Consider the following 72,089-nt stretch of genomic DNA (forward strand, 5'->3'; position numbering starts at 1 on the left):
TTATGCTTGACAATTCTTATTTTCTTGTATATCTTTATTGTAGCTGGCAATTCCTACTTTTGCAATACATCTCTTAACTACCTGGCTAGCACGACTTCCATGTTTCTCTCAGCCTCATAATAGGCTTGCTTTGTTGTGGTTTGTGTTCAAAGTCCTTGTTTATTCCATTGGTTATGCTATTACTTGCCACAAGAAAATAGACTTGTACGTTTTTCTTATCAAAACTTGCTTAACTAATGTGATAAGATAATTTGTTAGTTTTTCTACTGGTAATTTTCTCCTTTAATGTTATAGCAGTCTCCTTCAATCGTGGAATAAGTGATAAAGTTGTTTGATAGATTATCTTCTGCAATTTTTAAATGTTTGCGACTTCCAAGATAGATAAAACTATTTTTGGTTTTAAGGAACTCAACTGCAATTGTTCTTTAATTATTTGAGCTTTACTCATTTGTCATACTAATACTTAAACTCTTGCTCTTTGATGAGATTTGATTCTTGCCAAATCCATCAAACGTTCAGAATTCTTAGAAATTTTTTGACTATCTACGTTAATGTTACATTTTTAGTATGTCATTTATGACTTTTGATTGTGTTTGAGAATCCTAATATCTCCCTGCATCCTGGGACAAGCCATTTTTTCTTCTTTGTTACTTGTCGTGTGCTCTAAAGCTAGTCAGGAGCTTTTACTCTTTCAAACGAGTCGAGTCAAAAGTTGATACCCTTGAGTTCTCTATTGGCTCTCCCAGAAAGAAAGTAGAGTGATATGTGCAGGTTGAATCCGAGATGCGCATAGAACGGGACCAAGTGGTTTAGGAAGCCGGACCGGAAGACCTATAGCCGAGGATACTCTCTAAGTGAAAGACTCCACTTTTTTATATCTCAATCTCAACTGGCTCCTCATATAGAATGAAGACTCCTTTGATTTTATTTATTAATGCAATTTTGAATTCCACAGAACTTTCTCGATTCCAATGCAACTCATCTTTTTGGAGCTGACGTAACAAACTACGCGAGCCTCCCGACGAAGCCAACATAAATCCTATCCGAATAAAAAAAAATGAAAAGGCAATGATGACATGATTCTCCCAAGTTATATTTGCATCTTGATCAGGAACTAAACGAACTCATTTAGCGCAAACTGGACATACAACTACAGTAACATCTTGCTTGTCTGCTTTTGGACACTGATGTTTAATATAACCTATATGCTCCAAACAATACACCTGGAAAGATTTTGCTGATAAGTTTAATCAAACAATAAGCTCTTAAAACTAGCAGAGGTGGAATAATAATCAATAATTCCACACTCAGATAAATTCCCAAAATGTCACCAAACAAAATTAATAATCAGAACAGTGTTTTATGCATGAACCCCAAAGTTTATGTGCTACTCAAAACCAAAGAAAAATTAATACTTAACCAAATAAAAAAAAATTGCAGTAGAAAAATTTACACAAAACTAACTTTTGAGGTGCACAAATGTTTTAAGCTTAGTTCAAATTTAGAAGTTTAAAATATGATTATGAAATTCAAGAGTAACCTAAACTCATGGATCTACTGCATAATTGACTTTTGAGTCTACATAATGCAAGAAATAATATTCTTACACAACCTATTGATAACATAAATGCATAACATAATACTTTCAACCGAACCAAGGTAATCTTATCAAATCACGAATCATGAAGCTAATTTTTGAACTGTGAGTCATAATAGATCTTACCGATGATGTGCAGTGTTCATTAATTTAAAATAGACATAAATAAAATAGCTTGAGTAATAGTCTTATAAAGCAAAATTATTAGTTATTAGTTATATACGAGTTTATAAATCCTTTAGTTTAGAAAAATAGATCAAATTAAATGACTAAATAACTTACATTAAATGACTAAATAACTTACATTAAATGACTAAATAACTATTGAATATTAGTGGGAAAAGGAACGACTCAAAAGAGGGTCTCATGGTAATATGCACGATTTTAAGAGTCGTTTCTTGCTTTCTTCATAATTTATTTCTTCCTTAAAAAGTTCCTTTGCTCCAAATCATAAGATTTCAGATGGCTCATTCTGCCATTTCAGAAGCAAATTATTGGCATAATAATTGTGCGTGGACGAAGGGAAGAGGTTGGAGCGGTGCACGAAGCTGCAAACTGGGGTTTGGGGCTTAGAGGAAGGGGAAGAGATGGCAGAGCCAATAATTTGTGAGGAAGAAGAAGCGGAGGAGGAGAGACATCGACGTAACGACACTTTTTCTGGTGGGAGGAGGAGAGAGGATGTTTGATGGCGGGAGGGAGGGAGAAAATAATTTGATCTTCTTGACATTGGTGATGGAGGATAAAAAGAAGCGGAGGTGGCAGTGATTATGGAGAGAGGGAGAGTTTCTAAGTTTACAGCGTGACACACCATTAGCCAGCTCAGCCTAATTTTGAAAGGATTAGTTTTGGAGGACGAAAAATTATAGTTTTCTTAAAAATAAGGATCAAAGTGTACCAAAGTTTGAAAGATGAACTAAAACTAAAATCGCTTTATAGTCAAAGGACTAAAAACATATTTAACTCTAAGTATAAATATTTAATTACGCTTTTCCTTAATAAGACGGAAACATGTAATGTGGTATCAATCCATGTATATTTGTTATCCACTCATAATTATGTTTTTTTTATAATAATTATAAATTATTTTTATTTTAATATTCTAAAAAAATAAATCTAAATAAATTTACTAAACAAATAATTATTATTAAAAAATTGTTTAAATTTAACTTCATATATTTTATTTATTTAGACCTATAAAACGGAAACTACTTTTAATGAATAATTTGATTTGGAATATATTTTAAAGATTTGATAAAATTAATATATATATATATATATATATATATATATATATATATATATATATATATTCACAAGTATTTTATGGATATTCTAGGTATAAAAAAACAAAAGGTCCATAAATATTTTTTTCATTTTTTTATCATATAGAAAACCAGACAGACATTTTTTTATACACTACTAGTACTTTCCACCTGTTGTCATTTCTAATTTTAGGATAAAAGATAACCCAAAAGATATTTTAACATAAAAGATAAGTCAAAATTTAACACCTATCATATTTTAAACTATGTTAATACTAATTTAAAGAAATCATCAAATTAAAATTAAAGTTAAAGTGGGAAACCAAAATTCATTGGATCAGAAATTTACATGTATAAAGTAGATGAAGGAAATATCTTTTTTTTTTTTTTTCAGATTGATGATAAACTTTTAGCCAGTAGAATCATGTGCACTTGGCCCACAAAACATAAATTAGATTCATTCACTTTCCTTTCCACTCCAAACACCCACCTCTCTTATTGAGAACATGTCCCATATTACTAAATCTATATTACTGGTTCAGAATATCATAATTGAAATTCCAATTGAATGTTAATGTACAGTGTTAAGGAATTTCTTATTTAACACATGTGTTTTTTTTAATAGCTCAAAAGAAGTTATTACAAGAGGTTAATTGAGAAACACATTGTAAGAATTTCTTATTTAAGAAATGTTTTTTTAAATAAAAGATTTTAAGTTGGAGAGATAATATATAAGGAACTGCATTGTTTATTACGAAACGCTTATCTTAAATTAATCATGTAAATTTAGCAACTTAAAATATTCATTTTAATCCATGGAAATTATAGATAAAAAAATATTGAAATAAAATTTTAAGAAATGAATAATATTTTTAGTTATAATTAAAAAATATCAAAATTAACTTCATTTTAAAAGTTTACTCATTCAATGTTAATTTTGTAAATAGTTAAGCTGATTTTAGATGCTCGTTTTTCTGTTACATCTTATAATTTTTATTTTTATTTTTTAAAAAGTAAAAGTTGGAATTGAAATGTTGATAAGTTGGAGTGACAAAAACACTAATACAAAAAAAGTTATTTTATACTCGTTAAAAAATGTTTTTTTATAGTAATTCCAGGTATAGAAAGTATAAAAAAAGTTTCATTTTTCTATACTAAGACCAGAACTAGTATAATAACCAGAGACTACACAACCCATATTTGCTTACAAATCATGACACCACCATGGTTTCAGCCAAGTGAATAACTCATGTAGCGAAAGAAGGAAGGTTTAATGTTCTTTTTCTACTGTTTTGTTATTAACAGAAGCAATTTGGTGGTGAATATTGCTTCATATTGGTTATCAACTTAAATGCAATAAAGTTTTTCAAAGGACAACCTATGTTGGATATTTATATTTTATAACCAGAACCTAACAGTTAGAATGTGTTTTACCTTTTACGACTTATCCAACGAAAATTCAAGCAAAACCAAACAAATCACTAATATTATATTGTATGAGATCAACTCATTGTCATCCTTTAATCTTTAATGAAACAATAAAACAAATTTGTTTTGTTTTCTCTTTCTTACCAAAACACAATGATGAAGTAAAGGGGAATAGAAAATATTTGTAAAGAAAAACACAATCCTCTGGTAAAGTGAACATTAGACAAACTTATATTCATTCTCTCTTCCATCGATCATGTTATAAATCAAGCAACTTACGAAAAATTGTCACCATTTCAATATTTACCCCTTAACCATTTTTCCATCACCATCGTCATCTAGTCTTTTGTCAACCTAACACCTATCCATGATCACCACTCGAACCCAAGTCCAACATTTTTACGAGATGGGATCTGACCCAATGATCTCTTCAACACCAAGTGCAAGCACTCATCGAACCAAACAACCAACAGACCAAACATTATAATGCCGAACTTGAAAACTTACATGCTCAAACACAAGTTGGCCTCTATTAACTCCAAAAGCTTTAAGAGAAGTTGACCAACTTGGAGCATGAGAATTAAGAATCATTATTGCTCTTACGCCGTCAATCAGCCACAAAGACATCCTTTTTGCTACCATTTCTATCATCTATGGCTAGACCTACTACACCAGACAACATCGCATGTTGTGTGTTTATCTATAAGTCGTCGGTTGTTTTGTCCCTATCCTTGATTCTATACTAGTTGTGTCTGTGTTCGCGATGTCACTGTTAAAGCTGGTGGGACAACCCTATCTATGTGTCATTCTTCCTCACCAAAATCACAACACCCTCCACTCTAGTGTTGATGTCGCTTAGCATCGTCGTCGTTGATTTTGTTCCTTTCTTCTCTTTCAATTTTGTAAGGGAGAGTTTAGTGAAGATGGATAGTTGGTGATGGAGAAAATATACACATTAAAAACACTTTAGTCTCAATAGACCCTATAGAGGATTGAACCCATTATTGAAAGTACATGCTATTGGATATAAAATAAATAACATCCATGGCTAAGATGATCTTTCTTAGATAAGACTGTTACAAACAACTTTAATTAGGTGAATTTACATACAATCTTACACCAAACTAGAGATGACAAGGGTCGGGTACAAATAGTATATATCCGCAACTCAATCAACAAAATGAAAACTCCACCCACAATCCGCTCGTTATCGACATGGGTACTCATTTAAAAAAACTCACAAATAGTTTAAAACCTACGGATACCCCCGCAAATATTAAAAATTGTTTCGGTGTACATTTTCCTGTGTGTCTGGGTTGCTCTTGACTGTCTGGGTTGCTTGCTGGTTGTCTGGGACGCGTGCTTTTCTCCAATCATTGTTGTTCTTCATACTCGCCAAAGGAGGGGGAGGTACCTGCAAAGATACTCCGACGCTCAAGTCAGATGTGAGTTATGGAGCTGAAGCTCTCAAGAGAGTAATTGGATATTACTCTGAAATAATATTTAGGGTCTCTAGAGCATAAAGAGAACGTACCTGGACTTTTGTCCTGTCACTGTATTTATAAGCAAAATAAAAATAACCACCTTACCTAAAAATGTGGTGAGTGGCTTTGATAAATATCTTAACTGTCTAAAATATCTAAGATATTTATGTTATTACATAAATATCCTTACTACATAACATGCCCCCCAAGTCCTAGTTAACCGTTCCGTTTTATGAACGTGGTAACTATAGGACTTATGAGTTTGAGGGAGGCTGTCTTCGCTGTAACTAGAGAGCGTGTGCAAGTGAGGAATTTGATGGACCAAAAGGAGGCGAAGACGAACGGCAAAAAGCTGGGGCAATTGAGGCCGAACGTGAGGATACGTATGACCGAGCGATAGAGGTCGAGTGGTATGCGAGGCCGATCATGAGGACTGTTTGAATGTTCGACACATAGGTCGAGCGGTCGAGTGGCATGCGAGACTGAGTGCTTGAAAGCAAAGGGAAGTCGAACGGCCGATTGTCTTGAACGCTCGTACACATGGGTTGTCGAGCGCTTAAAACCAAAAGGTTGAACAAATTTGGGGCCGAACGGCCAATTTCTTGAGCGCTCGTAAACATGGATTGCCGAGCGGTTGAGCGTGAAGATGGTTTGTGAGCGCTCGTAAACATGGATTGCCGAGCGCTCGTTGATGTGGATTGACTAGAGGCTCTTGAGCGCTCGTTGTAATGGATGGACGAGCGGCTCTTTGACATGGATGGACGACCGGCTGTTGAGTGCTCGTTGTAATGGATTGACGAGCGCTCGTTTGGACGCTCGTTGACATGAATTGACGAGCGGCTCTTGAACTCTCGTTGATATGGATGGAGGAGCGATGTTTGGACGCTCGTTGACATTTGATTGTCGAGTGTTGAGGCCGAACGACGGACTGAGTGGACGCTCGTTGACATTTGATTGTCGATCGTTGAGGCCGAACGACTGACTGAGTGGACGCTCGTTGACAATTGAATGTCGAGCTTTGAGACCAAATGACGAACGCTTTCGATGTTGAACGACAGAATCTTTGGAAAGTTGATGTTCTTGGGTGAACATAAGCTAGGCTATGGGTGTTCTAGGGTGAACATCTACCAGCGGGAGTGCGTCCCTTTGTTCGATGCTCCTGGGTGTTCTAGGGCGAACATCTACCAGGAGTGTGTCCCTTTGTTTGATGCTCCTGGGTGTTCTAGGGCGAACATCTACCAGCGGGAGTGTGTCCCTTTGTTCGATGCTCCTGGGTGTTCTAGGGCGAACATCTACCAGGAGTGTGTCCCTTTGTTTGATGCTCCTGGGTGTTCTAGGGCGAACATCTACCAGCGGGAGTGTGTCCCTTTATGCAACCGGGTGTTCTTGGGCGAACATCTACCGGCGGGAGTGTGTCCCTTTGTTCGATGCACCTGGGTGTTCTAGGGCGAACATCTACCAACGGGAGTGTATCCCTTTATGCAACCGGGTGTTCTTGGGCGAACATCTACCGGGTTTAAGAGTGCTTCAGGATGAACGTCGCTCAGATGTCCGCTTTTACGTACAAGATATGCTTATCTGCACTGTAAGAAATAATATTAAACATATAGGTGAGACCGTTTGGTCAAGTTGCAAACCTGGTGGCTGAACGTCCATTAGCCTGAATGTTGTACGCTTGAGGTCGTACGTCAAAGAGATCCATTGACCGAACGCCAGTGAGTCCGAATGAGCGAACGCTTCCTCCGGTAAAGACCGAACGTCGAGGATGAGCGAAGTAACGAACGTCCGAGAAATGTAATGGCCGAACGTTGATGCCAATAGAACGAACGTCATTGGCGTCAAGGGGTGTATGTAGCTGTTGAATGTCGAGCGTCCTCGAAACCGAAAGGGCGAAAACCTTTGAGGCCGAACGGCTGATAGCTAGGACGCTCGTACCAAAGGGTTGTCGAGCAGTGTTTGAACGCTTGTTGACATGTGTTTGACGAGCGGTCGTTGTAATGGATTGACGAGCGTTTGAATCCGAGGGTCGAGGCTGAACGGGCGACTGTTTGAACGCTCGTCCACATTGATTGGCGAGAGGCCGAACGTTAATGACGAGGGAAGTGTGGAACTTAAAGACCGAACGTCAATGAGGATCAGAGCGACCATCAGCTGTAGTCGAATGGGCGAACGCTTGCAGATTCGAGTGGACGAACGTTATTGAGACTGGTGACCGAATTGTTGAGGCCACGGATAGCCGAACGTTGAGGACCGAATGGACGAACGGTTAAGGGCGAGTTGCCGAACGTTGAGGCCGATTGAGGCCGTCTATCATGAGTGGTCGACAATATGGCAACCGGTCATGGACGAACGGTCTTTTGGTTGAACGCTCGTCCACCTTAAGTGTCGAGCGGTCGAATCCACGGGCGAGGACGAACGTCTGAGAGATCGAGTGACCGAACGCAAAGAGGCCGAACAAGAGCATGGCCGAATGAAGTGACGAACGGCCTAAGCCGAACGGTCGAAACCAACACGCCGAACGTCATTGAGGACTAGTGTGTGAGCATCAGGTTTTAGTCGAATGGGCGAACGCTTGCGGACCCGAATGGACGAACGTTGTGGAGGCGGGTTGCCGAGCGTCGGGGGACAGAGTGGATGAGCAGTGTTTGAGCGCTCGTTGAGATGGATTGAGGAGCGCTCGTTGAAGTGGATGGACGAGCGCTCGTTGAAATGGATGGACGAGCGCTCGTTGCAATGGATTGACGAGCGCTCGTTGAAGTGGATTGACGAGGTTGAACGTCCGGCTGTTCGGACGCTCGTACACATGAGTTGTTGAGCGGTCGAGTCGAGCGCAAGGGACTGAATGTCGATGCTGAGCGGAGAGACGAACGCTCCAGGCCGAACGTCAATGTCGTACGCAGGGCTGAGCTAGGGACGTTCCACGACGAACGTCATTGGCGTACGCGAGGCTGAGGTAGGGACGTTCGAGGACGAACGTCCTTGACTGGTTGAACGCTCGTCTACGGGCATTGTCGAGCGTTCATGTCCGAAGGGCGAGGATGAACGGTCTTTTGTTTGAACGCTCGTCCACGTGGAGTGTCGAGCGCGAGCGCTCGAAATCCGAAGGCGAGGACAAACGTTATTTATTCGAGTGGCCGAACGCTGAGGACTGAGTGGATGAACGTCGAGGATGGTTTGAACGTTCGTCCCATTGCTTATCGAGCGGTTTTCTGAACGCTCGTTTATATCGACTTGACGAGCGCTCGTCGCCGAAGGCGAGGCCGAGCGGTCTATTGTTTGAACGAATCCAATGGTCGAGGCCAAAAGGCCGATTGCTTGAACGCTCGTCCACAGTGACTGTTGGACGTTTGAGGACGAACGTCTTTGTCGCCGGATGGCTGATCATCAGCTGGGTCGAACGATCGTGACGCTCGAATGTCATAGCGCTCGTATAGAGTGATTTTTCGAGCGCTCAAGTGGGATGTGAGGCCGACTGTTTGGACGCTCGTACATAGTGATTGTCGAGCGTCCTTGAAGCCGAAAGTCGAGGTCGGACGCTGGATTATTTGAGGAATAGAAGTTGGGTTGGATGACGTGGAGGCCAAACTGAATGACGCGTGGGTGGAGCGAGTCTTACGGAAGACGTGGAGAATGGGTCTGACAATGCGGCAGACCTGGAGGCGCCGAAAGGGCTCGTCATTGATTTGGGAATTTAGGGTTTTCGGTGCTCAATCTCGATTCTGTTCCTTGGGGTTTCGATTCCTGTGTGAAGAGTACGCCATTTTGAAGGCGTGAAGATGGCGTTGACAGCGACGCAGTGATTTGAAAAAGCGGCGGCGCCATTGAGCTTTGGGTTGCGATTTGGGGAATTTAGGGTTCCCGTTGTGCTGCGATTTCTGGTGTAATTGGGAATTTGGGAAATTAGGAATTGTGGTTTTGTGCAATCCCGGTCAGAGTTTTTCTCGTTGGGGATTTGGGGTTCTTTCGTTCTCATTCTCGAATCTGTTTTTAGGGATTTCTGGTGTGCCTCTGTATCCTTAGTTCTAAGGAGACATGAACTGAAGTCTGGTGGATGAAGCACGAACCAGTGATCAGAACGTTAGTGACGGTAGTGGTGGTCTTCTTTGCGGACCAGGCTCATCACCAACTGTAAAGGATCGTTCCCGTTTTGGCGAATTAGGGTTGGTTTTGATTGCGCGTGCGAGTGCAGAGAGGCTGCTGGTGGTGGTGCGGTGGCATTGCTCTTCATTTATTGGACGCACTCATGGAAGATCTTTCATCCAGTAAGGACGATACCAGAAATGGAAGAGTGTTATTGAGTAGATAAGCAAGGAACGATGTCGTCAACCATAACGGCAAGAGAGATTCGATGTGCATTCACGATTTTATGGAAATGGATTCACCGTTGCACTTCGATGGGACAAAACGATACCAGTGTTTTTCGCTCCCAACAGAGATCTTTTACATTCCCAGATTTGATGATACCTCTGAATTAAGGTGTTCACCGGCGCGACTTCGCAGAGATGTTCGCGGTGGCGTTAATGGCTCGCGGAGGAAACTCTTGGTGACAATGCAGTGATTTGAGGGAGTAGCTCCTTCCGAAAAAGTGATTCATCGAGGCCGAGTGCTCCTCTTGCGGTTTTTGTGAGATGACACTCGGCCCCACGGTGGGCGCCAAAATGTTTCGGTGTACATTTTCCTGTGTGTCTGGGTTGCTCTTGACTGTCTGGGTTGCTTGCTGGTTGTCTGGGACGCGTGCTTTTCTCCAATCATTGTTGTTCTTCATACTCGCCAAAGGAGGGGGAGGTACCTGCAAAGATACTCCGACGCTCAAGTCAGATGTGAGTTATGGAGCTGAAGCTCTCAAGAGAGTAATTGGATATTACTCTGAAATAATATTTAGGGTCTCTAGAGCATAAAGAGAACGTACCTGGACTTTTGTCCTGTCACTGTATTTATAAGCAAAATAAAAATAACCACCTTACCTAAAAATGTGGTAAGTGGCTTTGATAAATATCTTAACTGTCTAAAATATCTAAGATATTTATGTTATTACATAAATATCCTTACTACATAACAAAAATTATATATTTTATACATTTATAAAATAAAACTTAAATAAAATTACAAAAAAATATATAAAATTTAATATAAGTAAAATAGAATATAAACTAAAATTTAATTTTAATAAAATTTAATCTAATAAAATATAAATTAATTTTATTTTAAATTAAAATGAATTAAATAAAATATAAATTAAATTATTATTTTTATTTTTTGCGGGTAACAGGTACCCACGGGTTGGGTAGTATAATACATGCACCCGACTCGTTTATAAGCGAGTATTGAAATACTCGCGGGTACCAAGTACCTGTCGCGGATTTTATCCGCAGGTATCTGGGGATGCGAATTTTTTTGTCATCGTTAGACTAGACTATAGGATTTGTGAAAGGTTACGAGATGTTCAAAACTTTTGAACCTCGATTTATAATGAATCAATCTTCACAAATTTTCACATTGGTTCAACATAAATATATGTGGTTCACTTAACTTTCACTAAGTTCCTTAATCACCAATTAACTAAACAATGTGTTGTTTGTCAAATTTTTGTAATAATATGTGGATTATGATTTATTGAGACCTTCATCACCTTCTCAAGTCCTCATGTAATATATGCTCTTACAAAATGTCAATTTGATGGAATGTGTTTTATTCTTTCGTGGTATACTTGGTTCTTCGTTAATTATATGACATTGTTATTATCACAATAGGTGACAACCTGGTTTTACATATTGAGTTTTCTAGCTTGACTCTATAACTATAAAACTTCATTCACTTATTTGGTTATGACAATATATTTAACTTCAATTGGTAGACAAAACCACTACTTTGTGTAGATTGACCTTCTAACTAATAGTAATGTCATATGCATATTCACAAAGTTTGTGAGACATTTTCTCATGTCTATACACCAAACTCAACGTAATGTAACTCTACAAATTCTTTAAACAAAGTGTTTTTGATATAATTTTTAGCTCCATAATAAACTAAAACTTCCTAAGTAATCCCTTCAAATATATGAGTATTAAGAATTTGCTAGTATAAGATTTTACATGAATTTGTTAACAATACTTAAATTATAGGCCATGTTGACCATTATGCACAACACAAATCCATAACACAAATCCGCAACGCTTGCATATGGAATATTATCCATACGAGTTTGACGTATTAAGAGACTATTTATCACTCAACCTATAATGTAAAACAAGAGATGTAAATACAAGTTTCAAGTTGTTAAGAGTTTTTTTGAGGTGGATCTACTGATACACATATAGATGCTTTAAATCTCATCATTTAATGGTTTCAATCTTTAAAATCTTTTTATCAGCTTCAACAATCCTTTATACTAAAATCTTTATTTACTTTAACCTCAACCTTTCAAACCTCATGCTTGTTTTTTTCTAGTTATTATGATAAAAAAAAATTATATTTTAAGAGTTTTTAAAAACATGATTCGACTTTATTTTTATTTTTATGTTTTATGCAAATCATAAAAGTGACAATGAAATTATTGTAACCATGAACAATTTTTTTATGATGTAAATTTTATTTTAACTTTTATAAACAACCTTTCTTTTTTTTGTTTTACTAGTGTAGAATTTAGATATTATAATCCTAATTAATGGCAATTTCAAAGTTATCAATTGCAAAAAAAAAAAATGTGTTGACAGTTTTATAAATAAATCAAAGGTTTTTTTTATGATAGATGACTTAAGATCCTCGTGAAAAAAAGAGAAATGATGATGATTTCCCACAAAAACATCACTAAATGTCAAAAAATGAAAAACAACAATAACTTTTTGCAAAATTGTCATTGTCTCCCTAAAGGGTCAAAAACACAAAATTGTATTATGTTTTGCAAGTTCAACGGTGGAACGCGACATGGGTTACTGTTTTGGCGCTCGAGGTTCACTATTTGTTGATGGTGATGAAGATGACACATTAGGACTTGTGATGGAGGCGCGATTATTGTTTTGTCACGGGTTGGTGTTAGTCTGTTCTAGTTTTGATTTGTAGGTAGCTATGTGCATGGAGGAGGTGCTCACGGTGAGGTTGTGAATGAACATGGTGGCGCGGCTTGAGTTTGGTTTTTTGTAGGTTTTGCGTGAACAAAGATGGTGATGATGTGGCCAACGATGGTGACATGATTGTTGTGCCTTAGTTGTTGTTGTGGTGGTTGACAATGGTCTAATGGTGGTTGACGGTGTAGTGGCTTCACGGTGATGTTTAGTGGTGCGATTGTAGGGCTTTGTGTTTTGGGGCTTTGATGTGTGCAAATTGAAGACGCAAAAAGATAGTTGAAGAGACACTCTCATTTGTAGTGGTTGGTGGTGGTGCGACAACATGGAAGAGGCCATAGTGATTTGTTAGGATTTCTGGGTGTGTTAGGAAGAAGATAAGATTATGTTGTGACCTATTGTTGGGCCAAGTGAGAAATAATGCAATAGGTCATTGAAACACTATTAATATATAATCTGTGGTTAACAATTTAGACAAATGTCAATAAAAAGAAACAAATTAATTATAAATTACCAAAATTGTAATTACATCACTAAAAAAATGAGTCCACTTTGAATAAAATCGATAAAAATAAAGAAAAAAGATATTTAAACTTTTTTGAATATTGTTGTATTAGATGATTATTTTTAATTATATGTTTATATTTAAATTATATTGTGACTATATTGTCACATACAGGTCAATTGTTGTAAAAAAATTAACACGTCAATCTTCTACCTGTCAAAAAACTTAACCCCGTTAACTAAATTTAACGGCAGAGACTCAATTGATTCAAATTAACACTTATAAGGACTCAATTGAGAATTCTAATAAGAAGGAGATCAAAATGAGAAACCCCACATAAATAGGAACAACTAAAAGGTTTAAACCTAAAATTTATTCTTCAACCTCTTAATCATAATATTAGTACAACTATGTACATCTATCAATTATTATTTTTCATTAATTAGAGGTGTACTATGAATATATTTTCTGTTTCAAAGTAACCAAAATATTTTAGAACATGTCTCTCTAACCTATGGTAAAGAATTATCTAACCATTAATAAGTTATCTTTCCCAAAACAATACATCCATAATCACTATCATTAATGATTAATTTATTTTGAGTTAAAGCCTTATAATCTTTAAATATTTCTTTTTACCTTTTATCTTTTCATGAATAGTAAGAATACTTATGAAGTCTGTCCCTCAAGTTCTAAAGCTCCCAATACTTTGATTACAATGATGATGGTAGCAAGAATGAATACCACTCTTGTTTTTAGTTTCCTTTAAGCCTTCAGGTTTAAAGCCAAAAGGTTTAGAGCTAACGTTGTAAGGTTTGAATATCATGTGATAGAAACCCTCAAAAATTACTTCATGAACTGCTTATCTAAAACTCCAAAAGAATAATACAAAACCAATAATTTGTGCATGTTGGTTAGATTTGTAGATGCTTCTTAATTATAATTATTCCACGAATATTGATAGTTTAATGTGTTTCCTCCTTGGATAATTTTTGTTTAAGTTTTGGTATAAGACTTATAGAAGAAAAGGAAAAGAAACAAATTTAAATTCAAAAGAAAGTAAACAGAAAAATTAACTTTGATGAAACTAATTTCTTTCTGAAAATTACTAAAAAAAAAAAAATCCTAATTAGATGTGCCATTAAACTGTGTGACATATCATGATTTTTTTATTTGAAATGTAACTCAAAATAAAATCTTAAAAACAAAAACTAATATCATAAACGATTGATAACAACTTTAATTATTAATTAAAAGAATATTATATTTTATTTAAAAAATAACTATTATATAAAAATATGAATAAATAATAATGACAATATTCAACTTCAAAAACATTTAAAATATAAACAATACAAATTTATAAATTTTAATTTTTTTATCATAACACATACATATAATAATATTCATATGTAGATATTCTAATCATTTTTATAATAATGTTTAACCATAATTTTCATTTTACTATTTTGATATTTAATTTTATATGTATTAGTTCTGACTTTTCTTACACATAGCTTTCTAATGCTTAATAATATTTTGGAAAAAAAAAAAGAAAATCCCATTACAATAAAATTACACTATATTTTGATTGAATAAGTTATGACACAATGTAACAAAAATATTAACAAAAAAAAAAAACAACAGCTTTATTTAATTTTAAAAAAATTATTATAATTTTAAAATTCAATTAATTAGTGGCAAAATAACTCACTTAATTGTATCTATGTAATTCACACGAGACATAATAATTTAAAAACAATAAAACTAAATTAAAAATTAACTGAACACACTTGCACCAGAAGAACCTTATTTGTAAGAGAAGTTAGAGGATTTTTCATCAGGATGATTGAAATAGTCTTAAACTTTGTCACTTAATCCTTCTATCTCATGCAAAAAATTTCATAAGATAGACACGTGATACCCTAAATATTTAATCAAAGCAAAATCAGAATCTGATACCGTTTTGCTTATCTAAATATTTTCATATTATTTTAAAGGTCCTACTTACAAAAACAAAAGGCACAACCCCAAACAGGATGTTCACCAGTTTAATAGGTAATAGATTTAGTAATGACTAATCAAATATTATATAAACAAAGTTTCATAATTTATATATATATATATATATATATATATATATATATATAATATAGTGGGTATAAATAATTTATATTAGTGATATAAATATATATATATATATATATATATATTTATATTTATTATTTATATTTATATTTATATTGTGACGATGATACAGATGAAATCCAGTAAAACAATCCATGCGCGGTGATACAAATGTAAAGACATCACATTTATTAATCGAAGAGTTTGCGTAGATTTTAAGCTGACGAAAAAATATAATTAATTAAATTTTAAATATTTATAAAAAAAATATATATGACATATATTATTTAAATATTTATCATTATGCTACTAAATTATATTAATATAACTAATTACGATATTTATTTAAAAGCACAATATTTCTCATAGAACATGAAACCAAATAAAATTCTCCATCCAAATAAAATTACATGCACAACCATGCTCCAAACAATACATTCTAAATTAGGTAAAAGCCATACATTTTTGTTTCTTAAATTTTCCAGAGTTTATATATAAGTAAACCATCTAAATCTCTTAAGCACATCCCACGACACAATTTTAGACATTCCACCGCTTCAACAATTATAGCAAACACAAAAGGCAAAGTGTGTTTCAAATTTTTAAACATCGAATGTTGAACAAGATTCATTCTTGATATGTTGTGTTTCTATTTTTTTTTAATGCCCAAGAAATTATTTATTGAATATATGATATGAAATAATCAGAGTAAAATTGTTATAATTAAATGTGATATAGAATTTGAAGTATAAATATGCATGTAAAATATCATAAATATTTGAATTTTTTTATCATCTATATCATAATCTTATGGTAATGTATGTTTTTTTTTTACTAAATCAAATACTAATACTTAAGATATGATTCTCCACTGTCTGAGGATCGAACTGAGGATAATGTTTTATAAATTCACACGGGTTTATGTTAGAAGGAAAAAAACAAAGTGGGTGCTTAATACAAATATAACATATACTACAAACCCTAGAAGGGTGTAATAACAAATCTTGAAGCAATTAATCAGCACCGTCAATCTTGGATCAAACGGTTGGAGAAGGACAAACTCTCGTACTTATCACTGCCACCATCTTCACACTCGCAGTCTCACCACTGTTTCTGTTTAGCTTCTAACATGGACCAACACATCTTCGATCCTCCGCGTTCGTTCTCTTCACTCTGAAGCCCGATCCTCGTTTTGATTCCCACATAACAAAATAATCACAAAACTCACCAATAAAGTTGAAGCTTTTTTCTCTATTCAACTCTCATAACTCTGGGTACTGAAGCCTGTAACCCAAATATAAGAGAAAAAACAAACCTTGTATTTTTGGGGTTTTGGATTTGCAACTGTTCAGACTAGAACAGTTTCAAACCAGTTTTGAGTTTTTTTGGTTGAGTTTTTGTATGTATTTGTTTGTTTTGTTGGAGTAAAACTTTTCTGTGCGGTGTAATGGTGAGTGACAGTTACGGTAAGATGATATCTGATGTGGCAATTCGATCGATGTTGAAGAACGGTGAATATGCAGGCGAAGATTTGGGGGTTCTGAGAGAGAGGGAACTCGCTAGGTTGCGAAGTGGGTCGGCCCCTCCGACTGTGGAGGGGTCATTGACGGCTGTGGGAGGGTTGTTTGAAGGGTCTCCGGCTGCGCCTGGTTATGGTGGCAGGAGGGGTTTTGGGAGCGAGGAGGAGCTTCGGGCTGATCCCAATTACGCCAATTATTATTACTCTAATGTGAATCTGAACCCGCGTTTGCCGCCTCCACTGGCCTCCAAGGAGGACTGGCGATTCGTGCAGCGGTTGAGGGGTGGTTCTAAGGTGGGCGGTGTTGGGGATAGGAGGATGACCAGTGATGATGGTGTAATTGAAGGGGGTGATAACAACCCTTTGTTTTCTGTGCACCCTGCTGGGTTTGGTGTGAAGGAGGAGGGTGGTTTGAAGCACCGCAAAGGCGGTCCGGAATGGAGTGGTGAGGATGGGTTGATCGGGTTGCCGGCATTAGGCCTAGGGAGTAGGCAGAAGAGCATTGCAGAACTGTTTCAGGTGAGAGTTTTGTTATGTTTGTAAATTGTAATTTAAGTATTGAATGTCTATTATGTTTTTTTCTCTAATGTTCATATGCATGTTGTTTTAGTTTAGTTGTTTTGGTTATTGATGGTTTGTTGCTTCTCTAATTGAAGGGTAAAAAAGTTTGTGTGTGCGTATGTGTGTGTGAGTGAGTTTGTGTTTATAGGATGGAAAGCAATGCATCATTGTTTCTGGCTATGTGGAAGAACCATCAGAAGTGAGCCTCTTGAGATTCTCCATGGTCAGGTCATTCAACAGTGTGTTCTACCAATGGCTTTGTGGCATGGACAAACCAATTTTGTGATCGTGTCTTGTTCTTTTTTCCCTAGTGGTTGGATTATTCACAAACTGTCAGCATTCAATTACATTTTGAGCTTAGTAACCAATGCTTGGATTATTCACAAACTGCCAACATTGTCAACTACATTTTGAGCTTAGTATCCCAGCTTTGGAATTAGGTTGGTTCAAGGTTAGACAGGCAACTCAGCCCAAATAATTGGTCTAAATCCTAGAGGGTTCATTGATAGATTCATTGGCTTTGTTTTTGGGTTTGGTTGAGAGTTGGATTTCAGAGGTCATTTATTTAATGAATTATTAAATTAGAGATTTTTTAAAAAAATAAAGAATTTTCCTGGTCTTAAACCTCTTTCTCCTCCTCAACATCTCCTAGTGTTGAGTGAGCCAGTATTCTTTCTTGATTAAGCTGAGATGTAGTGATTTGCAATGGAATTTGTGGATTGTAAATTGATTAATTTTTCGATAGTAGTTCCTCTTATTTCTGTTTCAGTTGGATGCCGTTGTTGACTATTGAGTCACTCTACCTTTATTACATATTTTTGGTTTGCTTTGATCATTCCAATTTTGTTTTGGCTGACTAACCTTTCAGTTTCTAGTTGTGGCTTAATGTTGAGGATTTGCAATTGTGAGCTTGAAATTTAAAATTTTTTCTTTATTAGTTAGTTTTGTAATATGATGTTATTATGTGTGGTTATCATAACTTGTATTATGATATTATGTCGTTGCATTGTCTCTGATGTTTGTTGCCATACTTTCTCAGCAGGATGAAATAAATAGTGCATCATCTGGATCTAAGCACCCTCATAATCTACCTAGCAGTAATTTATTTGATGACATTGCTGAAAAATCTGAAACCCATGCTGCTTATGTGCATCAAGAACTGAATGCCCTGCGGTCTGGTGGAAATAAGCTGGGCATATCTGCTGCCCAAAATTTTGTTGGTTCGGGACCTCAAACCTATGCTTCCGCCTTAGGTGCCTCCCTATCAAGGAGTAGCACCCCTGACTCTCAGCTTCTACCAAGAGCTGCTAGTCCTTGCCTTCCACCCATTGGTGATGGCAGGTCCAGTTCAGCTGATAAAAAAAGTTCTAACGGTCAAAATTTACTCAATGCTGTCTCATCTAATTTAAACGAGTCTGCAGATCTGGCGTCTGCTTTAGCTGGTATAAATTTATCCACAAAAGATATAATAGATGATGAAAAACATTCCCAGTCATCTAGGCACAGTGAAGATTATACTCATAGTTTTAAACAGCAGCCTTACTTAAACAGTCCTGATTCCTTGGCTTTTCAACGTCATTCTGCTACCCAATCCCATTTAAAAGTGAATAAAGTCAGCAGTTTTGGATTGGATCTGAATAAATCGTCAGGGTATGCAGATGAACAGCTAGAACCCCACAAGGCTGGTGGAATTTCTCTTAACACGCATTTGAAAGGACATTCTGCAGCAACTTTTAGGAGCAGAGGTAGTTCACCTGCTCACTATCAGAATGTTGAAGATATCTCATATCCAAACTATGGCATGAATGGATATAGTGTTAATCCTCCATCACCATCTATGATGGCAGGCCAGCTTGGGAGTGGGAATTTGCCTCCTTTCTTCGAAAATGCTGTTGTTGCTGCATCTGCACTAGGATTGAATGCTATGGACTCTAGAGCACTGGGAAGAGGTGTAACTTTAGGACCTTTATTGGCTGCAACTGAATTACAAAATTCTAGCAGGCTTGGAAGTCATGCTGCCGGTAGCAATCAACAGTTGCCTTTGATGGACCCTTTGTATCTTCAGTATCTGAGATCGGGGGATGTTGCTTCTGCTGCACAAATTGCTGCACTTAAGGAATCAGTGATAAATAGGGAATGCACAGATTTACTTGGCCTCCAAAAAGCTTATGTTGAGTCTTTGATTGCTCCCCAAAATTCACATTTCAATGTTCCATACCTTGGTAAATCAGCTACCCTCAGCCCTAATTCTTTTGGAAATCCTTCATATGGTCTGGCCACATCATATCCAGGAAGCCCACTGGCTGGTTCCCTTTTCCCTAACTCCTTCTATGGACCGGGTAGTCCAATGAACCAAAGTGAACGAAATATGCGTTTGTCTGGGATGAGGAATGTAGTAGGGGGTTTCATGGGAGCTTGGCATTCAGACACAGTTGGTAGCTTAGAAGAGAATTTTGCATCTTCCTTGCTTGATGAATTCAAAAGTAATAAGACCAAATGTTTTGAACTTTCAGAAATTTCTGGGCATGTTGTTGAATTCAGGTACATACTGGTGATCTACTTTGGTTTGCTTCTTCAGATTTAATATTTAGCTAACATGTTTTCATGTTCTTTCTTAAACAGTGCTGATCAGTATGGAAGCCGATTTATACAACAGAAACTTGAGACAGCCTCGATGGAAGAGAAAAACATGGTTTTCCATGAAATCATGCCACAAGCACTTTCTCTAATGACTGATGTCTTCGGTAATTATGTGATTCAGAAGGTACTTTGATATTTTCTTTGCTATATATAGAATCTCACTTTATTTCAATTATCAACTTGTATAATATATTTTTTTCATAATTGTTATGTTCAGATGGGTATCAAATTCATTATTTAAAGCAAAAAACTATGAATTCATTGTATACATGTCTAACAAAGTGCAATTCGTGTTTAGTTTTTTGAACATGGAACAGCTGCACAGATAAGGGAACTGGCTGATCAGCTTACGGGTCATGTGCTGACCCTGAGTCTGCAAATGTATGGCTGTCGGGTTATCCAGAAGGTCCGCATATCAATTTATCTACCTTATTACTGTTTACATAATTATATTTTGTGTTTTATTTTTCATTATACGAATTCTGTTGTTTTAAGTGTTGGATTGAAGTTTGTTATGCGGTAATCAGTCATGCTGTTACAGTTCTTGCCCTCAACAGTTAGGCATAGTATCACATTTGGTTATCACAATGATAGTTGTTGTGATTGCAGTAAAATTGTGGCTGCAACAGCTGCCACATTGTAATGTGGGCAAAATCTACGTCTTTTTGTCTGCTCCTGCCTTGGGTTGGGATTTTCTAATCAACCCAGCCTGTTTCCCAGCCAAGACCTGCCATTGGTGTTTGGTTGTGTTTCATCTGCAGCTTCTTAAAGAAGCTATATCCCTTTTGTAGAGATGATACTGTTATCTAAGGTTTTATGAACTAATACTATCGGTTAACTAGCTTGTAATACCCACCATTAAATGCTTCTATTTGCTTAAAGATGGAAGCATTAGCTATTTTCTGAATTTTATATAATAATTGTTTTACTTTTCATTTAATACATTTAAATTTGATTCCTTACTATGCTCAGGGCACTCCATAGACAATCTTTTTTTCCCAGTGGAAAATGAACCTATTCTGAAAGAAGATATCATTGTCCTTTTCTGTTGGTAATTGGCAATGTTGTCTCACTTTAGTAATAGTCATAAGTAATAACTCCTTTCTTTTTATTCGTGGTTTGTTTGGTTGTGCTTTTAAGACTTGTTATTACTATCAGTGCTATACATTGTTCAAAACATTCTGACTAATGTGAATGGTGATTTTGTTTTAAATGTATTGGAACTTCCTTTATTGTTTTTATTAATTTACAATACAAAACTTTAAAGGATTATTAATGTTGAAATAGTAACGGCGAATGTATAACCGTTATAGTGCTTTTTGAGCTTTGAACTTTTGTTATAAGTTATTCATATGGTATCTGGTACCTTTGGTATAGCTGTTATTCCATGATTTTGCTACAATTCAGAGGTGGGCTACTGTGCCTATCCAAGGGATGACTATATGTTTTTGTGCCAAATTTGCTGAGAAGAGTAATGCTTTTCACTGTTAGATACTATCTGGAAAGGCTAGGAACACGTCATCCTGGTATCACACAAACTGTTACTAGAACTGCCTTTACACTTGCTTTCTTGTTAATGAGAGATACCATGTTGAAGGGTTGTCTGGGCACCCTGTTGAATAATCACAACGAGCTCTACTTTTATTTTTATTTGATTTATCTTGGCAGGTATGTTTTTCCCCAACATTTCCCATTTTACTTCATGGGTTGGAGTGTGTGTTTGAGAGCAACCTAAGTCTTCTAATTATTTTTTCATCATCTTAGTGTCAGGAAAGCTATGGTTTCTTTTCTAATAGTTTTGTTGACTTGACTGTCTATGAGGTTTTAAGTGAGAAAGATATATTGGGTGTTATTTACTTGTTTTTTTTTTATATTTGCGGTGCTCCATTGACAGTTTTATAAAGATGACACGATAGGTCCAACAAATCTCGTTAGGATAGACTCTTATACCAAGTTGAAAACTAAAGAATTATTTTATTGATATCAATTATTCGAATTACATTCTCATTATCTCTATTTGTAATAACCAAACTTTAAAAAGGGATAAAAACTAAAATTAGTTTTTCCTAATTACTATGGGAGATATTGAGAATATTTTTTATCCTATTTAATTGTTATTTACAACAATATGTAATTGCTTATTTTTTGTGTGAAACTGATATTGTCTTGTTATTAATGCTTTGAATTTAGGGTGCTGTTGTGATTTGTGTGAGTTGATGGTAAACTCGAGTTATTCATTTTGTTTTTCTCTTTTAAATTTTGTAGGCTATTGAAGTTGTTGACATGGATCAGCAGACTAAAATGGTTACAGAGTTGGATGGTCATATCATGCGTTGTGTGCGTGATCAAAATGGAAATCATGTCATCCAGAAATGTATTGAATGTGTACCAGAGGATGCAATCCATTTTATTGTTTCAACGTTTTATGATCAGGTTGTGACATTGTCAACTCATCCTTATGGTTGCCGCGTTATACAGGTTAACTGTTGCCTCTCGTGCATTTGTGTAAAAAATATAGCTGGATTGCTAGTTTGTAAGATCAACATCATAGTTCTAAACTAGTCATATTTCAAATGTGCAGAGAGTCTTGGAGTACTGCCATGATACAAAAACACAACAGATTATGATGGATGAAATTTTGCAATCTGTGTGTATGTTAGCTCAAGACCAATATGGAAATTATGTTGTGCAGGTTTGTTGCATTTCATTTTGGTTTTTGCTTATTATCCGGTGGTCACAATTTGTGATTTTGTTCTCAAATTTGAAGGTCTGCACCTTCCTATGCTCAAAGACCCCAATTCTCTCACAAATGACAAGACACTCCTGTCTTTCTATCTCTTATTTATAGGAAATCTGAGTTCTTTCTTTTCTGTCTCAACAAACTGACAGATTTTAGCAATTAAGCACCCAAATTACCTACAGACTTCTGCTATGCATTCTTGTCTGATGACTTCTTTTGAATTATCTCTTTAGATTTCAGTATTGCCTTCAATTCAATTTTTTTGATGCTTGGTTAAAATTTGCAGCATGTGCTGGAACATGGCAAACCTTATGAACGCTCAGCTATAATCAAAGAATTAACTGGGCAAATAGTGCAGATGAGCCAGCAGAAGTTTGCCTCTAATGTTATAGAAAAGTGCCTTACCTTTGGAACACCTGCCGAGCGTCAAGTCCTTGTGAATGAGATGCTTGGTTCCACTTATGAAAACGAACCCCTGCAGGTTTGTGCATGAACTATGTACAAGATCTTTTGTCATGTGTTATGCTTCTTTTAGCAATCTTTCCTTATCTCCTGCTGAAAGTAGAGCTGGAAGTATTATATACTATTTTGAATATCCTTGCCCTTTTTCACTCTGTCCATTTTATCATTTATTTTATTCAATAAGGTTTTTCATTGTTCTGGTTGTTAGGAGTTTAAGGAAATAAGCTTCGTGTGAAATTAGTTTGGATTGCTGAAGCAATTCATAGGTTCAGGTGTTTACTAGCCCCTCTTGTTCTTGTCAGAGTGTGCTACTTCACCTTTTTCTTCATGAAAGATCCATCGCACTACAAATTAGGCCTCCCTATTTTCTACCTTATTAAAGACTCCCGTTAGCTGATTTGCTTTATAGCTTTACCCCTCCACTATCGTCTATGAAAATATGTTGCTGTCTGAGATGTCATTGGTAGTTCTATTTTTGCGAAATGCCAAAAGGATAGGGGCGGAGGAGGGTTGGTGGTGGTGCCAAGAGTAGGACATGTCCCTCCTCCCCCTTTAAACATTACATGTTTCTAAAATGTCATGATAATATACCCTTTTCTTAATGTCCACCTTCCCCTAATAATTTGTTCTATGCTTTTACATCCTAAATTCCTTCCTCACTTCTTTATCCATGGTGATGTGGAGTTATTAATGCAATGTACAATCATACACTCGACATATTAAATTAAGCTTTGAAAGTACTTGCCTTGAACGAAAATCCGCTTCCAGGGCCCACTTTTATTTGTCAATTTATGGTCTTGATTTAAACATTAGTTGACGTACCAGTTTGGTTCACAAGTTTAGTCTTGTACTCAATAAAATGATGGTTTCTCATGTTCCAGGTTGGTCTTATTCTAAAAATTAAGTTTTGTTCTGTCATTTTGTTATTTAATATTAATTGATCTTTTGTGTCGTTTAGTCATTTATCTACTTTTCTCATATATTGCCTGTATGTTTTTAGATTATGATGAAGGATCAGTTTGCAAACTACGTTGTACAGAAAGTGCTGGAAACCTGTGATGACCAGCAGCTTGAGCTAATCCTTAATCGAATAAAGGTTCACCTGAATGCCTTGAAGAAGTATACCTATGGGAAGCACATTGTTGCCCGTGTAGAGAAATTGGTTGCTGCTGGGGGTATATTCTCTATCTCAAATTTACTTTTTTGGACTAAAGCGAGATTTTTTTCTTTACAAAAATTTGCCTCTGTGTGTGTCTATATATATATATATATATAAACTTCTGTTTAAAAAAAGTTATTCAACCGTGAGGTTTGGTATTCTTGTACAAACTTTTTATTCAATCAACTACCATATGAAGTAGGGGTGATATATCACGTCTGGTAGTGTTTTACAATTGATGAGTCTATCATTAATTACTGTATGCAAACAAGATGAATTACTTTCACTTGCCGAAGGATGTCTAAAATAGAGGCTTCGGCTTCTCAGTGCACTTCTATCTAATGAATTGATTTCACATAATTTAATGACATTCTGCATTGTGTATTATCTATCTTTAGATGTTATTTGATTGTGTGTAATTAACCTCAATTTTGTGTGGTATGCAGAGAGGAGGATTAGTATTTTGACTCTAAATCCTGCACAGATGGTATAGAGAATGTACAGCTAACTGAGGATAATAGAAGCACCTGCTCTTTTTTCTTTTCATATGTGGTATTGCTAATGGCCCTGTCTGTATTCAGGTAGTGAAGTAATAATTAGTTGTACTTGAAATTGTACATTTGTTAGTGTGAGGATAATACAGCTAGAATCAGGTTAGCCGAGGCTGAAGCTCGGGCTTGGTACTGTTAATGGCCTTGCCCTGCCTGATTCTCTCTCATGCGGCAGGGATATATAATATTATTTATGAGCTAGTTTTCATGTTGTAAATGGAGGTGATGACTGTACAAATTTTACTAGGTTATCAGAGTCCTTGTATTCGGAATCACCAAATGTTTTGACATATGAGGCTTTACTTTTTGCCCTATGTTAACCTTTTCTTCTATCCCTCCACATTTTTTCCTCTTGCTTCAATTTTTCTTCTCACTTCCTTCTCTTGTTTTTATGATAATTTTCTTCAATTCTAATCTACTGCATTGTGTCCCCGGTTTTGCACCAAAGTTAGCTATGTTTTGAATATGTTATCTTTGTATGAGTTCTCCATTTCAACAATCAGATTGTGTGGTTTTCATAATCAAATCAGTTCGGAGCTTGTTTTTATTATACTTTAATAATTGAAATGACTGTTAAAGCAGTCTCTTTTCGTTTCTGGGAGAAGTTCAAACTATGGTTTATGTAACCTTTAAAATTACAATTGTTCTTAATGTCAAGAAGAAATAACAATAAGCATCTCTTCAGTACTCAGTAGGTAAGCTCGTGAATTAAACAAATAATTGACCTCTTACTTTCTCTAACCGTTTAGCTTACTATTTAAATTGTTGACAGAAGTTTTCATCATCACTTGGATAAACATTTCTCGAAACTTGTTTGCAAAAAGCAAAATATATTAATTTAAATTATTTAATCTGAAATATATGTGTAAAAGATACCACTGTTTCAAACGTTTCAAAACTTGCTTCATTTTCTGGCGACCTGTTTGCGTTGATATATAAATGATATAATATCACAGAACACAATGTTGTGGAGATGAAACATTGGATCTGTAACAACTTTTGAGAGCACATCTCCTTTGGCATTTAGGTTACTTTTTTCCTTGCAATGTGAAACAAAAGAGAATCTGTCTCCATCAAGCTTATTTCTTTTCTTTTTAAATGATCTTGAAAACAGAAACCAAACACTATCAAATATGTCATATTGTTCACATAGTATCTGAACTGTAAAGAGAAGTAAAGTGTTGGATGTTTGTTGGACATAAACAAGGAAAACAGAAGAAGAAGAATGTTTGGTCTTGCATTCTGTGTTGTTCCAACTTTAGTGGCTATAGAGACTTGAGTTGACTTGGTCAATTCACTGCTGATTAAGATACTTTAGAGGCCTGCCATTTAAGCTACATTGTGTTAATGAACAAAGAACACATATCATCATGCATTATGCCTTCTTCATTAAGAAAAACCCTTTATCCAATTAAATTTCATATCTAGAGTAAGTTTTAATTAATACTGCAAAAAACTTTATATTAGCATTACAAAGAATTAAGTCTATTTATAACTTATTTTCACCCTGTTTTGTTTTCATCAATTCTTTAAAATAAAGCTTTGAAAATAATGGAAGAAAAACAAAAGTATTGTCTTATATATATGTGTGTATCATACCATCACTAAGAATATAAGATCTTAAAAATTTAAAACCTTGAACAATCCACAGTAATTCTATCCACCACAATTCTGCGCAGGTCTTTTATGTTGCTACACACACACACACACACATATATATATATATATATATAAAGAAAGATGCTCTTTTAACATCATTTTGATCATTAAAAAAAGTTAATTTTTGCAAAAGAAAAAAGAGATTAAATAATAAAATAGTAGATATAAAGAGTGTGGGAAATTTTGTTTGAGTGTCAAAAAACAACCTGTCCATAAAATCAGACAATCAGTAGTGGTGATACCATGTTGACTTGTAGTAAAGTTATGTTTAAATAACTTTTCTGTAATTAATTAATATATAATCTAATTCTAACTTGTGAATAGGTTGATTTTAGTTGGTAAGAAAAAAGAGAATTAGTTTCCCTTTGTTGTTTTATTTACTAAAAATGGATGCTTAATGAAAAGTTCATGAATGAGAGAAGAAAAGGAGGTAAGCATTGCATGTGCACGAGGGGAAAGACAGAACAGTAAGAAGAAAAAAAACAGAAATTTGATGAAAGAAAAACTGTGAAGGCAAACTATGGTTTTACCTCTCTTGATGATTACGTTGATCATGAGTGGACTTGTAACTGGGGATTGGAACACGACCAGACTCTATATGCCTAAGGTCTTCGACAAGGATTTCATAGTGTTTCTTAACTTCCTCGACAGATTTATCACCAAGTATTCTGGCTATGTTCTGCCAGCGATCTGGGGTGTCTTGATCGTAGAAAGCAAGTGCGCTTTCGAATTGCTTGTTCTGCATACGTGTCCAAGAAGAAGAGTTATCCTTGTTAGTGGTGTTGTGGGAGGTTGAAGCCATGAGTGGAAGGAAGGAAGGTTAATCAGGGTATGTTTGCATGCGATTTGGAAATAGAAAAAGAGAATTAAGTGAAGATGGGGTTGGAATGGTGTATGCAATGTTTATGAAAAGGTGAAAGGATTGGTGGATGATGCCTAGATGTGACCTCTAAATGTAGAGTGGGACAACATACAGCTTGAGTCTTGTGATACACAAAACACTTTTCACAAATTTACTTGTGTTCCACATAGTTTTCAATCTTTCTCTATGTCTATGTGTTCTGTTGTGTTGTGTTGGGAACTTGTTAATGAGATGAAATAAAGGGTTTAGCTTCACTATAAAATATTCTTGTATTCTTTCCTTTAATCATTTTTGTATATAAGGTTTCTAGATAATCATGAAACATTAAATTAAATTAAGGAGAATATTATTTTAATACCTAACAATTTTTTTTTTAACAAAATACCCTTAAAAATAAATTGTCAAATGGTATTAAAAACAATTTTCTCAAATTAAAAAAAGTTGTGGGAAAAAATTATCAGTCACTTCAAAGATGGGTTTTTGGAGTGTCAGTTCATTGATCCATTGTTAAAGAGGAAAGCTAAAATCTACCCAAGTATAAGGTGGGATGGGGTTTTCTTTTTTCTTTTTTAAATTTTATACCGAACTTCTCCACATCTCTGAGACTATTGGATGATTTGTATTAACTTTTTTTTAAATAATTAAAATTAACTATTTTTGTAAATTAATTTATAGAAAATTTCATCAAGTTTTGAAAAGAAACAGTAGTGAAATTAAATATTAAGTTATAAGAGTGTTACAACATCTTTAACTGAAGATAATTAGTTTTATGAGTTTTTCTTTTTTTTTAACTCAACAATTTATACTTAACACAAGCAAATTTTTCACGTAATATATTATACATGTATTTAATTTTTCATAAATCATTTCAGTTTATACAGAAATTTAGTTTTTTCTTAAAGATATTATGCAAAAATAAATGTTGATTTCCCTAAGAAATCGGGATGTTGGGTTAATAAGGATAAATGATGCGGGGTTTTAACTTTATATTTTGTTCTTTTTGAATTTTTTATGTTATAAATAATAATAATAATAATAATAATAATAATAATAATTATTATTATTATTATTATTATTTATTCGTTCAAACCATTATATAGGTATTATTGTAACTATAATAGTCTTAACAAAACAAAGCCTTTAAGGAATAATTAATTCCAATCATAAAAGGTTATATAATTAAAAATTTATGTATATATTTAGACAAATTTCTTTATAAATACAAAAGAATTAAAAAATAAACCCTTCTTTATATATTACAATTAACTTGTATATAAGGAATTTATATAAAACTAATAAAAACTAGTTTGATTTTTTTAATTGTAAAATTAGATATGGAAAAGCTGGTCCAAAACCTATTGTAATTGCGAAATTTCTGGAGTCAAATATTCAACTATACTTGTCTTGAAGATTGAAAAGTCTCATTTAAGTGAGTGTATTTTCAAGTTTCAAAAGCTAGAAACAGGTGTACGTCATACCCCAAAAACACGTGGGCTAAATTAGATAAAGGAATAATATTATTTTTTCAAAGTTTTTTTGTGTAATAATTCATATTAAAAGAACAAGAGAATTTTTTTAAAATAAGTGATAAAAAAATTGTATAATATTTGGTGAATATTGATGTAGATAAATATAAGATTTAAATGTGAAGGAGACGGTTCCAATGTGACAGTTGACGGTGGTCAGCGGTGGCGTGAATCACAACATAGGAGTGAATACCGGAATACCAAGAATGCACAAGTTAAGCAGGAAAGAATGAAAATTTTATATTGTTTAAATGGAAATAATAGGAGGAAAGGGTTAAATATGTTTTTAGTCCCTAAACTATTGGTCGTTTTTGGTTTTCATCCCTCTTTCAAAGTAAGGTACAATTTAGTCTTCATTCTTTTCGAAACGTTCGTTTTAGTCCTCGGAATTTTGGTTTTAGTCCTCGTTTTGTTGCTAAATGAGGACCAAATTTTTAAACGATGTTAGTTTTCGAGGACTAAAACGAACGTTTTCGGAAAGAATGAGGACCAAATTGTACCTTACTTTGAAAGAGGGACGAAAACCGGCCAATAGTTTAGGGACTAAAAACATATTTAACCCGGAAGGAAAATAGTGGAAAAGTTTCTCTCAACTAAATTAGATGGACTGAGAAAGCAGTGAAAATAAATAATATAAAATATTTTAGAATAATTTTAAATATAATATTTTAATGTACTTTTATATAAAAAGTTTACTTTTGAAAAATGATCTTGTAGAAATTAAATTATTAATTTTTTTTTCATTTCTTTTCTTCCAATTTTAAAAATTGTTTTGTTTGAAAATCACGTATACAAAGCTCTTTATTTTCAATTAATTTTAAATATAATAAAATAATATTTGTATTATATTTTCTTCATTTATTTTTATGTGGAGTTGTTTAATAGTCTTATATTATTTAAGAATAAAGGTGAAGTGCAGTTTAATTTTTTTCTTTTAATTTTCTTAAACGTTTTTTAAAAATAAAATTGGACTATTTTGAATATATGGTGAAATGATTATATAAGTGATAATATAAAATGTATAAATTAAACCAAATTTAAAAAAATGATTTGAATGAACTAAAATGAATTGTAATGATTTTTAATGTAATTGAAATGGACTATAAATAATTTAAGGGAATTACTTGAATTTTTTTTGAATCATGAGTTATTTAAATTTTTACTAGTAAATATCACATTTTAAAACATATTTTTTAATATCACAGATTGTTTAAAATAAAAATTACACTAAATTTTAAAAAATATTGCATAGTTTTTAGATATCTGGTTGTGGAGAAAAGAGCAAAGAATCTTTGATGCATTATTCTGCTACGCAACAGAGGAGGCAGAAACAAGTCATTTCTATTTTAAGGTCATTGACTCAACAGAAAACGACAAAAAGAGAAGCCATTAATTTTATTTATGGATCAATTCTCCTAAGTTGACAAAACCAAGATAGCAGCAACCAATTGCACACTTTTATTTATTAACAATAACTGCATCTTCTACTCATGCTATGGAATTCAACTACTAAAAATCTCACTTATTTCAAGCTTAGTCTAAAAGTAATGCTATCCAACATTGCTGAATTTCTGAGGTCAAAATTTACACCAATAACACATCAACAGAACGCAATAATATGTAATGTTTATGTACCTTCAAACGTTCTATCTAACTTAGGTAAAGGTTAAGATATATTAACTAATATTTTAAGGAACAAAAAGACAAGAGATATGAATCCAACTTATAGATAAGATTTCCTTATTATATTTAATTTAAAAATTTGAGATAATAAGTTTATTAGTCTTTTTTTTTCTACCTAATAATATAGTTTCACATTTAAATTTTTAATAATTTCTTTTTCAAATGTAATTTTTTTATATTAGTATTTTCTATTTAATTAGAATAATTTCAAACCATAGATACTTTTTATTTATAGTATTGTTCATTATAAGGAATATACTTATCTGAATTTTCTATTAATAAGACTTTCTATATCATAACTTGTTTAATCAATCAGCAAGATTAATTATTAATTTTGATATTACTTAGAGTCTTTCAATAAAGAACTACTAACGAAATACATCAATAAAAGATAATCCTGTATATACTTAACACTAGAACATGTTAAGATTATAATTCATTAGACATTACTATTGTCCAATATAACAAGATATGTTTGTCTGGCTTTCCAAAAGAAAGAATTTTCATACAAAGATTCATTTAAATAAGTTACTAAGACTAAGACTAGTTATGAGCTCTGAGCCATAAGTATTTGAAAGGTGAATCATCATAAAAATTTAAAAGAACAATAAAACATGAATCAACTAACTTGTATAAAAATAAATCATATAAAGACTTAACATTAGAAGATGTAATGTAACAAAATTATGATAGTATTCACTTCCCTTGATATTTTTCTTCTCATCATTTTAGAAATGCTAGGTAGAGGATATATAGATACTCCCTAGTTACTGTTTATTAATGTCTACATCATATTGAGTTTTGCCGAATGTGGTGGTGATAGCAGATGTACTTGAGTTGGCCTTGATTGAGAAGCTGCCAAGAGAGAAAGGAAAGGAAGTAGGCAACTGTTAATACTTTATGAGTTGTGAGGTTTTCCAAATCTTTGAAATAAAATTTTGGGATCTTGGTTTTCAGCAAAATTCTAAATGCTTGTAGCTGGCTACCTATAACATTATCCATCTGCCTCTGTCTCTTTCTCTCCACACTTTGGTTCAACTTAATTGCAGTGTGCTTTGATAGAGTTCCTACCACCTTTCCATTAATTGATACCAAACTTAGTCTGATAGATTCAAAAACAAAGATAAAAGAGATGATGAGCTTATTTTCAAACCAAACTTTTTCATCCAAAAGAATGATAGGTTTAGTTTTTCCAAACTAAACTAATCTTTTAATAATGACATAACTTGGCCTAATAGAATTTCTTATTCTCTATCCAAATCTTTTTTTTTCTTTTAATTTAATATTCATCTTTTGTATTAATTTCACAATACTAATTTTCCGTGCAACACTATAGTCACGTTGGTTTTCTCCTATATTTTCCTAATTTGCCATATTTAAAATCTATGTTGCATATGATGATGCATGTACCAATACAGTATAATGTAATTAGTGGACCATTAAGTCTCTTAAGTATGCAATAAAAGTTTGATCTTTAAATTCATGCATTTATAAAAATACTTGTTGAGATTGTTAATCTCTCTGACTTCCATGAAGGATCATCAATATTCACCCAAAAAAGAAAAAGAGTGATGCGTGTCGTATTTTGCTCTGTTGAACATTGGAGGAAGAGATAAAGATTGGTTGTCACTTCATGAAACCGTTTGATAATTGAGAAAGCTTCCAAACAGAGAAGAAGAGATATGATGCAGACAAAGAGAGGCAACGTCAGCGACTCCGTACACATACCTTTGTGGAAGAAGTAACCACTTTCTTTCATTCATTCATATCGTATTAACTAATCTATTAATGCTTCTGCATCTTTGCTTTACCCTTCTATTAATGCATGTGCCGTGCAACTCAGGCCGTTGTACTTTGTTGTCTGCAGTGTTCCAGTACCTCCTAAGTGGAAACTTGTAAACCAGTACTTCTGCAAATTCTTTTACTCTATATCTATACTCTACGATTCTACTTTTCTAATTGATGCACGTTCTTGTAGTTTCTGCATAAACCAGGTGAAAGTGTAAAAAAAATTTTAACTTGTGTCATAGAGTTAGGTTTCAACAATTTACTAAACAGAAACTTGGGTGATGCGAGAAAGAGTCAGGAGATTGCCTCAACCAAAAGATATCTAAATGATGGCTACAGAAGCATAGCAGTGTTGTTGAATTAATGATAAGAAAAGGAAGTTTGTGGTGATTAGGAAAAGTTACATAGAGGGACATTGAGAAAACGTTTCTGGTTTGGCGAGGTGGTCCTTCCTGATATGTTGGAGTGTGATGACAAAAGTTGAAATGTTGATAAGAATAGTGGTGGTGGCACAAGAAGTAGCAGTACAATAGTTTTGCGTGATTAGGGCCCATATCATTGCTGCCTCTGGTTTTCAAGTGCCCCAGAAGTAGACCATACACTGAAATTTTTTGCTAAACCTTCAATATCCATATTCAAGTTGGACATTGATGCTTTCAAGTTTAAAGATAAACCAAGGAAAGGCTTAAAATAAACCACTACAAAAATTTGCATGTTTTCTGTCTCTGTCTTGAATTAGCCTTGAAACATTTTCATAGATAACATACGTGCATTTCTCCCACTTAACATTTCATCACATAAAGTCACTTTCTATTATAATTGTATCGTATGTAGTGAATTGTAATATATATATATATATATATTATATATATATATATATATATTATAATATATATATATATATATATATATTTAAACAATCTTTGGTTTTGTTAATTGTCGTTTTTATTGAATTACATAAGATAATAACATGATATTGATTGTAACATCCCAAAAATACAGTGTAAAACCATACAATAGAATAATCACATCTAATAATATTACAGTTCAGTCTTAAAAGAAATAGGTTGTGCGCTTACGACCGAACCACCTTACAGAAATAACGAGAAAGTTAAAACTGTACAAAGATGCAATCTTGACCGAACGGTTTACAAAAGACCTATACCAAACGGTCCTACAAAAGAAAAGGGAAAAGATGATCGAACGATCGTCGTACAACTAAACTAAAATACTGACCGAACGGTTCTACTGTTCGGTCTTAACTTCTACCTCGACTAAATTTTCTTCTTCCAGCAGCTCGTCTCCTTCTGCTCATATCCACATGGATGATCATTGCAACAGAAAGACAACCGAACGTACAAAACAAACAAGACAGGAAACATAGGGTAAGCTTATGTAATTTAATTCAATTATCAACATATATCTCACTCAATCAATTTAAACAACATAACTCATTAACTCTTTCATGCAAAGCCTAATACTAGACTCTGACTGTCCGGAGTGTATGAACTCTGTGTAGCTACGACGTTCGTGCACCCCGGTTAGTCCTATCTGTCCAAATTAACCATAAGGACTAGGACCTCCTGCCATTCCCACACATGACTTACCCTTCTCTACGTGAGAACGAGTGATCATGGAATATCAGGATGAACCGTCAGCTTAGCATGCCCACATTCATACTTTACCAATTCCAATATACATTCATGAAATATTCCTCCCCGGAATACTCGTTCATAACCATACTCATTTCTTCTACATCATATTCCATCATCTTTCATTATTAAATCTCAATTTGAACGAAGATCCCTTAGGATGCAAAAATACCGAACGTAAATATTCAACCCCGAACGAGACCGAACACTTGGAGTGAGACCGAGAGATTTCCAGTTCCAAAACGGATCAAAACCGAGAGAGTGACAATCGGGGTTGGAAAGAGATCGATTACAATAATATTTCACAAGGACTAATAGAAACAAATGTTATTTACAAAGTGAGCCAATTTAATGAACTGACTCATGACCGTTTTAGACCAAACACCGTAAAGCCTAGGTTGAGTACTAAGACTTTAGGCTGAAACCAATGAATACAGACACTGCAAGACATTCAAAAGATAGTACTTAAAAGAATCATATGAAGAAACCGAACGCTATAAATACTTAGCTTATCTATGAGTTTATCATTAAGAAAAACCAAATGTTAGTCGAAGACCAAGCACGGTAGAGAGTGAACACTATTGAGTTTGGACGAACACTATTATTATCAAGATAGATTACTGAAAGGAGAACGAGCGCTTGGTGTAAAACCTAACACTTACTTAGTACGAGTACTTGGTGTAAGACCTATCACTAAATAGTACGAGCGCTTGGTGAAAGACCTAGCACTACATAGTACGAGCGCTTGGTGAAAGACCTAGCACTGAATAGTACGAACGCTTGGTGTAAGACCTAGCACAACTTAATTTATAGAATAAAGGCTTGATAAATATAAGATATCATTTAACTAATGTTCAAGAACGAACGAATTATACAATTTCATATTAATATACTTAAATTTATAACATAATACCAAGGAACGAATATCCTTGGTTGAACGCTTATATATAAATAATACTAAACAAAGACGCTCGGTCCTCGACTGGAATACCATCCAAATGAAAGAATCCAGTTCCAACCGAGTCCACGAGAAAAACCGAACGGTCAATGACCTTCAGTGACGAACATCAATTTCCACATAGTAATACAGACTTAGAATTCATACTCTTATTAGTACATTCCTCAGCATTTATCTTCATACATTCATACAGCCTAAACATAGTAACACTCATACTTCATATTTCATCCGACAATCAAACAAGCATGCCAGCATTCAAAAACGATAAATAAAATCAAATTATATAAGCTTCCCTTACCTCTAACGTGACCGAACGCTCACAGCTTGAATAGAATAGCTCACCACCAGACTCCTTTGAAGACTACTGTTCACGATTTAAGAAACTACTCAAATACCAAAACAAAACATCGTTCAGAATGTGAAAAGAAACCCATGCACCCAGAAACTTGGTTTGCATGTTCAAGAAAAACCACACGGCTGAGGGAAGAGAAAACTTACCAACTCAGAACCCAAAACCGATCGGCTCAAACGGAAGTTCTTGACAGTGGAGGAGTAAAAACGGTGCCTGAATGGTGATCAGAGGAAGAAAAGGTGAGAATTTCTTAGAGAGAAGATGAAGGAGATGTAGAGAGAATGAGGAGAGAATAGAAGTTTCAGAAATCTGGGGAAGAAGGGTGCATGCATAAAGTGGCGTGAAATTTTGAAAACGTTGAGTTTTACTCCCACCGTCAAAAACCGTTCATCCAATCTGCATCACACACCTGTCTTCCACTTTCTGAACTTCAGACGCTCCGATCGCTTACACCTGGCGTCCACTTAAATGGGGTTTATAATGGGTTTTAAATGGGTTTTGACATTCTTCCTAACTACAAAAATTTTCGTCCTCGAAAATTAAAACTTACCAGAAAATAGACGAGGATACAAGTCTCTCATTGCATCTTCCACTTCCCATGTAGAGTCGCCCGTCTTCTCGTTCCAGACAACTTTAACTAATCTGATGGCTTTTCCCTTGATGTACTTAGTTCGACTCTCAGCAATGCTAACTGGTTGCATCCCCACCGAACGATCTTCACGAATACGAACGTCTTCTAATTCTAGCACATGAGAAGAATTCGTGATATACTTCCGGAGTTGGGATACATGGAAAACTGGGTGAAGGTTGGATAGTCGAGGAGGAAAAGCTATCTCGTACGCCACTGGTCTGATGTGCCTCAAAATCTGATACGGACCAATGAATTTGGGAGACAGCTTCTTAGGACGAACGACTCTGCCTACTCTAGTAGTTGGATTTAGTCTAAGAAAGACGTGATGTCCTGCAGCGAACTCCAAAGGCCTTCTTCTCTTGTCGGCATACGACTTCTGCCTGCTCTGAGATGCTTTCAACCTTTCTTGAATCACCTTTACCTTCTCGGTCGTCTGCTGAATAAGTTCAGGTCCAGTCAACACCTTTTCTCCTTCCTTGAACCAATAGAGAGGAGTTCTGCATTTCCTCCCATAAAGAGCTTCAAAAGGATCTCAAGGATTGATTCTCTCATGCTGATAAATTTAGGGTTTCTGATCTTCAGGATCAGATTATTGCTTGTCATCAAGGTGCTTTGTCTGTTTCTAAGTATTATACGAAACTGAAAAATCCTATGGAAAAAGTTGGAGCTCTATAGATGTGTTCTCACTTGCAACTGCTTGACTCCCTATGCTTGTGGACTTCTTGCGAAACTTCATAAAGAAAGAGAGGATGATTATGTGATTTGATTTCTCCGCAACCTTAATGAGAACTATGCCCAAGTTCGTTCTCAAATCATGATAATGGATCCCATGCCTTCGATTGTCAAAACTTTTTCTATGGTTCTTCAGCATGAACGTGAGTTCATTGGCACCAATCCCAAACATTCTGTCTCCGATTCTTTGGCCTTCACTGCTGTTTCCAATGCTCAACCATGCTTCAACTCTTCCAACAAAGTCCCTTTCAATGCCAGCAAGAACACTTTCAAGAACAACAAATTTTGTGAAAAATGCAAGAAGACCAACCACACCATTACAACTTGTTATTTTCGCATTGGTTTTCTTACTGGTTATAAAAAGACAGCCCAACACCAAAGCTCTACCAGTTTGGTTGAAGTAGATTCAATTGCTTCTCTACAACAACTCGATTTGGATGGTAGTCCTCCCAATGATCCAACACAGCAAGGATCATTCATCCTCCGTGAATCAAGCCTTTGTTCAAAACTCAGGTACATCTTCTGCTTCTGTTCCTTGGATATTTGACAGTGGTGCCACAGACCACATCTGTCCCACCAAATCCTTCTTTCATAACCTTCATGCCATAAAACCCATACACATTAAATTGCCTAATCACACTACTGTCATTGCCAATTTCTCAAGGAATATTCACATAGGTGACCTATTTCTTCCTGATGTTCTTTTTGTACCTGAATTTTCTGTTTATCTCATATCTATTCCCAAACTTGTTTCCACTATTGACTATATGGCAGTATTTTGTGATTCTCACTGTTTCCTTTTCCAGAAATCTCAATTCAAGATGATTGGAGCAGCTAGGAAGATTAATGGCTTGTACTGTCTTGAAGAATCAAATGTTATGCGTTGCAATTTAATTTTCCAAAATGATGTTATCAATAAATCAAATGCTTTTGTTGTAAATGCAATCAATACCAGTGAACTTTGGCACCATATACTAGGCCATACTTCAAATTCCATTTTACAATTGTTATCTTCTCAACATACTGATATTATATACAAGAGTTGTGCTCCTTGTGACACTTGTCATTTTGCCAAACATAAGAAATTACCTTTTTCTCTTAGCACGTCCAAGAGTTCTCAATTTTTTGAGTTGTTGTATGCTGACATTTGGGGACCCTTAAGCATTGTTTCTATTGATGGTCATAAATATTTGTTAACACTTGTTGATGATTTCAGTAGATTCACATGGGTTTATCTTTTAAAATCAAAAGTCGAGGTCAAAATTGTTATTCCCAATTTCATACATCTCATTGAAAATCAATTTGACATTAAACTTAAAAGACTAAGGTTGACAATGGAAAGGAGTTTTTCTTAACTGATTTCTTCTCCTCTAAAGGCATTTTTCATGAAACATCATGCATTGAATCACCCCAACAGAATGGAATAGTTGAGTGCAAGCACCAACATATTTTGAATGTAGCTCGTGCCTTACTTTTCCAATCCCATTTACCTTATGTCTTTTGGTCTTTTGCTATAAGACATGTTGTACATCTCATAAACAGGCTCCCTATTCCATTTCTTAAATACCAATCTTCGTATGAAGTTGTTTTTGGCAAAATCCCTGACTTTAACACACTTAGAGTCTTTGGTTATCCTTTATAATCATACTTGTCATATTCCAAATGTTCTAACTCTCACAATGTTTTTTGAATGTCTTTATCTGCCATCATTGAGCCTTCTTCTTTTAAAGAGGCTTGTCAACATGCTTATCGGCAGCAAGTCATGCTTGCAGAAATTCAGGCTCTTTAGAGGAATAGAACTTGGTCATTGGTCTGATTGCCACAAAGAAAAGAACTGTTGGTTGTAAATGGGTCTACAAGACTAAATTGAATGCAGCTGGGGCTATAGAAAGATAAAAGGCACGCCTAGTTTCCAAAGGGTTCACGCAAATTGAAGGCATGGATTTCTTTGACACCTTTTCACCTATTGTGAAGATCACAACTGTCAGATTTCGTCTTTCCATTCCCATTTCTCGCAAATGGTTTTTACACCAGCTTGACGTTGATAATGTTTTTTTACATGGTGATTTGGATGAAGAGGTTTATATGAAACCTTCCCTGGGCTTGATTCTTCCAGAACCTCATTTGGTTTGTAAATTTCACAAGTCTCTCTATGGACTTCAACAAGCTTCTCGGCAATGGAATTCTAAACTCACAGCTGTCTTACTTTCTTGTGGCTTTTCTCATAATCCTGCTAATCATTCCTTATTTATTAGACACTCTGCTACTTCTTTTACTGCTCTTTTGGTCTATGTGAATGATATCGTTCTAACTGGTGATAGCATGGATGATATTGTTGTTGTTAAGAAATTTTTACATCAAGAATTCCGAATCAAAGACTTGGGCAATCTCAAATATTTTCTTGGTTTCGAAGTTGCTAGATCACGGTAGGGTCTTATCTTGAATCAACAAAAATATTGCTTAGAAATTTTAGCTGAATTTGGTCTCACTGACTGCAAACCAGCATCTTCACCTTCAAATCCTACCGATAAGCTTAAGGATGATGATGGTGATCTTCTTCCAGATCCTACTCCTTATAGGAGATTAATTGGCAAGCTGCAATATCTAACAAACACCCGACCTGATATTTCTTTTGCTGTCCAGCAAGATAGTCAATTCATGTCCAAGCCTAAATCCTCTCATCTCAATGCTATTTTCAGGATCTTGAAACACCTCAAAGGTTGTCCTGGATTAGGCCTTTTTTATCCTTCCAGCAATCCTCACAGACTTCAAGTCTTTTCGGACTCAGATTGGACTACTTGTTGCATCTCTGAAAAATCCACCACTAGTTATTGTGTATTCTATGGGAATTGTCTTATATCTTGGAAATCAAAGAAGCAATCCACCGTGTCCAGGAGCTCTACTGAAGCTGAATATAGAGTTTTAGTTGTTACTTGTGAATTGCAATGGTTGAAGTATGTTGTCGATGATTTATGCCTTAAAATTCCACTTCCTTTCCCTACATTTTGTGATAACCAGTCTGCCATTCAACTGGCTAAGAATCCATCCTTTCATGAACGCATCAAACATATTGAAGTGGATTTTCATCTTATTCGTGCTAAGGTTCTTGATGGGCTCATTGTTCTTTCTCATGTTCTTTCGAAGCATCAATTGTGAGATATGTTCACTAAGCCACTTTATCCCGAGCCTTTCAACATTAATTTTTCTAAGATGGGATTGTCGAACATTCACCACCCATCTTGAGGGAGGGTGTGAGAAATATTGTTTCCATCCTTGTTTTGTTATGTTTGTTATATTAGCTTAGATATTTTGTTTTCTGTTACTATGGTAGTCAGGCTGTAATTCTCGTTTCTTCTTTTTCGTTTTGTACAATATGCTGAATATATATTCAGCATTTTCAGACTTTGTGAGATAAAATGAAATAACGAGGATTGAAGTTTCTTTTATACATTACCATTTCTCTGTCAGGTTTAATAAAAATCTTTAACCATACTCCACATAAAAAACGAAAGAGATTTGAAAATCAAATACCGAATAATGAAAAATTTGTGGAGTAGAAAAAAACTTTCAAGATCCATATTTGATTCCACAATAACACTAATTAAACCTTTTTGGCTAATAACAATTCAATATTCTGCAGGACCAGTTCAAAGTTTGTTTGTTATGCAAAACTTTTCTCAAATTGATTCCAAAAGCCAATGAAATTTTCATATGAATAGGCTATAAGACAAATTACAATGATGAGCCTCACATTAAGGATTTTTTTTATCGCTGGAAAAAACAAAATAAATTATGTAACCATAACAACTTATTTTTTAATACAAAGAAGTAAGCTTTTATTACTTTTGCATATAACCGTTCCCAATATCTAAATTCAATGAGATAAAATAAATACAAAATTTTGATGATCAGTATATAACTGATTTTCAACCACGTCAATGCCCAGGTTTATCTCTCTGTCACAAAAACAGGAAAAAAAAATGAACTTGGAATAGGCCCTGTTTGTATGCAAGCCCAATCAGATGAATTTACAAGCTGGATGTTATTAGAAAGTAAGTTTTAAGCTTAATTCAACCTCACAAAACTGATTTGTAAGATGAGATTTGTACCTCGTTTATATATTATAAATTGGTCTTACTCTAGTCGATGTGGGATTTTCAACATATCTCTTCACATCGAGGTATAAATATTTCGTGTATGATAGTAGAAATTAATGAGTGATATGATACGGCCCGGCAATAAGTGAAATAGAGTGCAGATTAGATATGTGTTCCACAATTGTTAAAGTTCTAAAATTTGTAGAAAATAAGTGCAGATTAGATATCCCAATTTTATTTCTTTTCACAAAAATGCATTACGTTGTGTATAACAGTTTTCTAAACCTACCTTTAGACTACTTGTCTCAGAAAACTGAGCTTGATTTTGCTTGGTAAACTTCAGAATGATTTGTTATCTATCAGGCTTTAAAGTGCATAAATCAGCAAGAATACACAAATTAGCATCACTATTTATTTAGTAATTGGAACAATCATGATTGAATGATAATATGAAAGAAAATAAAGGAGTGGATTTATAATGATCAATATTATGCTATCTTCCAAATTAAAATAGAGAAATCATCCCTCTTATTCTTAAAAAAAATTGTTTTGTCTTTTGAATAAAAGGAAGTATTACATTTTTCATTTAATCTTTCTACTGCACAAGTAACAAAAAAAATCACAAGAAGTTACATCAGTCACAATTTATTATCAAAGTGAAGTTGACTACACATATAAATTACCAAACAATATAAAATCAATTATCATATTTTTTCCTTTACAGTGAATAATAATATTATATCATAGGCGGGTTAGTTGGAAAATATTTTCATTTCCAAATTTCTTTTTTTAAAATAAAAATTGCATCCATTTGAATTTTATGCTTTTTGATATTTTTATCTTACTTTTTTATTTTCAATTAGTTATATTCGGATATTTAGAAAATTATATTTTTAGTTTTTAAATGTTAAAATAAAATTAAAATTACGTATATGTCTAAAATTTTAATATATTTTGTATTCTGAACTTTAAAAATAAATAAAAATAATCATTTTAATTCAATTATATTAAATATTTTTAACATGTCAAATAAATTTTTATGTTAGTATTTAATTATTTATATAGTTTAACATATTTTTATTTTGATGTTAGGTGGAAAAAACATTTAATATATATATATATATATATATATACAAATTATAATTAAATTAAAAATATTGTTTTAAAAATAAAAATCTATTAAAATTTTAAATAAAGAATAACTCTAATTTTACGTGATAAAAAAGAACTAAAAACATTTAACTCTTTTTTAATAAGTATTTATCAAAGAATAAAAAGACAAAATGAATTGAGTTTTATAAATAAAAATAAATTTATATGTAAGTGAAAACAAGTTTGTGAAGAAATTAAGTGAGAGGATTGCATACCTTAAAATTTATAAAGTGATTAACGATGAAAGAAACCGAAGCGCAGCCAAAACAAGAAGAAAAGAGAAAAATAGCAATCCCTTTCTTATTTTTTATTTTTATTTTTAAAAAATACAAAATTTATATTTTTATATCATTTTATTTTTGTATCATGATACCATTACACTATACATATATATTTTAGCTTTGCACAAGTGTTCTTGTAAAAACTGTTAAAGCAAGAATATACTTAAATTCATCTCTACATTACCAAAAATGGTTAACATGCTTCAAAACCTTTTTTCCTCAAACGATTTGCCAAAAGGAAACAAAAGCACTTATCACATTTGTTAAGGAATAATAATTATAAAGGATAATGATACTTTGACAATTGACAATATTTTAACATCATACGTGACATTATGTGATTGGTCCAAAAAATACTTCATAATCAATAATAATAATCATAAACACCAACATAAATCAATCACAGAATGACACATAGATGATACTAAAATGTTGTCAAAAAAATATTGTGAAAGTATCATTATCCAAATATAAATAGTTATCTAGTTTTGATCAGTTTTCAAGACAAGAACTATCTACCACTTAGACACCTTTTCAAAAGTTAATGTGTATTTTATCTTTATTTTACTATAATATCAGCATATATAAACTGAAACCCTCTGTAATATTATTTGGTACCGATATCTGGTATGAATGTATTGATTCATAATCATGCCCTTTCTGAAGTAGAACTATTCTCAATCCATGCGAAAAAAATTTGTTTCAATGACTTTAATTGTTTTCTTCTATGTTTAGTCATCATCTTAAATATATTATACAGAAACAGATCAAAATGTGAATATATTGTTGGTTAAATTAAAATAAGAAATGAAAGAGGATCATATACTTTCAAATTAAGATTGATAAATGATGAAAGAAGTGCGTAAGGGATGAACCTAATGATATATTGGCTATACAGAACACAGAAACTATGGAGATTAGTCCTGAGAAATTTAAAGCTATAGCCAAGTTATAATCACTCATTTTGTGTTATTTGACATGCTTATAATGGCATTATGAGGAGAAAACTCGAATGAGATTATGATTCAAATTGGGTTTGCATGTTATGTGTCTGTCCCTCCTATTGCTTTTTAAAAAGGTTTATTTGAAAATACAAAGTCATTGCTCAAGCTCCAACGTATTTTAAAGGAGAGGAATATAGTAAAGAAAGTGTTTTCTAAAGAAAAGAAATATACCAAAAAGAGATTTCAATAATCTTCAATCTGTCGATAATTTTAAAGACATATTTTTTTTACTGTTAAAGTATTTGTCTATAAATTAAAATATGAAAAATCCATAAAAAAATTTGAATTTATTAATAAATTTGTTATCATTAATAATATTTTGTCGATAATTAATAAAATTTAGTACTATCATAAAAGAAAATGACATAACATCATACTATTTATTATAAATTTTATTTTATAATTTAAAAAAAAAATTAGCCAGTGACGGTCTTCCTTAAAAATATAATATTATTTAAACTCTATTCTTTTAGATGTTTTCAAACATTTTCTTGATTCTAAGATACCAAATAACAATATGAGACACATAGAAAAGTCTTATATAATAGTAAGAAATCATCTTTCAATCAAACACATTTAAAAATGTTCAGTAACAATAATAGTTTTCATACTATATCATACTATAGTAATTTGTGATAGCATATCGTTTTTCTTCTCTCTAATGAATATCTCTAGTGACACTTTCTGAAGTTGTTGAGGTTGCTCTATGCTCTTGGGAGAAAAACTCATTGTTTTCGCTTTCTAAAACGTTGTCTTGAACAATATTTTCTATCGTTTTGGACGAAGAGGGTTGAGATGCTTGTTTAAATGTGTTTTTTTACGAGTTCACGTTTCTAATAATTTTTTTGTACATTATTTATCATTATTTGATACGGATGATAATATTATTATTTTAAAATAATTAGTCATAAATTCACTTTTAAACATTATACAAAACTAAAAAAAAAAAAACTACTTTAAAAAAATTGTCGGAACTTATGTGTTATTTCTAACATTTTTATCCATAAACATCTTTCATTATCGAGATGCTAAGTTAGATATATACTGATTGAAAATCTTGCAATGCAGAAAAGTTCCAATGCTATTTTGTTTTTTCAATCACTATCATCCGAAATTAAAAGTTACTTAGTTCTTTTACAACCCATAAAATATCAATATGATAGTGAGTATATAAGAAATTTGAATTTAAATGTTGCAAGTAATGTTTCCAAAAAAATGTTAATTACTAAAACATTAGAAGTTACTAAAATAAACTTCTTTCCCAAACTGGTATGTGATTTCCATGGAACTAAGTTGTTAAGAGACTAAAGTTTGTGAGGCTTCCATATTGATGAATGTATGCAAGATTGAAATAACCAGATAGGATAATATGAACATCGTTTCAAACCAGAAGTTAAATGTGGAAAAGCAACAAAGCAAAGGCTGAAAAATGGGATAACAATGCAACTAAAATTACAAAATGGGATAACAATCCAGTATGAACTAGATACAATTATTCGATTATCTCATGTCCTAGTTTCTCCTCAAGCGGAGAATGCTCAAGTTCTCAATCGGTGTATAAGCAGGTTCCATCATCACTTCTTGCAGTTGGGTCGAAGTTTTCGGCATTTGGATCAGTACAACCTTCAGGAACAGGAACATTTATTTGCTGAGCCGCTTTGCCTGCACACAATCAGGAAACAGCCAAAAACTTTAGAGATTGTCTTGTTTGATAAAAATATGCTTTTGATGAATTTGATTTTGACATAATTTTGTCAAATTGTCAAAAAAGTTAATGTAGGCAATGCATTATTATGAATTTATGACTAAATTGACAGAAAACTATGGAATAATGCAATGCAAACATCCTGTATGAATGAATGTCTCAGGATAAAAGATCAAACCATAGAAAGTTCCTCTCTTGATGGAATCTTCATTGGCATCACCAAGGGCAGCTTCGTTCAAGTACTTGTCTGCCAGTTGGACTCTCTTCACATTCTCTTGTTCTTGGACAAGCATGTTACCATACTCCAAGAGCTTATTCAAATTCATCGTGGGCTGGTCAAAGGTTGGAGGTCCTTCCTTTGAGTTCACAAGCTTCTTCCCAATACCCTCAATACCAACACCTGAAACCCACTTCCTCACTTCATCATCATATACTCTAGCCCTGAGTGCACCAAAGAAATCTGCAATGATATATGGCATGACATTAGTCTTGTTGTTTTGCATCTATGTCTTCAACATTTTCAATTCTATTTGCGAGTAAATACCAACATTACTTACCAATGGATTGGCCAGGGAAGGTATCAACAAGCTTGACAATGTCATCTTCGGGAACATTGTCAGTGCGGAAAATTCCCTTGCAGACACCAACTCGGTCGTCTCTGGTAGGTGCCCAGTAGAACTTCTCCATACGACCATCACGGATGAGAGGAGCATACAGTGTTGAGAAATCGTTACCGGTGACAATGATGGGCACACGGGGATTCTCTTCCTTGTTATACATACCAGGGAGCTGAACGTTTGTGGGGTTATCAGCAATGTTCATGAGAGTGGCATTCACCATCTGGTTGTTCACAGTGTACTGAGTGGTTCCACCAAGTCGACCAGCTCCTGCATCAAGATCATTGATGAAGAGAACGCACATCTTTCCCTTCTTTATTATATCAGCAGCTTCACGGTACCTTTGCCTGATCAACTTTGCTGGCTCTCCTGCATTTCCACTCTCCAACTCTCCAGCACTCATCATGATAGGGCTGCAATCAGAACATCACAAGGACTTGAAATTAGCACCAAATAAGCTACTGATCCATCAAAATATTGAAATTTGGTTTTGATCTCTTTAAAAACTTAATGTGCTTTTAATGGACTAGAGTTGATAATGGTAATGCATATAATATAAGTGATGTGTTCTGTAGTAGTAACATGTATACAGCATTTACTCACTTGATTCCCATCTTGGCAAACACAAGCTCGCATTGGAAGGATTTTCCTTGACCTTTGCCTCCCCAGATACCAAGAATGAGAGGAACCTGTAAAATGAATGAAAGTATTGAATGTGTCCTGTTTCTTTCACTAAAGTCTTGGACAATATTTACGTGTACAATTTACATGCCTTGATGTTTGGCAGGGTCATGAAATTCTTTGTGATGTGAACAACAAGCTTGTCCATAAAAGCAGGAGCTATGTAAAAACCGCCCATTGTGTTATCCAAGTTGTACCTGAAATACCACATCATGACCAGGTTTAATGAGGTCAAAAAAGGGAGTTCACCGTATCAGTTCATAATAAAAGAGGTAAGTAACACTGTTTGCCTTAGAGTCAGCAGTATCTGTCACTCACTGTTTAAGTCCAGTGCTGAGGTACTCATAAGAGCTCATGACTGCATAGTGAGTTCCAGTATCCATTGGAGCTTGGAAAAGGGGATCAACCAAACCCTTCCCCCTTGTGATGTCTTGCTGGTCATCTGAAATATCGTAGGCAAGACCTCTCCATCTGTCCTTATTAGTCTGCTGGTTCTCATCAATCTCTTTTGCAGCAACAATTTTGAAACTCCCAGAGGAAATTTTGGTCTGAGGGACCCTTGAGACTGTAACCTTCTTCAAACTGCTGCCAAAAAAGGCTGAACTGGGAACTGAAGCTCCAGCTCCAGATCTGTTCAAGCTCAGCTGCAATATTCACAGTAGCCACTCTTTCACACTCTTCAAACTAATTTTTAAATTCCACTCACCTCTCAAGCTTCCATTTTAAATGTGTTTTCATCATTACTCATACATATTGATCATTAATTTACATAACACCCGACAAAATTACTAACTTATAATGAATTAACAACTATCAACATACAGGAGAACAAAATCACCATAGACTACTAAGTTGTCTGTTTGAGACATGTTTATCAAATGAGAACTTAGAATAATTCTTAACTAAACTAGGATAAAGGTAGTGTCATATTTCTTTCTGATATTTAAGCAAATATTTAACATGAATATACATGTATCTTTCCAACGTAATGATATCAGTAATGAATTGAGCTTTTGTATGAAACAAATCATCTAAGGATCAGTTGAGAAACTAGGGATAAGAAAGTGGAAAAAGTGGAAAAAGATCATACTGGAGCTCCGTTGACAGCTCCAACAGAGGAGACTGAGGCAGCCATGACAGTTTTGAGCTCAGAGTGGCAGAGAAAGCAAATACAGCGCAAGGCTTTTGAGCTTGCAGAAATTACAATAGGGAAGGACTTATAGTAATGGTGCAATTGAGTGAACAGAAATTCATATCCTCAACACTAGTTGAGGAATCCATAACATCCACAAAAAGAAGATTAGCTTGGCTTCCACGTGGCAACAATATAGTGTCTGAAAGATTTCATCTACCTACAACCATAGAACTTGAGGTTGGTATTGAAGCCTTTTCCTGATCCATAAGTTAGGACATTTGTTACCGCACGTAACTAGTAGCATTCATCTCTTAAGGATCAAGTTTTGGCTGGTGTTTGTTTGACTAGAATGTTCATCAATTAGATCTTTTGCATACTAACCCACACTAGAAGTAGTAACCAATGATGGTTAACAAAATGGGCACATGAAAAAAAAAAGATTTTATGAATTATGTGCAAGAAAAAAAAGTGGGGCATTCCATTAATAGAAACTCGAATAGTGGTGATTGAGATGATTTAATGACCCCCCTCCACTCAAGGTTCAAAGGAGAACCAATGGCCACAAAGTTTCACAGAAGTTGCTTTTTCTGCTGCTATATGCACCTCTCACTTTCCCATTGTTTAAGTGATACGTGCTTTTCTGTGCTCCATATATGTCCAGCTGAATGTTCCAGAGTTAATCTTTCCAAATTGCCTGCTATCATGAGATGACATTTTGTAACACAACTTATTTATTTTTCTGCTTTAGCTCTTAAACAATCAGGATTTTACTTAATCCCATCTAATTATCATAGTTTAGAAGAGTTACTTGTTAAAAATATAAGTTTATTTTAAGATCATAACTAAATTGGATTGGGTAAGTTAAAAAAATGTTTAAATAGTAATTGGGTTCTATACTTACGTTTTTCATGTGTTTTGTTTGTATTTCTGCCTTTTTTTTATATATTTTTAAAAATTCGATCGCATTTCATAATAGTTATAGATTAAAGAACATTTTTATCTAACAAGGTTTTTGATACAAATCATACACTGTGGAGTTAGATTATACAATCTCATAAAAAAATAATACTATCATTTCTAGATTTAAGTTCTAAAAATAAGCAGAACAAAAATAAATAAAAAAAAACATGAAATAATATAGGAATGGAGATGTCACGATCTAGGAACTTGGTATATCAAGTAAAGATTCGTTAAAAAGATATTCATCTTTCATAATAATTAGAATTATAATCAATGAACAAGATAATTCTCTATAAAAAAAATACATATGTATATAATGACATAAAAATGTCTATAAATGTATTTGGTACCTATATATAAATACAAATGTTTAAACAACCTAAGACCTTAAAAAATAGTCCAAATATATTGGACTTAAATTAACTTGAAAATCAAAAACAAAAACAATTGTTCATCCAATGAACTTACAAAATTAAAATAAATTATAGATGTTTTAAATGCATTAAAATTTTCATATGCAAGGGTGTTACAAGACATGAACTTCGTATTCTTTGATTTTCGGGTTGCTTGTAGCATCATGAGCTTTGTATAGATTTGTTCTTATTTATAATCTCTTATTCATTGTCCTTCTCATAACTCATTTGAATTATAAAGGTTTATCTTCAAGTTCCTCTTGTATGGAATCGAATGATAGTCATCTATCAATTTTTAAATATAATAAGTTTGTACTTACTTTAATTTTTATTTTATTTATAATGTTGTTATCAATCTCTATAGGGTCTATTGAAAAAAGTTATCGTCTTAACTTAGTGTAACACATACTGCAGCTTTGTTATGTTTGGATAAACTTTGTTATGTTTGAATAACTTACTTTAAGTCTTTAAATTTTTTATTGTTTGGATTTGGAAATTGATATGAAGAAAGTAATTTTAGTCCATGGAAACTATTTATGATTTCGATAGAACTATATGATCGATGACCTTAATGTAAATGTGACTTGACCAATAGATTTTGGCTTTTATGTCAAGATTATGGTTTGGTTGAGAATTATTTGAATTTTTACCCTTGAGGATGGTTGAACTTTGTTTAATGGATTTAAAATATTCTAAATTGCATATTCTTATTGAGAAGTGGATATAGTGTTTACATTATAATGCTTAAAATTCTCTTAAACTAGGTTTTAAATATGGTTTAGATAAATAGACTTAAATTATATAACTTTATGTATTCGTTAACAAATTGATGTGAATATATATATATATATATATATATATATATATATATATATATATATATATATATAAATTTTAGTTTGAAGGACCAAGTTTGAATGGAAATGAATGAAAGATGATATTTCATCTAATTAAGATTTTAGGATTAATCATTTAAATTGTTTAGCATTTGCATTATTAAAATGTTTTTGAAGATACCATTGAAAATTGGATATATTTTGTTGGTGAGGTTGACTTTTTCTTTATATATTTTCACTCCAACAGAGGATTTTAACTATAAGTGAAAAAAGGACAAAGATTTGAATTTGACTCTTAATCGTATTTTCAGTTAAAAACAATTTCTCGCTCAAGAGAAAATAGTGTAAAAAAAAAAAGCCTTGTTCTTAACCATATTTTTTTCCAAAGTGAAAGTAGCATTACAACTCCACTCATGGATCTACCGAGTTTAAATGCAAAGTACATTTTCACTCAAGCTATACCATTTTTGCTCAAACCAAAATATTTTCACTTATTCTAAAAGCATTATTTTATTGCTTTATTTCTTTTTGTCTTTTATTCTATTTGATGGATTGTATTTGAATAAATATTATACATGTAGAATGAATATTAGTTTGTATATTTAACTAATTTATTATTCTCTTTAAACGGGTTATATTATACATAAATTATTATTGAGAATGATGAAACCTACATAAATATATGGTCACATGTCTAGAATGATACATGAATTATTATTTGAACTGTGTATTAAGTATTGATACTAATATTGTACCATAGGTTTTTTGCTTTACTAATTATATAAGTCACATAAACTAAAATATCAAATGGTGAGCAGTAAAGAGATTCTTACACACAATAACATAGATAAATGTGTGTCTTTGATATTGAACCAAATGTTAATATCTCATAAAATATACTTAATACAAGTCTTTTGAAAAATATCAATTAATATTATGTTTGTTGAATATATATATATATATATATATATATATATATATATATATATATATATATATATATATATATATATATATATATATATTGGTTAGTGTTTGGTGAATAATGAACTTTCGCAACTTATTAATTAAAATCTAATTTTTTATATATTTTTTCTAAAATTAAAAATTTTATTTTAATAATTTATCCTTGCATATTGTAACTTATGATGTGTGATAATACATGTATTTCCTTTAAACATATGTAAAAAACACCACCCTATATAAAGTTACTTATTAAAAAGTAATTATTAAATGATTTGTAGTTTTATTATATATTTATCATATAGTTTGATTAAGTGAGATATATAATTATACAAATTTTACACTGCAAAACTATTACACAAAATTCAACCATGTTGATACACGACTTAAGAAGATTCACTTCAATTGTTAATTGAAAATATAAATACTGAAAATCATATTAGCCGGAAAGCTTAATGCATAATTAGTTTTTGGAAAAATAATATATGTTTAATTAATTCAAATATTCAATCAAAACTTATCTCATATCATTTTAACGAGTAAAACCTAAAAAAAAAAAAATCAAAGGAGAGATAAACTCTTGAAATATCTTGTATGGTTAAGATTGATTTATATTTATTAAATGTTGACTTAGAAATACGTGTTGTAAGATTCGTTTAAATTATTAAATGAAATTAAAAATTAAAAATTCCATGTTTCAATAATGTTGGAGAAATATTTACCAATTAACATTGAAAATTGAATAAATTAAAATTATATTGTGTTAGAAGAGAATTTTGAAATTGAAAAATTAAATTTTAAACTGTTTAGTGATTTCATGGTATAAGTTAAAGATTTTAAAATTTTCTTTTGAAAAAAAAAAGTTAGTCTCACGTCATTTGAATGAGTCAAATAAGAAAAATAAGAGAAAAAACAAAGTTAGGAATAATTCTATATTCAATATTACAAACTCTAAATGAAAGACAATGTAATAACGGAGACACGGTTTTGAATAATATAAAGTTGACTTAGATGATTTATGATCTAAAATCATTTTATTTAAATTATTAAATGAAATTTAAAATTTAAAATTATGAATTATATATAAATTAATTTAAAGTTTAACTTACTTTTATAAATCTAATTTGTAAAATTATTTTACATATAACAAACTGATCTCATTTTTAGTTGAGGTAATACTTGGAAAACATCTTTTCATACTAAAACATATATATATATATATATATATATATATATATATATATATATATACATATATATTAATTAATAAGTGGTTTGATAGTTGTACATATGTGAAATAATAGACCCGAGATAAATAAAAAACTGTGTTAGATGATAACTTTTACAACAATATAAACATAATTCATGCATCTTTATTCATGAAACCATCAATACAAATACATATTATAACCACTAAATATGTTCATCAAATAATATCCATACGTGATCTTAATTATACATATAAATAAATTAAAAATAAATCTCCTAATCAATAATAAAATAAAATAAATAATTATAATAATAATATCTCAATAAAAAAACCTTATATATATATATATATATATATATATATATATATATATATATATATTTGAATCACTTATTTAACATATCAATTTCATTTTTACTCTTCCATATTAAGATTCTTAATGAAAAATCTTAAAACATCCAAAATTGACTTGTATAGTTTATGTTTGACATACATAATAAATAATCTAAAAAGAATGTAATTAAGTTATCACAAAAGATTCAAAAACTATAATTTATATATGATTAAAAAATTATTGAATGTAGTTTTCAAATGTTTAATTAGTTTTAGAAAAGTAATTATTATTAATACAAACAGAATAAATTAAAATTATCTCGGGTGAATTATTTAGGCAAGATAGCTTCAAACATTTATTGCATGGCTGTTTCACCCAGCACCTCTAATCATTTTATCTTGTACCTCCAAAAATAGTTTTATATTTTTCCTCTTTAGATTTCAAAATCAAATGATGGATTTTTCAAAGAATTCATCAAAATTCGATAAAGAAAATGAAAAAATTTTAGTCGAATTTCGAAATTCGATGAAGCCTTGGAAAATCTTTTATCGAATTTCAAAATTTGATGAAGAAAAAAAAATTCATCGTGTTTCGAAATTCGATAAAACACAAAAAATAGGGTGTAAAATTTTTTGAATTGTGTTTCTTGTACCTATTAGTTCATCGTGTTTCTTCGTGTTTCTTGTACCTATTAATTCTATTAAACTAAATTCTAAATTCATGTAACAACTTTTTAGTTCAAACTCACTATGTTAAGTGTAACATCCCTAATTTTGGGATATCCCGATTACAAGTGAAATTTGAAAAAAATTTTAAATCATAATACCATTGCAGAAATCTACTTATATAATACCGAAATTAATATAATAAAAACGAAATAAAGTAAATTACATTGTCTCTAACATTTATAGTACAAAAACTTTAAATAACACAAGTCTTTTTCTCACTCTTGCGTCTTTATCACTCATCTCGAACATCTGCAACATCTACTCCCGTATAACCAAAATTTATACGATCATCGCAAGACACACACAACCACAAACACAACAAATATGGGTAAGCTACCATAGCACAACCAATAGTAATAAAATCTGTACATAGGAAGTAAACACAACAACAAATGAATCATCTACAGCGCTATCCTACTAACAGAATCATTTCTACACCATGATCATTACCAACATCGTCATTAACTATATCATAACTATATCGTCAACGTCATCCTTATCATCATCATCTCCAAACACATCGTCACTACGAATCATCATCACATGTACCTCTATTAGAAATAACCTCATCATGAATAAAACCATTACCTTCCACGATATCATAAACTTTATAGTAACAGGAATCTGTCACACTCAGATACATTCTAACATTCATTCGTTCCAAGTATAGGCAAAGTTTATCATATTCCTAAACACAACTAATATTCTCATTCTCTACTTAACTTTATTTATTCATTCGTATCTAAAGCTTATTCAAAACACAATATGGTCAATAAGAACTTCTCATAGGATTTCATTCAAACAATAAATAAAACAAATGAATAAATATCATTAAATATCCAAAAATAATAAATAATTTATTACTTTAATTAATCATTAAAATCTAATTAAGTAAATTAATTCATAATTCCAATAATATTTAATTTACAATTCAATTACTTTCCTAGTTACACCAAATTAATTTCCTGTTCCAGTAAATTAATTTGACTTCTAATTAAGTTGCCAAATATATAATCATACTTTTCTTTTTATAATTATAATAATTATTATCATAAATTAATGTTTTTGTCTCTCTATGATTACAATTTATATTTTCATTAATGGTTTAATGACTTATTTTATTCTTAGTTTTGCTGAATAATGTCAATTAAGTCCCTCGTTTTAAAAGTGTTTGAAATTGGTCCTCACTTATTAAATTTTGCGTCAACATCGTCCCTTCTGTTAAATAGAAACAAACGACGTTAATGAATTGATTATCTGGCAAAAAATGTGTTATTTTGTAGATATATTTATGCTAACGTGTTAGTGAATGGGTGTAGAGATGAAATTTAGAGGTACACTTGGTATTTTCTAAGCAAGGCCCAAGCCCTCTTTTCTCTAGGGTTTCTTTTTTTCTTTTTCAGAAACGAATGTCTCTTCTCCACCTTTATTAGTGGCAGTTCTTCCCTCCCCATGACCAATGTCGCCGTGCCTCCCTCTAGACGGCCAAAATTGTCGCCATCGGCACCGATCGTCGCCAAAGACACCGCCAGCCACTACGGCATTCCTCCTTCCGTGCGCACTTAATGACACTGCTGCCGCTACCATTAGGGTTATGATTCTGAGTAAACGCCGCCAACAACAACGTCGTCGTCTTGCGGAGCAAATCGTGTGTTTCTCCTCTTCAAATCGCAAAAACAAATCGCAACTCGTCTTGAGCCCTAATTCCTCTGCTTCACTTCAGCCTCCGATAGCATCACCGTCGATACCGATCAGAATCACCGGCGACATCGCCTTCATTGCTGCCTCGCAATCACTATAACTCTGATCGAGATTCGAAACACCACCGCCACTCTTGTCCTTCTTCCACTCAACTCAACATTTTTACTCTATCCTATCTCTTTTTATTTTAATTTTTTTTCTATTTCAAGATTTATTATATTATGTATTGGTCTGGATTTGTTTTCCATGTAGAATTAAGAGAAGAACATTTTCCTCTTCAATTGAATATTTTGAATATTTGAGGTTCTGGAAATCAAATTTACAGAGTAGTGGTAACTTTGTTAGATAACATTTTTTCTTTCCTTTCTTATTTTGTTACTTGTTTAATGATTTATAGATAATATTTACATTCTCCACTATCACAAATGGCTCTGAACTCAAATATTTCTTCAGGCTTTTGTCACCAAAAGCCCTTGACACAGCCAGTCGTCCATCAACCCGTGGAACATCCCCTGAAGTAATGATAAAAGTTGCATCCTTAACATTAGAACAAAAGTCTATGCTACTCTAATTGAATTTCACCAGTACAAAAATTGCGTATAACGTCGAATATTTTAGTCTTTTAACGGCGAATTCACGAACGAAGTCATATCAGGAGACGTTAAATTGACGTCGAATTTTAAAAAATTCGACGTTAAATTAACGTCGAATTTTGTCAATATACGACATTAACTTAATGTCGAATTTTGTCAATATTCGATGTTAATCAATTTTTTTTTAATTAACTGTGATCCTTTTTAACAACTCTACGAGATCTCAAAAGCAGAAAAACAACAAATTTCAAGTTTTTGGCATTTTATAAAGAATGAACTTTGATCAACAACAAATAACAATAACCAACAACAAACAAGTTCAATCACACAACAACAAACAAGTTCAACCAAACAAAAACGACAAACAAGTTCAACCAAACAACAACCGTAAACAAGTTAAAAAAAACAACAAACAAGTTCAACAAATAAGTTCTTCAAAACGAAAACGAAAACTAACCTTCAAAAGGTGGGTTCATCGGAATAAAGTGTCGTCACCCGTGAGAGAGAAAGCAGAATGAATTTTCAATCTTCCGCTCAAATTTTTATTGAATTCACTAACCTTTTAACGTCTAACGCTAGGACATTCGACGTTTTATATCCTTTTACATCGAATTACAATTATAAACGACATTTAATAATTGCATTTATTTACAAAAATGTCACCGGTCATTTTTAACGTTGGTTATTTAGTGGTTCGACGTTAAACGCGTGACGTTATACGTTAATTTTGCACTAGTGCTTTTAAAGCAAGCAACTCAACTAGATCAGAAAAACAACGAGAATCATTAGCTTTGTGCTACCAATCTCACAACCGACCAACATAGTGGAGCATTTAGTAAGATCAAGGTAAAGTTGTATGCATTTTAAATTGTCATACTTGGAAAGTTTGATACAAAACTACCTCTATTTTTTATATCTTAATGCTCCGTGTTTGGCTCATGATCCACTGATAATTGTTTGGTCACACCCTTCTTGCATAAGACAGCCCTGAAATCCCCAATGTTGGCTACTATTAACTTCTTATAATTGACTAATATGGTTGTAACTACAGTTGAACCTCATCTACCTAATTCTCTTGACATCCCTAAAATATTAGAATCAGTTTTACTGTAAGCTATCTTGACAGCATCTGTAGGTTCTTTCCAGAAGTCAGGCTACACAAGACAAAAAATGATTGAACTTCTATAACAAACAGTAATCATATTCATTTGTGATGGGGGAGAACAGCGCGGAGAAGTGAAAGACGTAGAGGTAGGGGATGATCATCTCTGGGATGTTGATGAATGTCACATAGCTCCAGTTCCTGGTGGACAAGTACGAAACAATGTCATTGAAGACGAGCTGGAACTCACCGTAGAAGGATGGTTTCAACCGCATGGTGTAAAGCCCCGGGGAAGCAATATGTAAAGCCCCGGGGAAGCATAATACTTTCCACGTCAACCTTTACTTTTCACATTCAACTTCTAATTCACAAATATATTTATAAATAACATGTTAGCACTGTCTTCTGCCAGATCATCAAACCCTTAACACCGTTTGTTTCTATTTAAGGAAAGGGACGATGTGTTTGTTGCAAAATCAACGACAAGTGCATCGGTCGCAGCGTAGCAAGTGATAAATATCGTTCTCTCCCAAGGGACTTGTGCAACACATGACAATTCTTCCTTTTAGAACTCAATTAGACATCAAAGTGCACAAAACAACACAAGAAAATCTTTTTGGTATTTTATCGAATAGTTGGTGTGCAAGGAATTTAACATAGTGTATTTACAATTTGTAAAGACTAGAATTCATCCATTTCATTCTCATGCATTCATAAACATCTCAATTCCATCCAATAGGTATTCAATTTCAATTCTAGGTTCAAATCATATTTCTCAATACATCAAGAACCAAAAATCATGCATGGGTGATCAATCCAAAGCAAGCATTAAGCATGGAAATTGAACACTAAAGTAAAATAGAAGAGCATATATCATTAGCATCACAAAATACACAAGAATTTCATGTTTTATAACTAATCTCGACAAATAGGAAAAATCCTCCATGGTGGAGAACCTAGGGTTCTAAAAAATTGAAGAGATAAGAAAGAGATTGGAACCACAGAGAAGATGCATAGCCTTTCCCAAGGTTCTTAGCAGTTGCTCCATGCTCCATTTGCACCTCCCCTTCGCAATTCCATCTCTAATTCGTGACCCATCTTCTTTCTCAACCCAAAAGGGGCAAAATCACCATTGATGAAGCTTGAAGACCCAAGGAGGAGAGGGAAAGCTTCCTAACACCCTCAAACAGCCTCCAAGGGCCTCTCCCAATCTCTCAAGGTGAAGAATGAAGCATAGAAGGAGAAGAATGCCCAAAATATTGCGAGACCCATGTTTAAATAACCCATTTTGACACATCAGCATCGCCACCGCTCAGTTGGACCCCAGCTGCAGCATTCTAGAGAGCAGGGCGCTCAGTTACACCCTAGCTACACCCCAGTGGCAAAATTCTAGTGATAGGGCGCTCAGCTCCACCCCAACTGTACCCCAGTGCCAGCAATCCAGAGACTGGTAGCTCAGCTGCATCCCAGCTGTAGCATTCCATAGACATATAACACAGTTGTCGCTCAACTACAGGCAGTTTTGACAACATTATAAAAATCAAGTTCTTGTGCGATTCCAAATGCTTCCAACATGGGTATTTGTTTCGAATTGATCTTTTATTGTCCCAAAACATGTTCTCTTGAGTTCTTGCTTATTTTCCTCCACTAGAGTTGCTTCCTATTCATTCATTTCACACACTCAAACAAAGAGATTAGAGGTAAAAACAAGCATATACTAAATAAAACACAAGAAAACTAGAAAACAAACTAAACTTGAGGATAAAACAAGGTAAAAGCTATGAAGGAGTTGATTTATTCACAAAATATACACACAAAGACACGTAAAATCAACCGTTATCACTCCCCCACACTTAAAACCTTGCTTGTCCTCAAGCAAAAGGTAACTTGGCCAAGAAAAGCATCTACTCAACAATGGTCAAATAACAAGGAAGCAAGGTCACACAATCAAATTGGGTAACATTCATGAATGTTCTTCTTTCATCACCAATCCAAAGAGAATATGTGTAACGTAGTAAATCCTTTGCTATGGTGCTCACAATGCAAATGTTACAAGAATAAATGTACATGCTTTATGAGAGATTAACAATCATGACAAAGATGTTTTCATTGATCAACCAAAGGAACCAATCCTCACTAGAAAAAGTGTTTTCACTCAAGCACACTAGTGTATAAGGGTGTGTCACTCTCTCATCTACCTTTAAGAGCACACCATTTGACTTTGCTTTTCATTTCAAGAGTCAAGAATTATCAAAACATACAAACACAACACGGACTTTATTTGATGTTTGGGACAAGGCAAAGAAGGAAATTGGAGTATCTAGATAGTAAGAATTATCATAGAGAGCAATCACATCAATTTCATAATCTTATCGTTCTACTCTCTTTTACCTGAAAACTAGAATAACCACACACCAACTTGTAGTCACCTTCTTCATATGTTTTCTTTTTCTTTTTCTATTTTCTTTTTCTTTTATAGAAGACATATAAACAAGAATGCATCACATCAATCAACACCAATTCACAATTGTTACTCATGTTCCCTTTCTAAAAATAACTTCCCCCATACTTGAATCACACTATTGACCATGGAAACTTTACTTTTCTCATTAAGGTGAGATGGTCAATCATATTCAATAAGGCATAAGGTTTCAAAAGTGAAGGTAAGTTTCTTTTAATGCTCAAAGGATTGCACAAGGGTTCTAATCTTTGAAACATAATTGGCTATTTTGGGTATATGATGCAAAGAGGGAAAGAAAGACGACCTTGTTTCAATGTAAGCATGCAAATGAATAACAACTAGCAAGGAAACTCAAGCAAAGTTAATTGTAACCAAGAGAGGTAGAACTCAAAGATAAAAACTCAGGCACAAAATCTCACCCAGTTAAGTTCTTTGGTTTCCTATGGTTATCATACACCATGCCACAATCATTAACCACAATAACAACATTCTCAATATATATACCTACATGAGAACAACCACAAGCATAAGTTTTCACTAAATCACAACACATTCTCAATGTATTCAAAAACCAATTTATGAGCAAACACAAATGGTTCTCCTCAAAGTCATGCAAAACTTACTCAAAGTCACATAACCAATGCATCATATTTGTCAAACCAGCCAAGTTACACTTATTATCAACAAACAAGAAAAGAAAATAGAAGGGAAGGAAAAAGCAAACTCTTTTTTTTTGGGGCGGACCAACTTGTTGATCAAATTCCTCAACTCCTTGTATATTCTTCTTCATCAACATTCATACCTATTACTTGCAAGAACACCAAGAGACTTGAACAAACACGTTAGTCCAATTTTTATAGAAACCAAGATTTGAGAATTAAGATTGAAAACCTAAAGATAAAAATAAAAATAACATATAGAAAAGTGAAATATAAAAATGAAAAACACAAACAAAGAAAAAAAGGAAAAGAAGAAACAAAAATTGCAAAACGTGAGCACACTAACCAAACAACAATTCCAATATGCAGAATGATTGAAATGGATTTGCTAAATAACCTCACTTAGATCCCTCTTGTTGCAAGATCACTTAGTACTCTCCTAAGGTGATGAATACTACTTTCCCTGTTCTCTAAGGTAAAAACACTCAGATCCCTCTTGTTGCGCTTATCTAAGTCTAACATACCTTACCCAATCCCTTGGCCTAAGAATGTATCAAAACTTGCATTAAAAACAAGAATAGTGGGGTCCAAATACACAGTCACGTTGTTTGTCACTCGAGTGACTAGTAATATCTAGGTTGATTTAGCTAGTTCGGCTGCTGAAATTTCATCCCTAGGACCTTCCAACAACTAGATCATGCTCTAAGGCGTACCCCAAAACAAGCTTTAAGCACAAACCAAACCAGTGGAAAGTATAAACATTTGTAGTCAAACTACATATAAGAAACACATACAAAACAGACATACAATTGGCAAAGAATTCCACTTTCCCTGTTTTCTAAAATTAGAACACTCAGATCCCTCTTGTTGTGCCTACCTAAGTATGATAAACCCTCACCCAATCTCTTGGTGTAAGAAGTCCATCAAACTTGCCTTAAGTTCCATAACAATGAATCCAAGCACACAACCTCATCCCTGGTGAATTGCACATCTGGTTTGATTTAGTTAGTTCTGCTACTGAAATCCCATCCCTAAGAACTTTCAATAACAGCATCAAGCTCTAAGGCGTACCCCGAGACAAGCATTAATTTCAAACTAAATCAATGAAAATTCTTAAAAACCTAAAGCCAACTACAAACAAAACAACATTCAAAGTCAAAACAAATAACAAAGTCTAAAAGAGTCATAAATGCCCAAATTGCCATGTGTTGGAACACAAGTCCCCGGCAACGGTGCCAAAAACTTGTTGGCTGCAAAACCAACAGCAAGTGCATCGGTCGCAGTGTAGCAAGTGATAAATATCGTTCTCTCCCAAGGGACTTGTGCAACACATGACAATTCATCCTTTTAGAACTCAATTAGACATCAAAGTGCACAAAACATCACAAGAAACTCCTTTTGGTATTTAATCGAACAATTGGTGTGCAAGGAGTTTAACATAGTATATTTACAATTTGTTAAGACTAGAATTCATCCATTTCATTCTCATGCATTCACAAACATCTCTATTCCATCCAATAGGTATTCAATTTCAATTCTAGGTTCAAATCATATTTTTCAATACATCAAGAACCAAAAATCATGCATGGGTGATCAATCCAAAGCAAGCATTAAGCATGGAAATTGAACACTAAAGTAAAATATAAGAGCATATATCATTAGCATCACAAAATACACAAGAATCCCATGTTTTGCAACTAATCTCAACAAATAGGAAAAATCCTCCATGGTGGAGAACTTAGGGTTTTACAAAATTGAAGAGATTGGAACCAAAGAGAAGATGCATAGTCTTTTCCAAGGTTCTTAGTAGCTGCTCCATGCTCCATTTGCGCCTCCCCTTCGCAATTTCATCTCTAATTCGTGACCCATCTTCTTTCTCAACCCAAAAGGGGCAAAATCACCATTGATGAAGCTTGAAGACCCAAGGAGGAGAGGGAGAGCTTCCCAACACCCCAAACAGCCTCCAAGGGCCTCTCCCAATCTCTTAAGGTGAAGAATGAAGCGTAGGAGGAGAAGAATGCCCAAAAAATCACGAGACTCATGTTTAAATAACCCATTTTGACACATCAGTGAGCACATTCCATGGCAGCAGAGAAGAGAAACTCTCCCGAAGTTATGCGATGAAGAACCCTGCCCAGATCGTGCCTCAACAGCATCGTCGCCATCGAAGAAGCTAGAGCTTGAACCCTAGCGGGGACGCCGCAGCTGCAGGACGCCTTTGTTGCGCCTCACCGTGTCTCGCCGCAACCTCGTCGAGTCTCTCACCTCCATCACTGCACTCTCATTGCTGCTCGCGAGAAAGGAAGAAGAGAGAGGAAAGAAGCTTCGCTTCTGACGTACGCGTTTCAAGGAAAGAAAATAAACTAAATGAGCCACTAAGAGCGTGACCCTTCCAAGAGAATAAGGGCTGGGCCCTTAATTTGGTCCATGGATTTAAGCCCACTCTGAATCAGAATTGAAAGAAGAGGGTTGCTCCCTACATCACCACACCCTTCTCTCCAATTTTTTTATATTTCAAAAGTAAACTTTAGTAATATTTTTTTTACTTTTGCCTTGTTTAATCTAAAACCCTAATCCTCTCTTCTCCCTTTTCATTGTGTCGCTTACCCCACACCCCCTAACCCCACGGAATCTCATTCTCTCTTCTTCTCTTCTCATTCCTTCCTATTCTTTCCCTGGGGACACATTGTTTGACGTGGATACAATGCAGAGGATCACGAATAATTACCAAGAATCTCAAACAGGAAATCACTTTGTCCACAATGTAGATGATGAATACTTTTCTCCTCCATAGAGTGATATTGAACGGGTTAGGAAGTTAATGGAAAACTACCTTGCTGAAATAGCCACCGATTGAAATTTACCAGATCCAAAATTCACCTCTTTGGCAGAATTAATTCCTGAACAGTCCAGACCAACAAAAGATGGGATGTATAGAGCCATAGACATCTATCTTAAGGTTCAGACTACAATCCTTTTTCTATATCAAGTTAATCATACTCTTGATTTGATATGTTGTTTGTGTACTGTTCACTGGTTAATATCAATTGTGATACTAATCCTATTTTGACATAGAATTATTTACACGCAAGTTTATTCTGAATTACTGCTGATAAACTTTTATTTGACTATTCATAGGCTCATCATGTTGTAAGTGACATGGAGAGAAAGAAAGTCTGCAGCATGATGGACTGTCAGAAATTATCTCGAGAGGCATGTGCACATGCTGCACAGAATGACCGGCTACCTGTCTAAACCGTGGTTCAGGTTCTCTGTATTACGAATAGCAAAGGCTTCGTGATGCTATGAATGGCAACGGAAGTGGGGAATCTTCGGTTCATTCCAAACTGAACGTATATTACTCTGATCGTCCGTAAACGGATGTCCGTAGACAAATTTTAACGAAGGCCAAACGAAATTTCTATTTCCGTTTTGGGTTGAGTATTATTTTTATGTTTATTATTTTATTTTTTTGTTAGATTTATTAAAATTATATTCAGAATATATTATTTTGTTAAATTTATTTTTGTAAATTCTTTTATATAAAGTAAAAACTGTTTAAAAAACTAAAATAAAATAAAATAGTTGCAGGCGGAAATGAACGGAAACGTGTTATCAGAAAACGGATGTTGCATTTCCGTGGGTGGGGTGCATGTTTATATATTGGTAAAAGGCAAAATTTTTTAACCAACAACTTTAAATGTGTGTGAAGGGTAAATTGGAGATGTGGTTGTGCAGAAAGAAAGACGTGGTGGTACAGGGAGAAGCTCTCTTGAAAGAAATCTGGACTTTAAGAAAACAATAATTTACACTCTGATTCAGGTTCTAATTAACCAAAAACTTCTACTAACAAAACCCTAAACCCAATCACCCTCTGATTTACAAAAATCCCAAAACCCTGATTTTGATGTTAATTGCAATTAAATGAAAGCCTGATTTTATTATATCCCTAAAAAATATCTAATCTCTATTGAAATAGAATTCAACCACGTGAATTCCTATTAGGATAGAATTTAAGGAATTCAATTACGTGAATTCTAAAGATGTATATTAATACTTAATGTCTATTAATTAAATACAATTTATTCATGATTGAAAAGCTTATAAAAAATTCCTGGATCATACAACTACAGCACAAACATCCACGCATATCTTTCAAAATTAATTTACAACTAAACAAATAAATAAGTGAATATTCAAAATCAATAATGCAATCACATTCATCATATAATAACACAAAGTCTGATTTTAAAATAAGCCTGATTTTTTTTCTTCTTCATCTCTAAATTTTTTTATTTTTTTTCATTTTACCTTCTTCATAATAACAAACTATAGTCTGATTTCAAAATCTGGTATACAAATAAATCTATTAAATTTCAAAATTTAGTATATAACCAAAAATTTTGAATTTCAAAATTTTTTGAACGCTCCCAAAAATTGGATTTTATAATTTGGTGTAAAAAAAAATTGACACTTAACTAAATTTTGAAATCCAACAACAAAATTCACACGTAACCAAGTTTCAAAATCCGATAAAAAAGAATATCAATAACTAAATTTCAAAATCTAATAAGAAAAAATTAACACTTTAACCTGCATATGTGATTGGGAACAGCTTTTCATCAATCCCATTCTTGTTGATGGTTGCACTAATTCCTAGATCCAAAGCCTATTAACTTCCTGGTCTTCAGAAAGGCTTTGAACACTATATATCTATACTTCATCTGTGCTCTCTTTTCTTCTCTTTATCATTATACTTGCATGCATTGTCCCCAACTTTCTAATTCGAATCATAACTGCTCTTGGAATTCAATGAATCATCATTTTGAGAGGTAGCTTCTTCATTTTGTTAATTAAGTTAAAAAAACTAATTAGAGTTTGGAGACTGCATTTAGGCAGGTGTAAATATGAAAAACAAAAATTATTCCTCTAAAATTATTGACTTTTAGTTCTTAAAAATTGATTGTATTTTTACTCTTATAAGAGTAAAATATATCAAATTTATTTACATTAATAAGTCTCTTAAATTAAAAGAGGTATTTATAATCTCAAATTTTAATTAGTTATAATATTGATAACTTTCAATTAAGAAGTGTTAAATATATATAACAACTTTCACCTGGTAAAGAATATAAAATATTATAAATGTCGTCTTTAATACTATATGTAAATGTCGTCTCTTTAATACTATATATAAATTAGTTTATGTAAGTTAAAAACACTTACGTACAACCCTACACGTATGAGGAAAAGAACAAGTTCTCCACTATAAACAAATGAGTCAATTGCTAACAACAATTTTTTCCGCAACTTAATTACGAGTTGTCTCGTCATTAACTTTTTTGTGTGATTAGTTTAATATATAAATCATGCTTAAGGTATCTATGCTCGGTTTCAATTAGAAAAATAATGACATGATAGAAAAATTAATAAAGTTTTATAAAAAAATGTTAAATAAATTTTAAAAAAAATGTGAAAATAGCATAAAGAGCATTAATTTTTTTTAATAAAGTCTTCTTAACGTCTAATAATGATTCAACAATAAGATGACAAAATCTCTTGGTTTTCCCCCACCACTAACGGAATAATTTTTCAACTTGGCAATAATGTTATAATCGTCCAAATTTCTTTTTATAATGTTTTTTTTATGTTAATCATTTGTATATTTTTTTTTGTTGTATATTAACGGTGGCAAAAACCAAACTTAACACCTCATGCAGTCATTTACCCTAAATACACACCACTATGCTGACCTTAATGAAATTATTTTAACTTAATCTAATGATTTATGAGTTATAGTTCCTTAGATCCCAAAATTATGTTGTTTAATAGACTACTCCCGTTCTTATAGAATTATATCTCATTCAAAATATAAGCTTGCTCTTGCTTTAACAAAAACTCAATAATTTTTTCTATATATATTATTTAATCATTACACATAATCTAATTTGTTTTATCCAATTAAAATTAAGACTTTTTTTTAGTTAAATATATAATCTCTCATTTTAAAATTTATTTCTTAAAATTAATGAAAAAAATATTTTTATATGAAAGAACTTACACCAAAAAATTTCTATAATGTTATTTTAAAATGTTCATTTCCAAACATGAATCCATTTTTGCCGTGATATTTTAATTTATTTTTTATATCAATGTTGACAAAATTAATTTCGTAGGAAAGTGATCAAATTACTTTGTAAAAAAGTCAAGAAAAGAATAGTTTTTTTTTTCTCAATTTCCGCCCTTGTATTTTTTTTAACAAGATTTAATGTGTTTCTTTATGTTAAATCAATATTAATATCATTTAGAAATTATTAACTTATATCTCTTAAATTACTAACTTTTTTCTAATGCATTTATTGTCCATTTGGAGAAAAAAAAAACAAGAAGAACCATGATAATGTTAACATAATAGAAAACATTATATTGAATCTATTTAAATAAAGTAAAAACATTAATATAAGATAAAAATGTTATTAAGTTTAATTATTATTATTTTATCTAAATATAGCTTCATTGAATACTTTTAAGATAGTATTCATGTATTTATGGGCATTTATGAATTGAGCATGTTCGGAGAGAAAACTTTTAAACATTTTGATTAAAAGTTGATCATTTTTAGTGTGTTATGATTTTTTAGATTAATGAGTAGATGATATTGATATTTACATTTTTGTAAAAATATACAATTAAAAGTTTCTTATTTGTGAAGGAAATTATTTAGTTATATTAATTTTGATTAATAGAGATCAAATTGAGTGGTTTAATATTCTATTTCTATGTATTTTTTTATATTTTTTTTATAATAGATATTGTTTTCTTATATTTTGTAAAGTGTAATTTTTATGATGAGTTTGATTTGGTCCATATGTTTTTTATTCTTTTTTTTTCTTTTTAATAAATTTTTATGCAATGAAAAATAATTAATAAACTTTGAGGTGTTGGTATAATTAAAATGTCAAAGTCGGTATACTTTATTTGAAATATTTTCAAAAAATATTTATGAAAATAAAAAGATTCCTTAATATTTGTAGGGAAAATAATTCTAAGGTTTTTGAAAAATAATTAGCATATTACCATGATACTTTTTTTTCTCCTCCTTTTTGAAATCCCGTGATGCTTATTGTTAAAAATCTCCCCTTGATATTTATTTTTATATACTAAACTTTATTGATTCAGCCGTTAAATTAATCTTTTATTCGGTAAAATTTCCATAAATTCCAAATTTGTTTGATTCTTTTTTAAAATATGTTACTTGCAATATTTAAAAAAATATATAACAACTATAAAATTACAGACTAGAAATAAGTTTATCTAAAATTCGGTATGAGTTTTCATTGAGTTAATATAAAATATTTAATTAGTTTCCAAAATCTCAAATTTGACCACTTTAATTCATGAAATTTAAAAATTTTCGGTTTCTTTATGTAAATATAATTAGAAATTTCTTCTAAGGAACTATAGATCACTATTATATTATTCTAATTTTATATTTTTATTATTAAATGTTTTATGGTAAATAGTATTGTCAAAATGGATCATTCAACCAAATTCAACCCAGTTCACTACGAGTTGTCTAATTAGTGAGTTAATTCAACTAAACTATTTATTAACAAACCAAAAAAAATCTGAATTCAATTCAGCTCACCATAGGTTGGTAGATTACACAAGTTGGCTCATTGGCTTACCTATTGACAAGGTTTTTTTTTTCATTTCTAAAAAAATACATATTTTTTCTAATTCAAATCTAAATAAGTTTCAATCCAAAATGAAGTTAAATTCTAAAGACAATTCAAAATAATAAATATATATATATATATAATATAATCCAAATACAATCCAAAATCATCTCAAACTCTAAAAATAATCCAAAAGCAAACAATAAAAATAAAATTAGATAGGTTGGCGAGCTAACTCGACTCACCACAGGTTTAATCTGAGTGAGTCAAATTCTTAATAGATTGGACTCAAAATTGACCTGTATCAAAATTTCAAATTGTTTTTGAACCCAACTCGGTCTGAACCTATGATGGATCAGATTGATTTATGAATTCCAACCCATTTTGACAACACTAATGATAAATGTAGTTTTGAAAGTATTTATATTTAACATCAAAATGCATTAATAAAAAGAAATCTAATTTTAAACATTAAAAAATTAAATTTAAATTTAGAGAATAAAAAGAAATTTATATACTGTGAACTAAAAGCTTATTTAAATAATTAATCTATAAGACAGAGAGTTGTAGGTATCTACAGATCAAGAGGATGAGGATGTAACTTGACAATAAAGAAGGTTGAAGAGATAACAAAGATGATTGATGCATGATAGAGAAAGACAATTTCATCGTTAAACTCGAAAGCTCAAGACAATGCCATCCACCAACTCATACCTCTCCCTTCTCACGCATGTCCATGCCTCAAAGACAAAAAAGTTCACAGTTCTGAAGTGACACAAACCAGAAAGTTATCCAACTCTTACTGCCATTGTCTCCCAACTCCTTCTTCCACCTTTCATCATCAACCTTCTCTCTACAAACAAAATTATTGGATAATTTCTACATCTCTTCTATACTTCCAAGTCACGTGATATCATCCAGTGAAACAGACACCGAAACAATAGTGAGACAGATTTTGTATTGCTCATATGTTGTGTTTTTTTTTTTGGGTGAGAAAGAATCCGAAATGAGCACCAAAGAAGTAACAGATAACAGTGGGAACAGTCTAACTCACCTCAAACCATAGTCTAAGTGGCCAACAGCTGAACCTGAATTATGGTGGGGATTAAAATATGCACACAAAGAACAAGTGGCAGATGAATGAATATTAAATTGGAGGAATTAAAGGACCATTAACAATCTCCAGACAAATGGCCGCAATGAGTCATGAACTCTATGCTACAAACTAGATTATTAGCTAAAGCGTGCATTATAACTCAAACTCACAAAAACACAAATTGTAGTAACTATACTTTTCTCCCAACCCCAAAAAATGATGATGATTGGATATTCAATAACAGAAGCATTAGGGAAAAAACTTTACGAAAAAAAGCCCTTTTGAGGCATAAAAGAGGAAAAAAATACCCTAATTGACAAGGACAATGTAGGCCACAAAAGGGACCCAAAAGAGCAACATACTTTAAACTAAACCAAGTGAGAATGTCCTTTGGACACGGCAGAAGGAGCTGACGCTCCCAGGTGGTGCCTATAAAGGTTCCAATCTTGAGCTCTCCTTAGACAAAATTAGTACAAACTCTTGTATGTAGAAATCATTCACATCGTAAAACCTTGGAGACAATGACAGGGTTTGGCTCATCGTGTGGAGCATGCAAGTTCCTAAGGAGAAAATGCACCAGTGATTGTGTATTTGCTCCTTACTTCTCCTACGACCAAGCTTCATCCCATTTTGCAGCAGTGCATAAGATTTATGGAGCCAGTAACGTCTCCAAGCTACTGTCACATCTTCCAATCCAGAATAGAAGAGATGCTGCCATCACCATATCTTACGAAGCCTTGGCTCGCATGCATGATCCTATTTATGGCTGTGTTGCTCATATCTATGCATTGCAGCAACAGGTGCTGTGACTCCACGACATGCTTTATCACACCATCATTTAGGAACCCGAATTCCCTACAGTTGGATTTTCACTCATTCAGCAATCTGAAGCCTTCGGATGAGATTAGATGGCTCGTATTTTATCTGGGAAAACTACACTTAAATCACGTATTGGGCTCTGAACCGTCTAATCTTCATTCGAAGGTTTCAAATGCAACGACTGCATAAATGTGTGGAAAAGTAACTGCTCTGAATCAGTTCAATAACTTACATATAGTTTAATGGTTATGTCCTAATAGTTTTACATTTCAACTATTAAAATCACTATCATATGTTTCTTAACATAGTTATTTTACAAGTCAATAAGTTTATTATATACCTTAATTAGGATTAAACTAGTATGTTTCTTAACATAGTTGTTATATAAGTCTTGTGTTTTGTATAAAAACTCGAACTTGTGCAGGTTGTGAACTTGCAAGAGGAGATAGATGCTCTTGGAAGCATGGTGGCAAACTCCACAGTTAGTGTTGTCAATTGTGGCACTGTCCAAGCACCAATGTACTCAGACAACGGAATACCTTATGATACTTTGCAGCATGATGCTACGAGGACACAGTATTTTCAAAACAATCTAGCAAACTTTCTTTCAGAAGATGGAAATGCCAGAGCCTTGCAAAGTTTGGAGTCACAGATGAATATAGAGCTTCCTAATGCACACGTGGAAGAACCTTCCTTTGGTGATTCCAACTCCAATCCGTTAGAACAGTTCCTATCTGGAATTGACCAAGAGGTGTTCGTGAATCATCCATGGTTCAAGCATAATGCAGACATAAAGGGCTAGGAATGTTGAAAAAGCTGCGACTAGACTTTTGTCCACGTGCTTGGCGCAATATGATTGCATGAAAAACAACTTTTGTGTGATGTATATTTTACATATATAATAGGTAATAATGTCAGATTAATGCTACTCTCTCAATCATTTGGATTAAAAAAAATCAGAGTTGTGTAAAATTTTGTAGCAAATATGATGATGGGAGAATCATTGCTCTAATTGCTGGTATCTGCTTAAGATTATTGCTAAAGAAAATATCTTCTTTTTTTCCCAAAAGCTGTCTCTGGAAACTTAAAAGTAAGCTATTATTTTAAACCGGACAGACATGACTGCAAACAACTAACTATACATATATCATAATAATAACTAAACTGAGGCATACAACTATTGCTATTAACTTTAAACTAGAAAATTCAAAAAGATAAATAAAATAACACCAATGAAAAAGTCTAAGCAATATTGTTGAGTCATTATTAGTTCTAATAAAAACTAATTAATAATTTATTTGTGCCAAAGGATTTTTAATTATTTTATTATTTTACCATTAGTTAAAATATCCACATATCCTTGAAATGAAAAAAAAAATAATAATTATGAATTCCCATTACCATGATTCCTAGGATAATTACCAACATGTGGTTAGTTTACCATAAATATTTTTAAGAATTTACCCAAATTTTCCATGAACCAAAGACTTTATAATGTTTATCATATTAAATTATTTATCAAAAATAGCATAGTATTTTATCACAGTAAAACATTTTCTTAACTGGGATCACAGTGAAGCATAGTTTTGTGAGAAACATATTTAAATACTGAAAATATTTTTTTTTTCAAGATGTTAAACTACAAAAACATGGTATTTTTATTGTAGTAGACTAAACGTGCAAATAAACAATCAAATTTCAAATTTTCAAAAAAAGAAATCAAACTTTTTGTAATAAAGAATTACTAAGTTTAAATCTCTACTCATGCCACATTTAATACTTATCATTAATAAGTTATGGCGGCTAACAAAGCGATAATATCCAAACTTTCTGTGTCAAACTGCTAAAAAAATGGCCAATCTAAATCTGTCGGGAAATTATGACATGAAATTTTGTAACGGTTTTATATTATTAAGAAAAGAAAAGTTTTTTTTTTTTATATAGTGGTGATACATCACCAATAGTGTAAGTGATAGAAGCAAAATTATACAAATATATTATAACGACTAAAACAAAATAAAAATAATAACTATTTGACCATAAAAATAGTTTAAACTTATGATTTGATCCACTAGAGTCTAAATTTTCTATTCACTCTTTCTCACGTGAATAAGCCACTTTAGTAGCCAAGTTGCTATCAGCTTCTATAGTGTTACTTTAATTTTCTCCGTAATACATTGATCAATGACTTTTAATTACTATATCATATATTCTCATTCGCTAAGCACTTTCATAACCACGTCACTTATCAAACACCAAAAGAATTAATATCAACAAAGAGAACGTGAAAAACAAAGTGTATGCACCTTTATGTGTTTACATCCATCAACTTGTTTGATTATAATAATGAAAAAAAAAATACTCGTAATGATACAACAAAATCTACTACTTTACTTTGAAGGACATATAATAGCTTGAATTTTGCATGCAATAAAAGGTTATAAAAAAGAGTGGAGGAGTAAAGAAAGAAAAAAGAGAGTGAGAAATGAAAGAAAATAGAAATTATGAAGTGGGAAAAAAGGAGTCAAAAGCATAAGAAAAGAAAAAAATAAAGTAAAATAGAAACATTTATTAATATTATTATTTTTTTCACTATTTTTTTTTATTATAAAAAACTACCAGTATTATTTGTTATTAATACTATTATTTATTTCATTATTAACATGAATTTTTATTGTTTTTTAAGAATAAATAAAATAAAAGTTAATTTTTAAGATTATTTTAAAAAATGTTTAGTTTTATAAATATTAATATTTTATTCTTAAATTTTGTTTAATTTTATTACTAAAAATATTGTTCTATTATAATTATCATAATAAAAGAATAAAAAGGCTTATAAAAATATAATAACAGAAGAAGTCAACATTGAGAAGTCTTCACGGTGATAGAAAAAATTGATAATAGGTTTTGTGATGGAACAAGTT

General features: G+C 32.8%; 5 protein-coding genes across 7 annotated transcripts in view; 3 read left to right on the forward strand and 2 right to left on the reverse strand.

The window, feature by feature from the left end:
• LOC148204529 (Protein kinase superfamily protein) overlaps nucleotides 1-10 on the forward strand; it is a 417-nt gene extending 407 nt beyond the window's left edge. Inside the window, exon 1 of the mRNA XM_088111755.1 lies at nucleotides 1-10. This exon is cut by the window's left edge and continues 407 nt beyond it. Coding sequence (XP_087967881.1) covers nucleotides 1-10 — 10 coding nt within the window.
• A 16,520-nt stretch (nucleotides 11-16,530) lies between these two features.
• Nucleotides 16,531-25,410, forward strand: LOC124824051 (pumilio homolog 1-like). Of its 3 annotated transcripts, none has more exons than XM_047296415.2 (9): nucleotides 16,531-17,502; nucleotides 18,587-20,085; nucleotides 20,167-20,308; nucleotides 20,483-20,590; nucleotides 22,450-22,662; nucleotides 22,766-22,876; nucleotides 23,211-23,405; nucleotides 24,387-24,561; nucleotides 24,992-25,410. In XM_047296415.2, the coding sequence occupies exons 1-9, from the start codon at nucleotides 16,912-16,914 to the stop codon at nucleotides 25,036-25,038; spliced, it is 3,081 nt and encodes a 1,026-aa protein (XP_047152371.1). In that variant the 5' UTR covers nucleotides 16,531-16,911; the 3' UTR covers nucleotides 25,039-25,410. The 3 variants fall into 3 exon arrangements, with proteins under 3 accessions (XP_047152371.1, XP_047152370.1, XP_087949278.1); XM_047296414.2 differs by having other exon boundaries at nucleotides 16,534-17,502; nucleotides 18,584-20,085; XM_088093152.1 differs by lacking the exon at nucleotides 16,531-17,502 and adding an exon at nucleotides 17,619-17,995 and having other exon boundaries at nucleotides 18,584-20,085.
• Nucleotides 25,411-26,144: 734 nt separating this feature from the next.
• Nucleotides 26,145-27,709, reverse strand: LOC124824052 (protein RADIALIS-like 4). The gene is made up of 2 exons (XM_047296416.2): nucleotides 27,286-27,709; nucleotides 26,145-26,418 (listed from the first exon to the last, which is right to left on the reverse strand). The coding sequence occupies exons 1-2, from the start codon at nucleotides 27,555-27,557 to the stop codon at nucleotides 26,391-26,393; spliced, it is 300 nt and encodes a 99-aa protein (XP_047152372.1). The 5' UTR covers nucleotides 27,558-27,709; the 3' UTR covers nucleotides 26,145-26,390.
• A 17,124-nt stretch (nucleotides 27,710-44,833) lies between these two features.
• RCA (rubisco activase) lies at nucleotides 44,834-47,726 on the reverse strand. Its single transcript, XM_047325323.2, has 7 exons — nucleotides 47,567-47,726; nucleotides 46,795-47,120; nucleotides 46,568-46,673; nucleotides 46,399-46,484; nucleotides 45,736-46,208; nucleotides 45,357-45,638; nucleotides 44,834-45,135 (listed from the first exon to the last, which is right to left on the reverse strand). Exons 1-7 carry the CDS (start codon nucleotides 47,609-47,611, stop codon nucleotides 45,020-45,022), a joined length of 1,434 nt encoding a protein of 477 aa, XP_047181279.1. The 5' UTR covers nucleotides 47,612-47,726; the 3' UTR covers nucleotides 44,834-45,019.
• Nucleotides 47,727-68,842: 21,116 nt separating this feature from the next.
• Nucleotides 68,843-69,967, forward strand: LOC124847763 (LOB domain-containing protein 33-like). The gene is made up of 2 exons (XM_047325322.2): nucleotides 68,843-69,146; nucleotides 69,590-69,967. Exons 1-2 carry the CDS (start codon nucleotides 68,868-68,870, stop codon nucleotides 69,965-69,967), a joined length of 657 nt encoding a protein of 218 aa, XP_047181278.2. The 5' UTR covers nucleotides 68,843-68,867.
• The last annotated feature ends 2,122 nt before the right edge of the window (nucleotides 69,968-72,089 follow it).

This window comes from Vigna umbellata, chromosome 1, assembly GCF_029865625.1.
Source record: "Vigna umbellata cultivar VRB3 chromosome 1, Vumbellata_1.0, whole genome shotgun sequence".
Classification (NCBI taxonomy): domain Eukaryota; kingdom Viridiplantae; phylum Streptophyta; class Magnoliopsida; order Fabales; family Fabaceae; genus Vigna; species Vigna umbellata.

Coding starts and splice junctions, on each gene's coding strand:
- LOC124824051 (XM_047296414.2), top strand. CDS start 16,912: ATGGTGAGTGACAGTTACGGTAAGATGATATCTGATGTGGCAATTCGA. Junction 20,309..20,482: donor GTAATTATGTGATTCAGAAG/GTACTTTGATAT, acceptor ATTCGTGTTTAG/TTTTTTGAACATGGAACAGC. Junction 20,591..22,449: donor GCTGTCGGGTTATCCAGAAG/GTCCGCATATCA, acceptor TAAATTTTGTAG/GCTATTGAAGTTGTTGACAT.
- LOC124824052 (XM_047296416.2), bottom strand. CDS start 27,557: ATGGCTTCAACCTCCCACAACACCACTAACAAGGATAACTCTTCTTCT. Junction 26,419..27,285: donor CAACGTAATCATCAAGAGAG/GTAAAACCATAG, acceptor CTTAAATGGCAG/GCCTCTAAAGTATCTTAATC.
- RCA (XM_047325323.2), bottom strand. CDS start 47,611: ATGGCTGCCTCAGTCTCCTCTGTTGGAGCTGTCAACGGAGCTCCA. Junction 46,485..46,567: donor TGACCCTGCCAAACATCAAG/GCATGTAAATTG, acceptor TTCATTTTACAG/GTTCCTCTCATTCTTGGTAT. Junction 45,136..45,356: donor CAAGAGAGGAACTTTCTATG/GTTTGATCTTTT, acceptor GATTGTGTGCAG/GCAAAGCGGCTCAGCAAATA.
- LOC124847763 (XM_047325322.2), top strand. CDS start 68,868: ATGACAGGGTTTGGCTCATCGTGTGGAGCATGCAAGTTCCTAAGGAGA. Junction 69,147..69,589: donor TCTATGCATTGCAGCAACAG/GTGCTGTGACTC, acceptor GAACTTGTGCAG/GTTGTGAACTTGCAAGAGGA.